At 46.3% G+C, this 72,089-nt stretch overlaps 1 protein-coding gene across 1 annotated transcript; it reads left to right on the plus strand.

The window, feature by feature from the left end:
* The first annotated feature begins 13,397 nt into the window (after nucleotides 1–13,397).
* On the plus strand, nucleotides 13,398–54,717 carry LOC122942134 (rho GTPase-activating protein 19-like). The gene is made up of 12 exons (XM_044299629.1): nucleotides 13,398–13,445; nucleotides 20,026–20,291; nucleotides 22,652–22,732; nucleotides 25,194–25,403; nucleotides 35,428–35,654; nucleotides 36,266–36,352; nucleotides 41,254–41,319; nucleotides 45,383–45,589; nucleotides 47,487–47,570; nucleotides 50,137–50,235; nucleotides 52,566–52,643; nucleotides 54,661–54,717. Exons 1-12 carry the CDS (start codon nucleotides 13,399–13,401, stop codon nucleotides 54,715–54,717), a joined length of 1,509 nt encoding a protein of 502 aa, XP_044155564.1. The 5' UTR covers nucleotide 13,398.
* Nucleotides 54,718–72,089: the final 17,372 nt, after the last annotated feature.

Below are 72,089 nucleotides of genomic sequence, written 5' to 3' on the forward strand. Positions count from 1 at the left end.
TTGCTCCCCGACGTTAGAAAGCTAGAGCGCCGTAAACTCGCAATGCGCGAGCTAGCGCATGCGCAGTGTCGTCATAGTGTTCCTTCCCTGTGCTGGCATCAGCCTCAGGGAACGAACGGCGCATGCGCTAGCTTGCGCATCGTGAGATTACGGCGCTCTAGCTTTCTGACGTCGGGGAGCAGGGAGGAGATTCTGAGGATGCGGGGCGGTGCTGGGCTCCTTCACGCTGGACTCATCTCAGGTTAATTTGCATATGTATCAAATCGTTTTTTTTTACACAATAAAAGCACACAGAGCTATGGGGACTGGGTATTGCGGATGTGCTAGCGGCCATCTAGCAACCCATGTCCTCAGCTCTATACACAAAATCCCGGTGACAGGTTCCCTTTAAAAACTGTGCCACAAAGTTCCTTTTTCAAATACGTTTTTATTTTCTGATTTTAGAATATTTTCTGATCAAGATTATGGGGGCGGCCATCTTGTCTGAGCTGTTCTTAAAGGGGTTGTTCAGGTTCAGAGCTGAACCCAGACATACCCAAGATTTTACCCAGGCAGCCTCCCTGATAAGAGCATCGGAGCATGCTCTCCCTTGCCCTGCACTGGATCACGCAGGGCAAGGGCTCTTTTGTTTACAATAACACACTGCCGGGCAGTGTGTTCGGTGACGTCAACGGCTCTAGGGCAGCGCTAAAGCCCGCCCATCAGTGCCGGTTACATCACCGGGCTCACTGCTTGGCGGAAGCCTCCGCCTGGCAGCCCTAAGGAGAGCCCGGTTTGTCACCGGAACTCTAGAAAATGTCTTCGCCCTGCGCAATTCAGCGCAGGGCAAAGGAGAGCATCGGAACATGAACTGCTCCGATGCACAAGTCAGGGGGGCTGCCGGGGTGAAAATGTGGATATATCCAGGTTCAGCTCTGAACTCGGACAACCCCTTTAACAGCATTTAGAGATGCGTCATAGACACAATGGATGGGAGAATCTTACAGACTTCTAAGGCAGAGTGTTGTGTGCTTGCACTATGAACCCTTGCAGAGATCACTGCGCAGGGAGGGGGAAAAGATAAGTTGGGATTAGCGAATCGATTCTGAAACTCAACCACTTTCGATTTGGGTCAAATTTATATTGACCTGAATAGATAAGGACGACCAAATTCACCCATCTCTAGCCATCAGTTATTGTGAATGGGGGATCCTGTGTTATCTGTAATTACTGAAACTATTTGTACTACCGAGACGTGACCTTCACAGAACAGGAAGTGTCAGCCTATTAAGAGGCTGAGTGAAAACTGTACATTTACGGCATGAAGATGGCAGTGGCTCCTTCTCTCCCCCATTAGGCCCCCACTGCATGATCAAGGTCCCAGTGGTTGCCTTGGCATAGGAGGTCTGATAGAGTGAAATAGAAGTGTAAGGTCGACAGTACAATACACTGCAATAGATGACTATTGCAGTGTATTGTACCAGGGATTGATTATTGTATGTTTAAGTTTCCAAGTGGGACTATATATAAAAAAATAAGCAAATTTCATGTTACAAAACCCAGATGCCGCTCCTTCCCTTCCGAGCACTGCCGTATCCCCAAACCGCAGTTTATGACTACATCTAGGGTATTTCTGTACTCAGGAGAAATTGTGTAACAAATTATGTGATGCTTTTTCTCCTTTTATCGCTTGCAAACATGAAAAAGTTTGAGTTAAAGCAACTTACTATTGGGAAAAAAATAACAATTTTCATGGATCAGTGTTATTAATAAAGTCTATGACTAACACCTGTGGGATCAAAACCATCATTACACCCCTAGCTGAATTCCTTTGGGGTTGTAGTTTCAAAAATATGGTTATTTCTTTGGGTGTCCACTGTACTAGTGCTGCAAGTTCGACATGGCACCCAAACCCATTCCAGTAAAATCTGGGTTCCAAAAGCCAAATGGTGCTCCTTCCCTTCTGTGCTCTGCTGTGTGCCCAAACAGCTGGTTACAACCACATATGGAATATTGCCGTACTTGGGAGAAATAGCGTAACAATTTGTAGGGGGCTTTTTCTCCTATTAAAATATTATTGTTAACAAGCAATTTTTGATTTTCATGCTCAATTGTCATAAACTTTATAAAACACCTGTGGGGTCTAAATGCTCTAGCTCATCTAGTTTCAAAAATGAGGCCTTTTGGGGGTGTTTCTTATGTATTAGCACCTCAAGGCCTCTGAAAACCTGAAATGGTGCCCTAAAAAAGAAGACCCCAAAATCCACAAGGTGCTCCTTCAATTCTGGGGCAGTATTTTAGTCAGTCTAAGAACTGCAGAATCAGGATAATAATCTTGGAGTATTGGTTCCATTTTTTAACCTGCCGTTTTCCAAAACAATTGATTAAAATCTGACAAAAAAATGAGAATTTTTAAATTTTACATTTCACCTCCATTTTGCATTCATTCATGTGAAACGCCAAAAGAGTTAAACACTTCCAAAATGCCATTTTGAATACTTTGAGGGGCAGTTTTAGTTTTTAAAATTGGGTGATTTATGAAGGGGGAGGGGGGTTCTAATAGGGGTGGGCGATATGGCCTAAAATCTATATTGCAATATAATTTTAAGCATGTGCGATATGCGATATATATCGCAATATATTGTTTTCTATATTGGGGGGGTGTTTAAACTTTTTTTTTTTTTTTACTTTTTATTTAATAACTATTAGCCTCCTTAAGGGCTAGAACTCTTGTCATATTCACCCTAATAGAGCTCTATTAGGGTGAATAGGACTTTACACTCTCCCTGCTGCTCTGTGCTTTGTGCACACAACAGCAGGGAGCTGAGTCCACTCCCCTAAATAGTGCCATCCACAGATCCCCCTCCCCTAAACAGTGCCATCCACAGATCCCCCGCCCCTAAACAGTGCCATCCACAGATCTCCCCCCTAAACAGTGCCATCCACAGATCCCCCCTCCCCTAAACAGTGCCATCCACAGATCTCCCCCCTAAACAGTAACACCCACAGATCCCCCTCCCCTAAACAGTAACACCCACAGATCCCCCTCCCCTAAACAGTGACATCCACAGATCCCCCTCCCCTAAACAGTGACATCCACAGATCCCCCTCCCCTAAACAGTGACACCCACAGATCCCCCTCCCCTAAACAGTGACATCCACAGATCCCCCTCCCCTAAACAGTGACACCCACAGATCCCCCTCCCCTAAACAGTGCCATCCACAGATCTCCCCCCTAAACAGTGACACCCACAGATCCCCCTCCCCTAAACAGTGACATCCACAGATCCCCCTCCCCTAAACAGTGACACCCACAGATCCCCCTCCCCGCCGCTCACAGGAGCACATTTATAAACTAATCAGTAACTTTAACCATTAATGATCTCTTTACTGGATACCTTACTCTGTCTTAGCTCCGGTAACAGCAGGCAGTGCGGGCGGGCGGCGCTCACTCACTGACGTCATGCGTCTGCTCCTCCCACTAGGCGGCGCAGGCGCGTGACGTCAGTGAGTGAGCGCCGCCCGCCCGCACTGCCTGCTGTTACCGGAGATAAGACAGAGTAAGGTATCCAGTAAAGAGATCAGCAATGGTTAAAGTTACTGATTAGTTTATAAATGTACTCCTGTGAGCGGCGTGGCCCTGTATATTCTAACCCCCAGGCAAGCGTCCCTGTCACCATGGGAACGCCTTGGGGTTAGAATATACCATCGGATTTGAGTTTTCACGATCTCACTGATTTACTGTCAGTCCCTCCCCTCCTCCTCCTCATTGGTGGTCAGCGGCAGCCGCGCACAGTGGGGAGGGAGGGACTCCCTCCTTCTCCACTGTGCCGGCTCAGGAGAACATGGTGCGCGCAGAGAGCGCAATCATATCGCGGTTCGGCGATATAGGCGATATGCACAAAATCCATATCGTGGCACAAATTTATATCGCATATCGCCCACCGCTAGGTTCTAATATATAGGCCTCTCAAAGCCTCTTCAGAACTGAACTGGTCCCTAAAAAATAGGATTTAGAAAATTTTGGGGAAAATTTGTAGAATTGCTGCTAAACTTATAAGCCCTCTAATGATCCCTACAAAAAAATTAATAAATAAAAGTACTTTTCAAAAATAATGCATAAAGAAGAAACATGGAAAATGTTAAAAGAAACATTTTGTGTGACATGGATATCTGTTTTAGGCCTCATGCACACAAACGTTTTTTGGGTCCGCATCCAAGCTGCATTTTTTGTGGCTTGGATGCGGACCCATTCATTTCAATGGTGCCGCAAAAGATGCTGACAGCACTCCATGTGCTGTCCGCATCTGTACCTCAGTTCCGCGGCCCCACAAAAAAAAATAGAACATGTCCTATTCTTGTCTGTATCACAAACAAGGTTAGGACTGGTCTATTGAAGGCCAGACCACCCATTCCACAAATGCCATTATCCCGTGTTTTGTGGATCCGGTGTGCATGAGGCCTTAAAAGCATAAACTTATAAATCTTGAAAAAAAATTGCTAATTTTTCCAAATGTCTGTTAAATTTCGGATTCTTTTAGACAAAAACATAGCAACCCAAATTTACCACTAACATAAAGTACAATATGTCAGGAAAAAACATAATGCTTGAATATGTAGAAGCATTCCAAAGTTATTACCATATAAAATGACACGTCAGATTCGAAAAAATGGGGCTTCGTCCTTTCCTGCACACTACAGGAAAAAGCGCCGGCCTCTCTGGTGGCCTGGACTGTGAAAGCTCACATAGGCTAGTCCATTTTCCTATAGTGTGCATGTCACGGAAGCAGTATGGGTGGAAAACTCCACACCGAGCACAGGAGGGAAGGGGAAAGGAACGAGGCCTGGAAACTAGGGTAAAGGAGAAGGTCACCTCCTAGAACAACCCTAATCCAAGTCCTGACTAACTATCAGTATGAAATGACCTTGATGGTAGGAAAGTTCATACACAGGAACCTAGAGCCCTAACATACCCTGTGGGGCCCTGATATAGTGACAGGACTTGAGACAACATATTCCTCCACCAGAAGGATAAACAGGATTCTCCCTCAGGCCTGGATACAACAAACAGGGGAATACAACAAACAAAATACAAATAGGAAAGACGACACTTAACTTCACGTGGAGCAAAGGCAGCGCCAGGAGCTCAACCGAGAACCAACAACCAGCTAGGCCAGAGTCCAGAAACTGAAGCTATAAACTGCACCCCTAAAAGGGATACGCAGTAATAAATAGAGGAATTCAATTGACCAAACCAACAACACCTGCCAGAGGTGTGGTCATTACCAAAACAACACAGACACAAATGATTCCCAAGGAACCATTCAGATTAACCCACGTGTTGCCAGTCTCTCTGATCTCCTGGCCCGGGACAGTGCAAGCACGACCACCGATGATGGATTGCAGGAAGGTCGCAACCATGGAAACGAGCAGTGTACAGTCAGGTCCATAAATATTGGGACATTGACACAATTCTAATATTTTTGGCTCTATACACCACCACAATGGATTTGAAATGAAACAAACAAGATGTGCTTTACCTGCAGACTGTCAGCTTTAATTTGAGGGTATTTACATCAAAATCAGGTGAACGGTGCAGGAATTACAACAGTTTGCGTATGTGCCTCCCACTTGTTAAGGGACCAAAAGTAATTGGACAATTGGCTTCTCGGCTGTTCCATGGCCAGGTGTGTGTTATTCCCTCATTATCCCAATTACAATGAGCAGATAAAAGGTCCAGAGGTCATTTCCAGTCTGCTATTTGCATTTGGAATCTGTTGCTGTCAACTCTCAAGATGAGATCCAAAGAGCTGTCACTATCAGTGAAGCAAGCCATCATTAGGCTGAAAAAACACAACAAACCCATCAGAGAGATAGCAAAAACATTAGACGTGGCCAAAACAACTGTTTGGAACATTCTTAAAAAGAAGGAACGCACCGGTGAGCTCAACAACACCAAAAGACCCGGAAGACCACGGAAAACCACTGTGGTGGATGACCGAAGAATTCTTTCCCTGGTGAAGAAAACACCCTTCACAACAGTTGGCCAGATCAAGAACACTCTCCAGGAGGTAGGTGTATGTGTGTCAAAGTCAACAATCAAGAGAAGACTTCACCAGAGTGAATACAGAGGGTTCACCACAAGATGGAAACCATTGGCGAGCCTCAAAAACAGGAAGGCCAGATTAGAGTTTGCCAAACTACATCTAAAAAAGCCTTCACAGTTCTGGAACAACATCCTATGGACAGATGAGACCAAAATCAACTTGTACCAGAGTGATGGGAAGAGAAGAGTATGGAGAAGGAACTGCTCATGATCCTAAGCATACCACCTCATCAGTGAAGCATGGTGGTGGTAGTGTCATGGCGTGGGCATGTATGGCTGCCAATGGAACTGGTTCTCTTGTATTTATTGATGATGTGACTGCTGACAAAAGCAGCAGGATGAATTCTGAAGTGTTTCGGACAATATTATCTGCTCATATTCAGCCAAATGCTTCAGAACTCATTGGACGGCTCTTCACGGTGCAGATGGACAATGACCCAAAGCATACTGCAAAAGCAACCAAAGAGTTTTTTAAGGGAAAGAAGTGGAATGTTATGCAATGGCCAAGTCACTCACCGGACCTGAATCTGATTGAGCTGGATTTCACTTGCTGAAGACAAAACTGAAGGGAAAATGCCCCAAGAACAAGCAGGAACTGAAGACAGTTGCAGTAGAGACCTGGCAGAGCATCACCAGGGATGGAACCCAGCGTCTGGTGATGTCTATGCGTTCCAGACTTCAGGCTGTAATTGACTGCAAAGGATTTGCAACCAAGTATTAAAAAGTGAAAGTTTGATTTAAGATTATTATTCTGTCCCATTACTTTTGGTCCCTTAACAAGTGGGAGGCACATACGCAAACTGCTGTAATTCCTGCACCGTTCACCTGATTTGGATGTAAATACCCTGAAATTACAGCTGACAGTCTGCAGGTAAAGCTGACAGTCTGCAGGTAAAGCACATCTTGTTCGTTTCATTTCAAATCCATTGTTGTGGTGTAGAGAGCCAAAAATGTTAGAATTGTGTCGACGTCCCAATATTTATGGACCTGACTGTATAATGTGATAGAAAAATGAATCCAGCCAGCAAAGGAAGCAATATGGAAAATCACAATACATTAGTAAGTGCCTTGTATTAACTTTCTCTACATGATAAATGCCACTTGCCGAAGTGAGACGACCCCTTTAATGGGGCCAGTGGCCATTCCGTCCGCATCAGGCAGTGCCATATCCGGTGAATTATGGCTGGCTGTTCTCTGCCAGAACAACGTGACAGAATTCCCACCGGAGGTGTAAAAGTAGCTTAACCCCAGCAGCTCGATCCTTTCTTCCCCTTGACATCTGCCATTGGGGGAGAGTCAGGAGGCCCCCATTGACATTTGATGATTGGGTGATCTTGCCAGGTTTATCCTCTAGAATAAAAAAATAAAAACATAATTATTGGCATCAGAACATGATGTTCTGTGAGCAGGCTGCACTCGTCAACAACCTAATTACACCATCATGGACGGCAGAGAAGCAATTTAAGGGACAAATGATTTCTGGTGACACCGTGGATGATGGAGGAGGAGGAGGCGTCTTCTGGTCATCACGTTCCATTTCGTGGTTTTTAATCCTTTTGACAAACTAAAGTGAATCTGAAGAATGAAATTACTTCTCAGAAAAAGGAGACAAAATCACCGTCTACAACCTCAGGATACAGAAAGACTGACATCTAGAAGTTCATGTGTTGGAAGCAGGAAACATGGGAGAGCGCAAGGATCTGAGTGACCTTGGCAAGGACCCAAATTGTAATGTCTAGCCGACCAGGTAAGAGCATCTCCAAAATTGCAAATGTGGTGAGGTGTTCCTTGTATGTAGGGGTTAAGACCTACCATAAGTGGTCCAAGGAAGGTGAGCCAACAACAGGGTCATGGACACCCAAGACTCACTGATACACATGAGGTGTGAAGGGGATCGTGTCTGGTCCGATCCCTCAGAAAAGCTACTGTAGGGCAAACTGCTGACAATATTCCTGCTGGTTATGACAGAAGGTGTCAGAACACACAGAGCTTTATGGCTTGATGTGGATGGGGCTGTGTATCCGGAGACCGGTCACACTGCGCATGACGACCTGGTCCACCACTGAAGGTGCCTATGATGGATATGTGAGCATCAGACCTGGACTATGGAGCAATGGAGGAAGGCAGCCTGGTCTGATGAATCATGTTACGTGGACGGCCAGGTGCGTGTGTTCCACTTACCTGAGGAACAGATGGCACCAGGACGCACTATGGGAGGACGGCAAGCTGGTAGATGCAGTGTGATGCTCTGGGCAATGTTCTGCTGGAAACCTTGGGTCCTGGTATCATGTGGATGTGACACATACCACCTACCTAACCACTGTACAGACAAGTACCCCCTTCATGGCAGTGCTGCCCCCTAATGGCAGTGGTCTCTTTCAGTAGGATAATGCACCAGTGACATTGCGAAAACTGTCCAGAAATGTGACAAACAGATCGAGGTGAGGACTTGTCTCTAAATTCCCCGGATCTCAATCCGATCGTCATCTGTGGAAAGTGCTGGAAAAACAAGTCCGATCCATGGAGGTCGCACAGGGCGACTTATAGGACTGCGAGGTTCTTCTCCATCAGTCCCACAGAAGTGAATGCAGTGCTGGACCAACATGCAGACTACGGCTCCATTCAGAGAGTGGGCTCGGGTACCCTCGTGCTTAGGATCGACGGGGTCTCTATCCTGTGGAGAGGTGATATTCTTTTTTATACCTCTCAACCATCCTGGATTTTGGTGGCGCTCTTACGGTCCCCGGACAGTTGTGGTATGTCCCAGTTTCAACTACAGTTATATGCAACGGTGAAGTAGGGAGCCGTCATCATCGGCCCCTGTGCTCTCAGCAGGCGCGATAATGTCACTGCATAGTGCCTGCTGCAGGGGAGAGGATGCGCTCCTGTCATCTTGGGGGGGGGGGGGGTATTACTTATTGTATTGACACTACAGGAGCAGCACTACTGTAAGGGGGTAGCACTACAGTAAGGGGACACCACTGCTACAAGGGGGGAACTAAGGGGGCAGCATGACTATAAGGGGGCACTGAGGGGGCAGCACTACAGTAAGGGGACACTACTACTACAAGGGGGGCACTAAGGGGGCAGCACTACTGTAAGGGGGACACTGAGGGGGCAGCACTACAGTAAGGGGACACCACTACTGCAAGGGGGGAACTAAGAGGGCAGCATGACTGTAAGGGGGGCACCACTACTGCAAAGGGGGCACTACTACTGTAAGGGGGCAGGACTACTGTAAAGGGGGCAGCACTACTGTAAAGGGGGCACCACTACTGTAAAGGGGGCACTGAGGGGGCACCAATACTGTAAGGGGGCAGCACTACTGTAAGGGTGCACTGAGGGGGCAGCAGTACTGTAAAGGGGCACTGAGAGGGCAGCACTACTGTAAGGGGCAACACTACTGTAAAGGGGCACTGAGGTGGCAGCAGTACTGTAAGTGGGGCACTGAGAGGGCAGCACTACTGTAAAGGGGACACTGAGGGTTTCAGCACTATTGTAAAGGGGTCACTGAAGAGGCAGCACTACTGCAAAGAGGCACTGGGGGGGGGTATTACTAATTTTATTGACACTACAGGAGTAGCACTACAGTAGGGGACAACACTACTGCAATAGAGGCACTAAGGGGGCAGCACTACTGTAAGGGGTCACTGAGGGGGCAGCACTACTGCAAGGGAGGCACTAAGGGGGCAGCACTATTGCAAGGGAGGCACTAAGGGGGCAGCACTACTGTAAGGGGTCACTGAGGGGGCAGCACTACTGCAAGGGAGGCACTAAGGGGGCAGCACTATTGCAAGGGAGGCACTAAGGGGGCAGCACTACTGTAAAGGGGTCACTGAGGGGGCAGCACTACTGTAAAAGGGGGAAATGAGGAGGGTTATTACTTATTTTATTGACACTACAGGAGTAGCACTACAGTAAGGCGACAACAATACTGCAAGGGAGGTGTAACGGAACGCCTGGCACCCCGACCGAGTACCTCCGTCGATAGATTCTCCTAGTGCTTCCAAAGGACTCCAAGCACTCCACTTGACACCGTCAGCACTGCAGACCCCACGAACCGCCGAAGCTTGGTGGAGGTCTCGCCGTCTCCTGCCCACCCTGGACCTACGACCAGGCTCCAGTGGGTGAACCTCTCCTAAATGCAGAGACAGGAACCAGGAACAAGCTCTTACAAGAGCTTATACTCAGGGGAGTATTGTGATATAGCAATCCCCAAGAGTGTAGTTATCGCATTCCCCAAACATGAGCCAAGACTTCATGAAGGTATAAAAGCAACAGCTGTTTATTTTAACACACAAGCATTTTATACACATCTTCCAACAAGGTTAACACCCACAGCCAATACCCACGTACAATACACTCAGACACTCCCACACAAAATCCTGCCCTCTGCCCGTGATAGAATTACCTCACACTGGGTTGATGCAATCATCACAGGCAGGCGAATACACAATATCCTCTGTCCTGGAGACAACCGAGAAGTAATTCAATTATCTCTCAGGACAAAGGACATCGCCAATACACACAGAGAGACAATGGAACAGACCTCCCTACTCAACGTATACAATGTCCCACCCTTTACAATACACATAGACATTTAACATCCCAAAATGGCACAAATTAGACCAGGGGTTCAAGTTAGTACAAGTCCTTTGTGAACAAAGGAGGCCTGGCTGATGAGAGGGCCCATAATCCTGGGGCAAGAGGCGGGCAAACAGGCCCCTCCAAAACACCGTGGCGAAGTTGGTTTTGTCACAGGAGGCACAAAGGGGGCAGCACTACTGTAAGGGGACAACACTACTGCAAGGGAGGCACTAAGCGGGCAGCACTACTGTAAAGGGGGCAATGAGGAGGGTTATTACTTATTTTATTGACACTACAGGAGTAGCACTACAGTAAGGGGACAACACTACTGCAAGAGAGGCACTAAAGGGGCAGCATGACTGGAAGGGGGCACTGAGAAGGCAGCACTACTGTAAGGGGGCACTAAGGGGCAGCACTACTGTAAAGGGGGAACTGAAGGTGCAACACTATTGTAAGGGGGAACTAAGAGGGCAGCACTACTGTAAGAGGGGCACTAATGGGACAGTACTACTGCAAAGGGCGCACTGAGGGGGCAGCACTACTATAAAGGGGGCACTGAGGGGGGAACACTACCATAGGGGAGGAACTGAGGGGGCAGCACTACCGTAAAGGAGGCACTGAGGGGGCAGCACTACTGTAAGGGGGGCACTAAGGGGGCAACACTACTGCAAGGGAGGCACTAAGGGGGCAGCACTATTGTAAGGGGGCACTGAGAAGGCAGAACTACTGTAAAGGGGTCACCACTACTGTACAGGGGTACTAAGGGGCAGCACTACTGTAAAGGGGCACTGAGGTGGCAGCACTACCATAAAAGGGGCACTGAGGGGGGAACACTACCATCAGGGAGGCACTGAGGGGGCAGCACTACCGTAAAGGAGGCACTGAGGGGGCAGCACTACTGTTAGGGGGGGGCACTGAGGGGGCAGCACTACTGTAAGGGGACAACACTACTGCAAGGGAGGCACTAAGGGGGCAGCACTATTGTAAGGGGGCACTGAGAGGGCAGCACTACTGTAAGGGGGCACTAAGGGGCAACACTACTGTAAAGGGGACACTGAGGATGCAGCACTACTGTTAGGGGGCACTGAGAAGGCAGAACTACTGTAAAGGGGTCACCACTACTGTACAGGGGTACTAAGGGGCAGCACTACTGTAAAGGGGCACTGAGGTGGCAGCACTAACATAAAAGGGGCACTGAGGGGGAAACACTACTATCAGGGAGGCACTGAGGGGGCAGCACTACCGTAAAGGAGGCACTGAGGGGGCAGCACTACTGTTAGGGGGGGGGGCACTGAGGGGGCAGCACTACTGTAAGGGGACAACACTACTGCAAGGGAGGCACTAAGGGGGCAGCACTATTGTAAGGGGGCACTGAGAGGGCAGCACTACTGTAAGGGGGCACTAAGGGGCAACACTACTGTAAAGGGGACACTGAGGATGCAGCACTACTGTAAGGGGGGCACTGAGGGGGCAACACTACTGCAAGGGAGGCACTAAGGGGGCAGCACTATTGTAAGGGGGCACTGAGAGGGCAGCACTACTATAAGGGGGCACTGAGAGGGCAGCACTACTATAAAGGGGGACACTGAGGATGCAGCACTACTGTTAGGGGGCACTGAGAAGGCAGAACTACTGTAAAGGGGTCACCGCTACTGTAAAGGTAGTACTGAGGGGGCAGCACTACTGTAAAGGGGGCAGTGAGGGGACAGCACTACTGTAAAGGGGGCAGCACTACTGTAAAGGGGGCAGCACTACTGTAAAGGGGACACTGAGGAGGCAGCACTACTGTAAAGGGGGCAATGAGAGGGCAGCACTACTGTACAGGGGTACTAAGGGGCAGCACTACTGTAAAGGGGATACTGAGGATGCAGCACTACTGTAAAGGGGGTAATGAGAGGGCAGCACTACTGTAAAGGGGGTAATGAGAGGGCAGCACTACTGTAAAGAGGGTAACGAGAGGGCAGCACTACTGTAAAGGGGGTAACGAGAGGGCAGCACTACTGTAAAGGGGATACTGAGGATGCAGCACTACTGTAAAGGGGGTAATGAGAGGGCAGCACTACTGTAAAGGGGGTAATGAGAGGGCAGCACTACTGTAAAGGTGGTAATGAGAGGGCAGCACTACTGTAAAGGGGGCAATGAGAGGGTAGCAATACTGTGAAGGGGGCACTAAGGAGTAGCACTACTGTAAAAGGGGCACTGAGGGGGTTATTACTTATTTGTTTGACACTACAGGAGTAGCATTACAGTAAGGGGACAGCACTACTGCAAGGGAGGCACTAAGGGGGGCAGCAGTATTGTAAGGGAGCACTGAGGGGGTAGCACTACTGTGTGGAGGCACCATGTATGTGAGGTTTAGGCGGTGCTGCATACATGTAAATATCTACATGCATGTAATGTACAGCTGCCACGTGCACAGGACGATGCACTCCACGGCGAGGAGCAGCCGCAGGCCACATGTCTGGAGCTTCCTCTCACAGACCCCGCGGCCTCCGCTCATTCCCGCACAGCGAGTCCAGACTCCAGCTGTTTCTAGTCTCGTCAGTTACCGCGAGAACACGAGCCCCAGTCTCCTGTACTTAAACTGCCTGGCTCCAGCTCGTCCCCGCCCACCAGCGGCAAGGATATTCAAATTGACCAATCAGCGCGGTAGGGCTGGACATGCTGAACCAATGGGGGACCTGAAGGGGTGTAACCGGCGCGGCGGCGGATGATTTGAAAACAAGATGGCAGCAACGGAGGATGCGGGCGGCAGAGAGCAGGGGGTGACGCGGTGAGACCGGGGTTCTCGTGTGCGAGTCTTCGGGATCTGTGTAGGGCTTTTCGGCGCCTTTCTGACACCTCCCAGTGTCTGGGCCCTGGAGAACTACAAGTGTCAGCGTGCACGGAGGGGAGGCTGGCACTTGTAGTTCTACACCCGGAACGTATGGAGTGATACTCAGACGGGGGACACCTTGTGTCTATTATTATCCTGTCATGTTTTGGCTCCTCCCCCGGTGTTATTATCATGGTGGCTGCGGTGTCCTGCACCCTGAGGTCACGTGACTCCCCCGTATACAGCGCCCCCCATTGTGTAGTGGACGGAGCTGGTAACTGCAGCATTCATGCCAATGGGAGCAGCGCTGCAGTTACCAGCTCCGTCCACCACACAATGGGGGGGCGCTGTGTAGTTCTGGTGCAGGAGCTACTTCCGAACCGTGATGGTTGGGGGTGCGGCGTGTCGGACCTCTGACGATCAGATATTGATGGTGTACCTGGAGAGCCCCTTTAAGAGGCTGACCTTGCCCTGTAGTCTCCCAAAATAGTCAGCTTTATCATTAGAGGGGTGTTCCCATCACAAACATTGGGGGCATATCACTAGGATAGGTCTCCTTTGTCTGGGATCCGCACCTACACCGAGAACGGAGCGGGGAATAGTGGTGGAGGGCGCCATAGAAATGAATAGGAGCGGTGGCCACGCAAGCACAGTCGCCCCCATTCACTTGTATGAGGAGAGCGCTTGGCGGTGGCCGGACCCAGGGTCCTCCAGCCACTGCTCCATCCTCGGCCCAGGTGCGGTTCCCAGAGGTGATCAGACAATGGGGACATGTCCTAGTGATACACCGCCATTGTCTGTGATGGGAAAACCCCCTTTAAAGGGGTGTTCACCTCTGGGGCAATGATGGCCTTTCAATAGGACATGCCATCAATGTCAGATGGGCGCGGGTCCCCCCTCGTTCTGGAGAACTGCACCCCACCGAAGCGAGCACAGATATCGCGCATGCGCAGCCTGCTCCCCATTCAATAGCCGAGCTGATGCACTGTTTTCGGCCCTCCCATAGGAATGAATGGTGAGCGGCCACGCGTGCGCTGTCTGCTCCGCTTCACTTTGCCAGCTCTGTTCTAGAGATAGGTGCGGGAATCACACCCATCAGGCATTAGGGACATATTGCCAATTATGAGATGGGCTGACCCCTTTAACCCCGTAATGACCAGCTAACTATTTTTAGTTTTTGCCTCTCCATGTGGCAGTAACTTAAACCCCTTGCAGATGAGCGTTCCTCCCGCAGCAAGTCCGCAACGCAGCACCCGGCCTGACCTCCCAGCGCTGCCGGGGGTCACATTAGCCTTATATTGATTTATGATGCTGTGGTGTAACCCTTAGCATTATGCCAGTGTTATCCAATACATTCCAGAACTGTAAGGGTTACATAGCATCATAAATCAATACAATGCTATGTGACCCCCCCCCCCGTTAGTGCTGGGAGGTCAGGCCGGGTGCTGCCATACGGACTCGCTGCGGGAGGAACGCTCGTCTGCGAGGGGCCTTACGGTTTCACTGACACGGCTGGATGAGGCCTAGTTGTACGCCCGACTAACTCCACTTTTTTGTGCTCTTCGATAGTCCATATAAATTCTATACTGGATTTTCCACTTTATAAAGTTGGGGGGATGCACTTTCATTATGGGTCCAAGAGGCGCAGGGAGCAATGAGTGAGGCGCTGTACTCGCGGCTCTCTGGATTTCTTCCAGGTGTCATGATGCATTGTCCTGACTGCGTACAATGTCAGGATGTAGTGCGTGTACAAGGCATGCAGTCAGGTCCCTGCTCCTAGTATGAGGGCGGGCCTGGGCTCATTCCTGCAAGAGTGAATAGAAAACGGATCCTTCATGGCTATAGAAGACATGACGGATGCATGCGGTTGTATTATTGTAACGGAAGCATTTTTGCAGATCCATGACGGATCCGCAAAAAACGCTAATGTTAAAGTAGCCTAATACAGGATGTAACTGAGGATCAGTACAGGATAAGTAATGTATGTACTCAGTGATTGCACCAGCAGAATAGTGAGTGCAGCTCTGGAGTGTAATACATTACATTACTGATCCTGAGTTACATCCTGTATTACACTCCAGAGCTGCACTCACTATTCTGCTGATGCAGTCACTGTGTACATACATTACTTATCCTGTACTGATCCTGAGTTACATCCTGTATTATACTCCAGAGCTGTACTCACTATTCTGCTGGTGGAGTTACTGTGTACATACATTACATTACTGATCCTGAGTTACATCCTGTATGTACACAGTGACTGCATCAGCAGAATAGTGAGTGCAGCTCTGGAGTGTAATACAGGATGTAACTGTGGATTAGTACAGGATAAGTAATATACAGTACAGACCAAAAGTTTGGACACACCTTCTCATTCAAAGAGTTTTCTTTATTTTCATGACTATGAACATTGTAGATTCACACTGAAGGCATCAAAACTATGAATTAACACATGTGGAATTATATACATAACAAAAAAGTGTGAAACAACTGAAAATATGTCATATTCTAGGTTCTTCAAAGTAGCCACCTTTTGCTTTGATTACTGCTTTGCACACTCTTGCCATTCTCTTGATGAGCTTCAAGAGGTAGTCACCTGAAATGGACTTCACTTCACAGGTGTGCCCTGTCAGGTTTAATAAGTGGGATTTCTTGCCTTATAAATGGGGTTGGGACCATCAGTTGCGTTGTGGAGAAGTCAGGTGGATACACAGCTGATAGTCCTACTGAATAGACTGTTAGAATTTGTATTATGGCAAGAAAAAAGCAGCTAAGTAAAGAAAAACGAGTGGCCATCATTACTTTAAGAAATGAAGGTCAGTCAGTCCGAAAAATTGGGAAAACTGTGAAAGTAAGGGCTATTTGACCATGAAGGAGAGTGATGGGGTGCTGCGCCAGATGACCTGGCCTCCACAGTCACCGGACCTGAACCCAATCGAGATGGTTTGGGATGAGCTGGACCGCAGAGTGACGGCAAAAGGGCCAACAAGTGCTAAGCATCTCTGGGAACTCCTTCAAGACTGTTGGAAGACCATTTCAGGTGACTACCTCTTGAAGCCCATCAAGAAATGCTAAGGCCTCTTTCACTTGACGGAGGTAAACGCCGGATCCGGGAAAACGCAAGTGTACTGAAAGCATTTGAAGACGGATCCGTCTTCAAAATGCTTTCAGTGTTACTATGGCAGCCAGGACGCTATTAAAGTCCTGGCTGCCATAGTAGGAGCGGGGAGCGGTATACTTACAGTCCGTGGGGCTCCCGGGGCGCTCCAGAATGACGTCAGAGCGCCCCATGCGCATGGATGACGTGCCATGCGATCACATGATCCATGCACTTGGGGCGCCCTGACATCACTCTGGAGCGCCCCGGGAGCCGCACGGACGGTAAGTATGCTGCTCCCCCGCTCCCCACTACACTTTACCATGGCTGCCAGGACTTTAGCGTCCCGGCAGCCATGGTAACCATTGAGAAAAAGCTAAACGTCGCATCCGGCAATGCGCCGAAACGACGTTTAGCTTAATGCCGGATCAATGCCTTTCAATGGGCATTAATTCCGGATCCGGCCTTGCGGCAAGTGTTCAGGATTTTTGGCCGGAGCACAAAGTGCAGCATGCTGCGGTATTTTCTCCGGACAAAAAACGTTCCGTCCCGGAACTGAAGACATCCTGATGCATCCTGAACGGATTTCACTCCATTCAGAATGCATTAAGATAATCCTGATCAGGATTCTTCCGGCATAGAGCCCCGACGACAGAACTCTATGCCGGAACAAAAGAACGCAAGTGTGAAAGAGCCCTAAGAGTGTGCAAAGCAGTAATCAAAGCAAAAGGTGGCTACTTTGAAGAACCTATATGACATATTTTCAGTTGTTTCACCCTTTTTTTGTTATGTATAGAATTCCACATGTGTTAATTCATAGTTTTGATGCCTCCATAGTCATGAAAATAAAGAAAACTCTTATAATGAGAAGGTGTGTCCAAACTTTTGGTCTGTACTGTATGTACACAGTGACTGCACCAGCAGAATAGTGAGTGCAGCTCTGGAGTATAATACAGGATGTAACTCTGGATCAGTACAGGATAAATAATGTATGTACACGGACTGCACCAGCAGAATAGTGAGTGCAGCTCTGGAGTATAATACAGGATGTAACTCGGGATCAGTACAGGATAAGTAATGTATGTACACATTGACTGCACCAGCAGAATAGTGAGTGCAGCTCTGGAGTATAATACAGGATGTAACTCGGGATCAGTACAGGATAAGTAATGTATGTACACGGACTGCACCAGCAGAATAGTGAGTGCAGCTCTGGAGTATAATACAGGATGTAACTCGGGATCAGTACAGGATAAGTAATGTATGTACACAGTGACTGCACCAGCAGAATAGTGAGTGCAGCTCTGGAGTATAATACAGGATGTAACTCGGGATCAGTACAGGATAAGTAATGTATGTACACGGACTGCACCAGCAGAATAGCGAGTACAGCTCTGGAGTATAATACAGGATGTAACTCGGGATCAGTACAGGATAAGTAATGTATGTACACGGACTGCACCAGCAGAATAGTGAGTGCTGAGATCCAGTAATGTCTGTGGCCGGCGGTACAATGTGGCTTTGTGCAGAGCAGTATGTCAGGAATGTGCCGGGGCTGTATGACTTCCCCATGTCCATGGCACACAGCGCCATTGACATCGTTCTCCAGCCTCATTAATGCCGCTCCAGAAGCTTTCCGCGCTCTTGTAAGCATTATCTATGTTATCCATGTGTGTGTTCTGCGTATACTGGTGTCCGCGGGCCGCTGTATGGACGGTATATAACGCTATGGGGAGGCTGCTGTGTGTGATCTGTGGATCTAATCCTGGTAAAGCCCCTTAGAAATGGCAGAATAGTTGTAAAAGGTCAAGTTATTTGTGCGGACATGTCTTGTAACAGAGTAAATCCCGCCGTGGGGCTCAGGAGCGCGTTCTCTCATCCTCTTCAGTAGAACGTAGCTGTAACAAGGCGGCGATGGCCGAGCGGTTTAGTATCGAACTCCGGAGTACGTCCATGTGTAAAGATGTAAAGTTAATTATATTAAGGGTACATTAAGAGGACCGTATGTGTTTTGCGGTTCGCAAAACACGGATACCGGCTGTATGCGTTCTGCATTTTGTGGAACGCACATGACCAGCCGTATGATAGAAATGTCTATTCTTGTCCGCAATTGTGGACAAGAACAGGACGTGCTCTTCTTTCTTTTTCTTTTTTTTTTGGGGTCGCGGAACGGAAGTACAAAGGTGGAGTTGGTGGACAGCATCTTTTGCGGACCCATAAATACAATTGTGTGAATTGAGGAGCATGTCCAATATGGAAAAACGCGCTCCATGTGGGAGTGTGATTTCCCGTTATGGACACTGCTCCTTTCTCAGGGGAGACACACAGCATTATAATTCACTACAATGCTGTTCAATCCTGTGAAACGATCATTGTCCATAACGGGAGGTCACAGTCCCGCTCGTCTGAAAGCGGCCTGCAGACTGTTGCATGGGCTGCACGGCGGAAGCATTACTGCCGCATAGCGTGTTCTACCTGCAGGTTTTGTTGCAGATTCCCCCCACATTTTACGCTGTGCATCTCAATCCGCACCGCAGGTTTTTTGACTCCCTAGTATCACCTGGGATGCTAAGGGGGCTCTCGTCCCCGCGACACCAGATGATTTCATCAGCGCATGTGGGGGGACCAGGAGCGGCACAGGGAGCCAGGTAAGTATATTCATTGTGAGGGGCCCTGATCTGTATAAAGCAAAAAGTGCCGGCAGTTATTAGTTCTAGTGGCCAGTGTGAAACCTGCAGAATTTTATCATTTTTGTTTAAATATAGGAATTGACGTGGAAAATTCTAAATTGCATAAATTATTGAAAAATATGTTGAACGTGAAACGTGATTTTAATCAATAGGTAATTTTTAGATGACACATATCCTTAAATCCAATAATCTAATATAATAATGTATGTGGAATATGGAACAAAGCCAGACTGGATCATTAAAGGGGTTGTCTAAATAGCATTTATTATGTAGAGCAATTATTATACACTGCTCGTTTCCATGGTTACAACCACCCTGCAATCAATCAGCGGTGGCCGTGCTTGCACACTATAGGAAAAAGCATCGGCCTCTCTGGTGGCCGGGACAGTGAGACCGCACATAGGCTGTTGCTTTTTCCTATAGTGCGCAAGCACGACCACCACTGATGGATTGCAGGGTGGTCGTAACCATGGAAAGTAGCAGTGTATAATGTGATAGAAAAATGAATCCAGCCAGCAAAGGAGGCAGTATGGACAATTACGATACATTAGTAAGTGCCTTGTATTAAATTCCTCTACATAATAAATGCTATTTGCTGAAGTGAGAGACAGCCCCTTTAAGGTAACCCGCTGAGCCCTAAGCTTTCCAGGAGCTTTTACCAGTAATCGGGCTCTTGTGACTGTAGATTGCTTGCCCTTCATGTCCTCTACCATATACATTTCCATATGAATGTCTTTCCTTTCCCTCCCAGTGACTCGCTGTGCAGTATAGTTATCTGTAATGACGCCTCCCTACGGAGCCAGCCCGTCATTTACAACCCAGACTTCTTTGTGGAAAAGCTTCGGCACGAGAATCCGGAAGTGTTTACCGAGCTGGTGGTCAGCAACATCACGAGGCTGCTGGACCTGCCCGGCACAGATCTTGCCGAGCTCATGGGAGAAGTGGAACCGAAACTTCCCGGACCTAACGCTACAGCCGCTAACTTCTTCAAGTCGCTCAACTTTCTTAAGCGTAAAGGTAAGTACAAATAAGCAGCCACAAGAAAAAGTGCATCCTCCCTTTAGTTCTACCGGGGCCTGAAAGAATGGTGTGCAATAGACATAATGTTTTCCACAGAGTACTGCTCGTTTCCAGGCGTTACGAACACCCTGCAGTCCAGCAGCGTTGGTCGTACTTTTACAATATAGAAGAACGCGCCGGCCTCTCTGATAGCTGGGACTGAGGGCGTGAGCACGACCACCGCTGATGGATTGCAGAGTGGTCGTAACCATGGAAACAACAAGCCGTGTATAATGTGATGGAAAAATGAATCCAGCCATCAAAGGGAAAAATATAGACAATCACAATACATCAGTAAGTGCCTTGTATTAACTTTATCTACATGATAAATTTGCTGAAGTGAGGCCAGGCTATAAATACCTTTGGGGCATTTTTTTTAAATAATTGCATCTACTCATTTTGCACTAAAAATCATTTTTGCAATTGGTCTTAAAATCTTCAGTAGTTTTTGTGATGCAGGAGTTACATTTCAGTATTTACTGACTTCTGTTTACTCTTGAATCCCATCAGCTGACATGTAGAGCTCTTATATCTGCTCTTTTAACCTCATAAACACTCACTATATAACTAAATTATTATCAAAATGTTAATATGGCTTAAATGAGTGTTTGTTTGAGGTCAGGAGATTAGAGCTAAACTCTACATGAGCCATCAGCTGACTGGACTCAAGAGTAAACAGAAAATGACAGCAAGTTCCGAAATTTAACTCCTGTATCGCAAGAACAATGGAAATTTTTGCCTTGACAGCAACAAAGGATATGTGTGTAGAGAGCTCATCGCTAAGGCTGGGTTCACACCTGAGCGTTCCGAAAGGAGCGCTCTCTATGCGCGATTGTACCGGCGTTTACAATCACGCATACAGAGACAAGCGAACGCCCATTGTCGCGCGTTCCCGAATGTCTATGTACGGGAACGCGCGACAAAACGCCCCAAAGAAGCTCATGTACTTTTTTGAGCGTAGGGCGTTTTACAGCGCGATCGTACGCGCTGTAAAACGCCCAGGTGTGAACCATTCCCATAGGGAATCATTGGTTTCTCCTTGTTGAGCGTTTTACAGCGCGTAGGAACGCGCTGTAAAACGCTCAGGTGTGAACCCAGTGTAAAGAGGTTTCTTTGTGAGCTACACGCTGCCGACTTTGAAAGTAGGCAGTGGTCAGAATAATAGGACTTGACCGTGTACCTGTGTATATACAGTATATATTTTTTAGAATGAGTTGTGATAAAACCCTTAAGGGCTGATGCGCTTTATTTCCACCCGCAGAACAAAATAACCTGATACAAAATGTCACTTTCTACAGAAAAGCTCTTGTAGAACTGTAAAGCTGCACATAACTCTGCTCGCAGGTAGAGATGAGCGAATCGAGAGACTCCCACGAAGTAGAATTTGATACAATTTCAGGATAAATTTGATTCGCCTAGAAGCCGAATTTCCTCCGTGCTTTGTGTCAGCGAATCAATTTAACCTAAAATAGTGTAAAAAATAAAATTAAAATTCTAACTTACCTCCTCCATTTGCTTGCGACGGGCCGCCAGCCTCCATCTTGCTTGAAGATCTCGGCCGAAATCCCGCGCGGCGCGAGATTACGTCACCATGCCGGCGGGCGTGATGACGTAATCTCACTCCGCACAGGATTTCACACGAGATCTTCAAGCAAGAAGGCGGCTGCCGGCCTGTCGTGAGCAAATGGAGGCGGTAAGTTTGATTTTAAATTAATTTTACACTCGGATGCCGCAATCATGTATGAACGTGGCATCTGAGGGGTACAATGACGGGGGCGGCGCAATAGCAGCTTCCTGTCATTGCACCAGCTACTTACAAAAAAAAAGCGCTTCGTGATTAAGTAATTTGTCACTGACCGAATTTCACAAAAGAATTTGCTTAATCAGCCGAATCGAACTTTTAAGAAATTCGCTCCTCTCTACTCGCAGGTCTTCAGTGTTAGGGGTGTTTCACACGAGCGAGTCCATTGCGTGAATCGCGCTCCGTGTGTGTGATCCTCCGCTCTGGACTTGCAGGAGCGCACGGCATTATCATGACTTATAATGCCGTGTGTCTCTGCATGGCCTTTTTTTTCCACAGAATCATAGTGACATAAAGCTGTCAGTATGATTCTGTAGCAATAAGGTCAAGCCAAGACACATGGCATTATAAATCATGATAGTCGAGCGGAGGATCACACACACGGAGCGCGATTCCCGCAATGGACTCGCTCGTGTGAAACAGCCCTTAGAGTATATGTACTGAGCAGCACATCAAAGGCAACCAACGCTGGAGAAAGGCAGCCCCAGCAGTTAATGTATTTCTTTCTGTTCTCTAGAGAAAGGCATCGTCTTTGGAGCACCACTGACAGAAGAAGGCATTGCACAGATATACCAGCTCATCGAGTATCTGCACAAAAGTAAGTACCTTGACCTCTCTGAATCAGCGGGGATCCTTTCTCTTTTCTTTATCTACCACTGAGGATGTTATGTGGACATGGATAATGGTGAAATACTTTGCAAGCACTTATTGTAATAATGCAGAACTGAAAGGACCAGAAATATGTGCCGTGTGCAGCCCCAGTACATGACGGGAATGCAAGTGAAGAGAATGCAGCTCTGTACCTGTCCCCTAGCTGCTTGTGACATATTCTGATTGACTCCCTAAACATATTTGGCTGCACAGACAATCTCCCTGGTGTCCATTTTGCACACACACACACCTTCCTTCCTTAATTCGATGGACAGTACGGCAGAGCCAGTGTGCTTTATGGCAGCTACAAAGAATGGAAATCAATTGACAGACTAATGTCCTAGATTACTGCTGTCTCCTGGAAGTAATGAGATAACGTCCCCTCCCCCAGGGACTAGAAAGTGACGGGTTCTCTATCCCGATGACATCACGTCTACCTCTGAGGCGTGGCAAGACTTGTAGGGCCCCGTCCTGCAGACACATCATCATTACGTCTGGCCACAGGGTATCCTCCTCGCCCCATCATTGGTGGCAGTGGGCAGTGCGCCCCCCCCCCCCAGTATTAATCATTGGTGGCAGGGGCCCCTTTCCCCCCCACATCATTGGTGGCAGCAGCAGTTCTGATCGGAGTCCCAGCAGTGTAATGCTGGGGCTCCGATCGGTTACCATGGCAGCCAGGACGCTACTGAAGTCCTGGCTGCCAAGGTATGTCAGTGAGCAGCATTATACTCACGTGCGCCGTGGCCGCCAGGCGCTCCTACTGTCTGTGCGGCGCATTGCTAATGCTTATAGCTTTAGCAATGCGCCGCACAGACCTATGAGAAGGAGCGGCCACGGCGCACGTGAGTATAATGCTGCTCACTGACATACCAGGGTAACCGATTGGAGCCCCAGCATTACACTGCTGGGACTCCGATCGGAACTGCCGTTCTGTGGTCATATCGCAGTCCGGCAATATATAGGCGATATGCACAAAATCCATATCGTGGCACAAATTTATATCGCCTATACCGCCCACCCCTAAGTGTAAAGGTAACTCTTCTTCCTGTCATACAGAAGGTTCTAATCCTGAAGAAGACCTGTTAAATAATTTCTTTAGTTAATCTCTATGCGCTGGAAGAGCGCTCCTCCTCCTACCCATATCCAACGCAACGTTATTAATATTCACTGCAGTGAAGTAAATACTAATGAGGCTGCCGACCCTGCTTGGATCTGTGATATTCCAGCTGGCAGGGGAAGGAGAAGCAGTCTTGCTACAGTCGCTGTGAGTCTTGCGCTGTAAACACAGGGTGCAGGTCACAGCAATTGAGTCAAAATTCATTTAGAGATTCATCATCTAACTTGTACCATATAATGCAGTAAGGCTCAATGCTGGTGTAAGGGCTCTTTCACACTTGCGTTCTTTTCTTCCGGCATAGAGTTCCGTCGTCGGGGCTCTATGCCGGAAGAATCCTGATCAGGATTATCCCCATGCATTCTGAATGGAGTGAAATCCGTTCAGGATGCATCAGGATGTCTTCAGTTCCGGAACGGAACGTTTTTTGGCCAGAGAAAATACTGCAGCATGCTGCGCTTTTTGCTCCGGCCAAAAAAACTGAAGACTTGCCGCAAGGCCGGATCCGGATTGAATGCCCATTGAAAGGCATTGATCCGGATCCGGCCTTAAGCTAAACGTCGTTTCGGCGCATTGCCGTATACGACGTTTAGCTTTTTTAGAGTGGTTACCATGGCTGCCGGGACGCTAAAGTCCTGGCAGCCATGGTAAAGTGTAGTGGGGAGCGGGGGAGCGGTATACTTACAGTCCGTGCGGCTCCCTGGGCGCTCCAGAGTGACGTCAGGGCGCCCTAAGCGCATGGATCACGTGATCGCATGGCACGTCATCCTTGCGCATGGGGCGCTCTGACGTCATTCTGGAGCGCCCCGGGGGCCGCACGGACGGTAAGTATACTGCTCCCCCGCCCCCCACTACTACTATGGCAACCAGGACTTTAATAGCGTCCTGGGTGCCATAGTAACACTGAAAGCATTTTGAAGACGGATCCGTCTTCAAATGCTTTCAGTACACTTGCGTTTTTCCGGATCCGGTGTGTAATTCCGGCAAGTGGAGTACACGCCGGATCCGGACAACGCAAGTGTGAAAGAGGCCTTATTTACCTTTTTTGTGTAACTGGAAAACCCCTTTACCATATCAAATAAGTAACAAGTCTTAGGGTAAATTTCCATGTTCCTGGTAGCAGCAAAAATAATGCCGTTTTGCCATGATCTAAAAATAAAGACAGCAACGGGGACAAAACCAGAACAGTCTCCCATAAATCTGGCGATCTACTAACATACACCTGTCGCGGGGTCGAGACTGCATTGCGATCTGATCTCAGCGTTTCCTTCACCGCACGTCTGTCTCCTCACAGATCTCCGCACTGAAGGCTTGTTTCGAATCCCCGGGAACAGCAATCGTCTGCAGATCCTTAAAGACTCTCTCAATAGTGGAACGGACATTGATGTGGATTCCGGGGAGTTTCACCCCAATGATGTGGCCACGTTACTTAAAATGTTTCTGGGTGAATTGCCCGAACCCTTGCTGACACACCGCCATTACCAGGCTCATTTAAAGATTGCAGGTAAGTTGCGTGGTCTGTGCAAGGCGAGTCCGTTAAGGGGGTTTTCCTGGCCCCCTATATTGATGACCTAGCCTCAGGATAGGTCATTAATGGGGTTGTCTAAGTTATATATATTTATTCTAATGTGCCTTATATCATCCTAAACAATCATTTTGTAAATTTCTTTATATTTCCTTGTGGTCCTGTTTCACCCGCAGCGCTGCGGGTCACTTGACTGACGCCTCGTGTACAGGCTTATCCGTGCCTAAGGGAGTGGCCCAGCTCTGTACACGAAACGTCAGAGCCTGTGTGCCCGCCCCTCTCTCAGCAGCTTGCTGCCGGCCGGCTCCTATGAGGAATTGCGCATACGCGATCACTCACCAGTACGGCTGCAGCCCTGTGAAAACTGCTTTCCCGTCACAAGTGATCCGGCCCATAAGCCCCCCAGAAGCACATAGTTAATTCTATGTGAATAATATATATATATATATGTGTGTGTGTGTGTGTGCAGTGTCCCAGGGGGTCAGTAGTGTATGCTGGGCTTTGTAGTGCAGATTGACCACTAACCTGGGATCCACTGTCGTCTTCAATTGGGGCAAATACTGGAACAGGCAGGTATTTAACAGTTCGTGACGCCAGTGTCAATTAAACGGTGACACGCCGTGTATGGTATTGTAGAAGAATGAAGCAAGCATAGGATAGCCAACAAAAACTGGAACTTTTACTGAATATCAGTGGATACAGCTGGTTCTTGGGAGTACAGAATGGCCGGTCTTAGCAAGGCATTATACAGAGTGTTGATTACAGGAGATGCAGTACAGGCGGATTGCACACTATTCCTGACTGGTCCTGCTACATGTGACTTTCTCTCCAAGGTCTAATGCCCTATAGCTGGCGTACCCTTGAAGCTGTCTTTATATAGTACCTCCTCTGTTGTCTTGAGTACCTCTTGCTTTATCTGATCGGCCTCTGTGGTATTCTGTGTCTTCAGGCTGTTTAGCTATACCCTTCTGACTTCTATGCATAAGGACTCAGGAGGGGAACCCTCTCTGTACTGAGTCTGGAAACTTCTACCCTTCTGAGCTAGGCCCTAGCCTATTTATACTGAACTGGGGGCTCCCTCTGCTGGCTGTTATAAGGATTGCCGGTAACCGGCCTGACTGGCTTAAAGGGAACTACACACTCAAATCTAGCAGTGTCGGGTAGCCTACCCGTATGCTGCACACCCCCAGACTTTAACGTGAGTAAGGCCTCGTACTCACACACATGCCTGAACCAACATAAGCTGCTGCATAATTTAAACATTGCATTATAAATATAATAAACAACTATTTCACACAAAAATATAACATTTGCAATAAATGACGCAAGAAAAAGGGGCGTCTTCTTTCTTCTTAGACACGGCCGCTGACCTGGCACAGCGGACTTAAGGTGAACCAGGTTAGTCTATTTTTTTCTTGACTGAAGTATAATAAGGAACTACACAGGGTTTCCCCGTGGGTATAGAACAGGCAAGGGCTCACGTGGAGGAGTCCATTCTTGCGTACAAACGTCAAGCAGGCTATTTCTATTAACAACTGTTCGGGGGGAGACACCACCAGCATAGTCAAAGTCTCCTAAATGGACTGGCGGACGTCCCCTGGTTATCCGGGTGGACCTTCTCAACACAGGGGTCTCCTCTTCCCTTAGCAACGAGGTAGAAGAGAGAGGAGCAACAGGAGGATCTCCATCCGTGAGACCTTGGTCAGGAACAACAGGATCCACTAGAGGGGGAGCTGGATCCGGGGCATCTTGAACCGGCTCTTCTGGAAGTGTAGGTACCGGAGCGGGCACCAACAAGTTCAACCATGGTGTCAGAAGCCAATGCATGGGATCAGCGTCATACCTTAGATCACGGACAGCCTGCATAGGATCCTCGGGCCGTATTGATGACTCTGACACAGGGGGTTCAGAGATAGAACTCTCGGCACTGGGTTCTGGTGTCAGGCAGAGCTTTAACCGGTTTCGGTGTACAATTTGGGATCCCCTGCCTTCCCGGGTGATCTCAAGTGTGAGTTCCAACATTTGGGATTGCAGTGACAACATAGGGACTTTGTTCCCATTTACTGTCCAGTTTACTGGTGCGGCGGTTATTTTTTAACCATACCACAGCCCCTATTGTCAAGGGTTCTGCATGGGCTGCTTGGTCATAGTCTCTCTGCTGCCGGTCTCTAGCATAGTCCATACGTTCCTGAACAATAGCTTGGGCCGTATTCAATCGCCTTTGGTGTTCAGCAACCCAGTCGGTATTAGGTAATGGGTTGATGCAATCAGGTAAGAGTACGTCCAAGGAGTGGTCAGCAGGCAATAACCCTTGGCGCCCAAACATCAAATAGAAGGGGGTATACCCGGTGGAACAGTGTATGGTATGATTGTATGTGAACATGAGCTGTGGCAACAGATTAGGCCAATCTCCCCTGGTTTCAGGAGGCACGGTCCTCAGCATCTCTATCAAGGTCTGATTCATTTTTTCACACAATCCATTACCTTGCGGATGGTAGGCCGTCGTCCGGATCTTCTTACAGTTGTGCAGGCGGCACAGTTCATGGAACAGATGGGACTCAAAAGCAGGACCTTGATCGGTGAGGATCTTTTCTGGACAACCGTAGGGCAGGAGGAAGTGTTTCCAGAACAGTTCGGCTGTAGTCTTGGCCGTCTGGTCTCTCACAGGCACCGCTACAACAAACTTAGTGAAATGGTCAATAATAGTCATAGCGTACACATACCCTGAGCGACTAGGTTCCAGCTTCACATGGTCGATGGCGACAAGTTCAAGAGGACGAGTACTTACAATGGGTCTCAGTGGTGCCCTCTGATCATGGTGTTCACCTCGTTTCAAGGTACAGGCTACACACTCTCGACACCACTTCTCCATGTCTTCTCGCATGCCCACCCAGTAAAACCGCTGGCGGATATTTGCCTCAGTCTTTTGGACCCCAAAGTGACCGGATTGATTGTGGTACATCTCCAACACCATACCTGCATCTCGTCGGGGTATGAGAATCTGATGCACCCTCTCGTTGGACACTGGGTCTAGGCTTCTCCGCAGCAACAGGCCCTTTTGTATGAAGAGCTGATGGCGCTGTCTCCACAGTTTGATGAGCTCAGGATCTGTACTCTTACGCCGAATCCTCTCAGGGGTTCTGCCACTGGTGATGAAGTCCAACAATTCACCCAGCACTCTACTTTCAGACTGTAGTTTCACCCACCTTTCTTCTTTGAGTTCAGGCCTACTGGAGGGTGAAGGAACTGCAGCTCTGTTACTGGTAGCCCGAGCCTGATCCTGTTGAGCAAATTTATGGTAGAAGGCCGGCATTTCTACATCTTCCCAAGCATCTCGCACATCATCAGGAGCTGTCTCTGTGGGAAGCCTGGATAAAGCATCAGCATTGTCATTAGTACGTCCAGCACGATATTTTACAGAGAAATCATAGTTGGCGAGGCGAGAGGCCCATCTTTGCTCCAAAGCCCCCAATTTAGCTGTATTTAGATGTGCCAGAGGGTTATTATCAGTGAATGCAATGAAGGGGGTAGCGGCTAGATAATCTTTGAATTTCTCCGTCACTGCCCACACTAATGCCAGGAACTCTAGTTTGAAGGAACTATAATTCTGGTCATTTTTCTCAGCTCCTTTCAAGGAGCGGCTTGCATAAGCTATCACTCTTTCTTTTCCCTCTTGGATCTGGGCTAACACAGCCCCCAGGCCTCGCTTGCTAGCATCAGTATACAGATGGAAGGGCTTGCTGTAGTCTGGATAACCTAACACGGGAGGCTCAGTCAGTTTCTTTTTTAACAACTGGAACGCTATCTCTCTTTCTTCATTCCACTCAATGGGCACTGGAGTTCTAGGACTTTTCTTGGGCTGCCCCCTCAAGAGTTCCTGGATAGGATCGGCTATTTGAGCAAAATGGGGGATAAAACGTCTATAGTAGCCGGCAAAACCAAGGAAACCCCTCACCTCTTTGACGGTAGTGGGGACCGGCCAGTTACGGACAGCCGCTAACTTATCAGGGTCAGGTTGTATGCCCTCTCCGCTTACCACATGCCCCAGGTATTTTACCGCAGGTTTGAGCAAGTGGCACTTGGATGGCTTTACCTTCAGGCCATATTTGATAAGGATTTCAAATACCTCTGCTAAGTGTTTCAGATGGTCTTCATATGTTTTTGAGTACACAATGACGTCATCTAGATACAGCAGCACTGTTTCAAAGTTTTTGTGACCCAAGCACCGTTCCATTAGTCTCTGGAAAGTTCCTGGGGCATTACATAACCCGAACGGCATACAATTGAATTCGAACAGGCCCATGGGAGTGGTGAAAGCCGTCTTTTCCCTATCTGCCGGGGCCATGGGTACTTGCCAGTAGCCACTGGTCAAGTCCAACGTGGAGAAATAGGCAGCGGAGCCCAGAGCAGTTAGTGACTCCTCAATGCGGGGCAGTGGGTACGCGTCTTTGTGGGTTATTTGATTAATTTTTCTATAGTCCACGCAGAAACGGATACCACCATCCTTCTTCTTTACAAGGACCAGGGGTGCCGCCCACGGGCTACGACTGTCCCGGATTACATTAGAGTCTTTCATCTCTTGGATCATTTCCTTTACAGTCTGATAGGAAGTAGGCGGTAAGGGTCTGTATCTCTCCTTGATAGGAGGATGAGAGCCAGTAGGTATGGTGTGTTGTATGGCACTAACCTCTCCATAATCAGTAGCATGTTTACTGAAGGCCTGGTGGTGCTCTTTGACAAGCTGTAGTATCCCCTCTTGTTGACGTTGGGGGGTAGTCTCGTCCCCGACATGGAGCTCTTCCCACCAGGGCACTTGTGACTGGGGCACCGGCGGACATCCGCTGACTACAGCTGGCGGCTTTTCTGTCACTGGAAGACGGATGATGTCTTGGAAGAACACCTGAGAAAGCTGGGCAACAGGGTCATGCTTAGTAAGCGCAACAGGATGATCACTCAGGTTAATCAGACGGACAGGTACTTTACCTTGGGAGACGTTCACCAGGCACTTGGCAGCTCTCACGTAAGGGTAGTTCTCCATCTGGATTGGTTCCACCAGGGCTGGATAATCTTGGCCTTGGACTCCCAGGACAGCACGACACCATAAGAGAGTTTGGGAATTAGGAGGCAAAGTCACAGGCTTATTATCACGAATCCTGGCAGTACAAATTTCTCCTTTCCCGTTAGCAAACCTCTGCTGGGCACTTAACACAGTGATAGTCTTTTGAATCACCCTCTTGGATGCAGAGGAAGCAGTGGGCAGAGTCTGGTGTAATACGGCAAGTATTTCTGCATAACAGTTTAAGACATTGGTGCCTAGAATGACAGGATGTCCTCCTCTGTCGCCGGCCTGTACTACTATCACCCCCTGTTGAGGCAAGGTTACTTCTCCCACCTGCAGGGTGGGTTCCCAGTATCCATGGATCTTTACTGGTTTGCCATTGCTGGCGACAATCTCTACCCAGGATTCAGGCGGCTGGGTCAATTGGTTGGTGTCCCAGAATCTTTCAAAGGCGGGCAGCTGAATAGTAGTGACCTGAGACCCAGTATCTAATAGGGCTTCAAAGGGGACCCCGTTAATCTCCACATTGATTTTAGGATGGGATCCTACATACCGTGGCATCCAATTTGGATCTTTTGGACCTAGTGTTCTACCTCCCGAGGGGTGGTCCTCAGCCTCAGGGGTTGCCCGTTTAACTGCCAGCAAGTGGATTCTGTGTGTCCCATCTTTTTGCAGTATGTACACACGGGCCGCTTGCGACCCCTAGTGCGCCTCCCAGGATCCCTGGGGTGAGTCTCTTGGTATGGAGGTGGGAACGGCTTAGAGGGTGACAGGAACTCCTCTTCTGACATCATAGGTTTTTCCCATTCCTCCATTTTTCTGCACACTCTCTCTAGGCTTTTAGTGAGGTGATTTACTTGCTCTGTCAGCATGGCGATAGTATCGGTAGCTGTAGCCTGAACAGCTTGACCGGCCTCAGCTCGGTTAATGATAAACGGTTTTGACCTGCAGGCTGATAACTCAGGTGGGGTGTTCAACTCTGTAGATACTGCTGACCCCAGAATTTTTATAGCCAGTTCTTTAAAGTCCAGAAAGGTACTGTTAGGGTGTTGGGCGGACAGCATCTTTAATTGGGTCCTTATTTGCTCACTAGACACTCCGGTAATAAATTGTTCCCTCAGGGTCTGATCCTGGTTATCAGCTTCCTTGGGATCTATCTGAATTACAGCCCCCAAAGCCTCCTGAAGTGATAGGGCATAGTCACGGAGGGACTCACCGGGCCTCTGTTTCTTGCCAAAGAAGTGCATCTTTATCTCTGAGGCAGTCCTCGTTTCAAAAGTGGCCCTGAGGCGGGTGAATATCTGCTCTAGAGTACTCCGTTCCGCAGCAGGCCAGGATAATACCTCTCTGCGGGCAGCCCCCTCCAGTTGCGCTAGCAAGATTTCCATTTGCTGATCGGCATTTATGGGGTATAGTTTGAATAAGGCCAGCAACTTTTCCTTAAAGTCCCTTAGGGTATGGGCCTCTCCGTTATAGCGGGGAAACCATGGGGCCCCAAAATAGTAAGGCATGGTAAAGGGCATCATGCTGGGGGCTATAGGATGATTAGGAGCCGCAAGCTCTCCCGGGTCCGGCTGCTCGGCAACTCCCGGATCTGACATGTTAACTTATTACGAGGTGGCTGCTGGTGACTAAAGGGGCCGGAACAATCCCCTTCCCTCCGGATACAAGTTCTTACCGGTATCGCCGGGTTCGCGCAGGCCAAATCTCGTGAGACTCCGGACGTCCTGTGTACGCGGTGACGTTGCTGACGCAGGAAAAGCAGGGCCGCGGCGGTGCGATGATGAAGAGGGCGGGATTCTCTGTGTCTTTGAAGGGATCCGCCCACGGAGGTCCTCAGCAGCGCGGGAAACTTTACTCCAGGCGGCCGGTGGCCATCTTGATCACGATTCCCTGACAGCAAGCAGGGTGTTGCAAAGTCCAATAAATCACAGTCCACAAGTACGATTTTCTCTCTGGGGGTAGCGCAACACAGTACAGCGTCTCTGATTCCTCCCAGGCACAATTTCAATCCACCGGCTTGGAAATAAAGGGTACAGTCTTTGTAATACGGTGGTGGAATAGTTAAAGCACACAGTTCACACTTCTCTGCACTGTAGAAGTATGCGGATCCTGTTCGTGACGCCAAAAAGAGCGATGCAGTGTCCCAGGGGGTCAGTAGTGTATGCTGGGCTTTGTAGTGCAGATTGACCACTAACCTGGGATCCACTGTCGTCTTCAATTGGGGCAAATACTGGAACAGGCAGGTATTTAACAGTTCGTGACGCCAGTGTCAATTAAACGGTGACACGCCGTGTATGGTATTGTAGAAGAATGAAGCAAGCATAGGATAGCCAACAAAAACTGGAACTTTTACTGAATATCAGTGGATACAGCTGGTTCTTGGGAGTACAGAATGGCCGGTCTTAGCAAGGCATTATACAGAGTGTTGATTACAGGAGATGCAGTACAGGCGGTTTGCACACTATTCCTGACTGGTCCTGCTACATGTGACTTTCTCTCCAAGGTCTAATGCCCTATAGCTGGCGTACCCTTGAAGCTGTCTTTATATAGTACCTCCTCTGTTGTCTTGAGTACCTCTTGCTTTATCTGATCGGCCTCTGTGGTATTCTGTGTCTTCAGGCTGTTTAGCTATGCCCTTCTGACTTCTATGCATAAGGACTCAGGAGGGGAACCCTCTCTGTACTGAGTCTGGAAACTTCTACCCTTCTGAGCTAGGCCCTAGCCTATTTATACTGAACTGGGGGCTCCCTCTGCTGGCTGTTATAAGGATTGCCGGTAACCGGCCTGACTGGCTTAAAGGGAACTACACACTCAAATCTAGCAGTGTCGGGTAGCCTACCCGTATGCTGCACGTGTGTGTAATCTACTGTATATCTGCAGTGCAGGGGGAGGATGGCTAGATTGCTCACACCCACAAATATTCATGAGGGAAAGCTCAGTGATTGTTGTTATACGCTCCCACAGTATGTAAAAAACAAGTCACTATGCAAAGGTGTTTTTGTTTAGTTTTTTTTGTGATATATATATATATTTTATATCTCTCATACTTAAAGGAGGTGTCTGGGTTCAGAGCTGAACCCGGACATCCCTCCATTTTCACCTCGGCAGCCCCCCTGACTTTAGCATCGGAGCAGTTCGTGCTCCGATGTTCTCCTTTGGGCATTTTTTTTAGATCCTGTGATGTACCGGGGCTCTCTATGGCGCTGCCAGGAAGCCCAGTGACGTCACTGGCACTGATGGGTGGGATTTAGCGCTGCCCTAGCCAGTGAAACGGCTAGGGCAGCGCTAAAGCCTGTGCATCAGAGCCAGTGAAGTTTCCGCCCAGCAGTGTGTTATTGAGAACAAGAGCTCGTGCCCTGCGCGATCTAGCACAGGGCAAGGGAGCGCATCGAAGCATGAGATGCTCCGATGCTAACATCAGGGGTGCTACCTGGGTGAAAATAAGGGGTATATCCGGGTTCAGCCTGGACAACCCCTTTAACTCGTGTGTGTGTATATGTAAGTCTGGATGAGTTTTGTAATGTGTGTCCCCCCCCCTTCCTCCCCATAACTCAGATAACCCCTTTAATATCTGATCGGTGAGAGTCCGACAACCAGCACCACCACCGATCAGATGTTTCCTACAGCCTCCGATGCTGGAACTAGCTCATGAATGGAGCAGGAAGCACAGCGCCGTTCAAAATGTAGTGGCCGTGCTGGGTACTGCAGCCGCACGCTCATTAAAGTAAATGGGAGCACTGCCACTACACTTTAAATTGAGCTGTGCTTCTGGATAAAGTCCTATTTCCAGCAATGGAGACTGCAGGGAATAGCTGATCTGTGGAAGTGCAGGGTGTCAGAACTGATATTAATGACCTAAGCTGAGGATAATATGGGAAAACAGGTTTTGTTTTTAGTTTTTAATTCTTGACTTGATTCTGTGATCATTCTGTCTTTTGTACTGTTCACAGCAATACTTCTTTATTGCTGAGAACTTTATTTTTTCATTTTATTTTTTCTTCCCCTGGCATTCTATTATACACAACCATAGGAGTGGTAACATGGCAGGTATGGGCTTCTTCTGAAAAAGATGGCTGGCTAGCCCCCCTCTAACTGCTCAGATGCTGTAGTCGCTATTGACTATGGCATTTGAGGGGTTAAACGCCAGGGTCTGACTTCTTGTCTATTTCTGCCACTTCAGGAGGATGTCATCTAATTATCACAGCCCGCACCCACTGTGTATGGATACGCTCACTAGCTGTTCATTTCCTGGCAACTAAGGACGTACATTTTATAGGATTTTTACTATGACAGGACTTGTACCTATTAAAAAATAAAATAAAAAACCTGCGACCTCTCAGACATTACTACAGCTGTGGTGCCATGGCCCAAGCTAGCCAGTGCAAGAACACCGCTTGTTAGCTGATCTCTGGCTCATAGATGGAGGGTCTCAAGCAGCCCCCATTTTGTCATTTATATGGTCTTTTTGTTGCAGACCCTAAGCCCGGTGCTCCCCGGAGCGATGTAACTCGCATCCATTATCGTAAATGCTGTGCATTATCTGCGCTCTTGTTGCTGCTGAATGGATTACGTTTGCAGCAGATTCCTATTAAGTAGACCTTTTTAGGTGGGCTTGGTGGGTGCTCTTGCACCCAGTAAGATGTCAGACCCTGTGTGATGCATTAATACAGAAGGGTCCACTCTTCTGGAAGATTCTCTTTAGACCACCCAACGAGATGGTTCTGGTTGCGTCTCTATGGTCATAGCTTTGCTGATCCCTTATGATCCGGCGTAGGTGACAGCCGCTATCCTATCTGAAATAGGCACAGCGGCCTCTGCTGAGTCCAACGCGTGACATTGTGTGCGCTGGATATGAAGAAGATGAAGACCGTCTCATTGCGCCATGTATTTTATTTTTAACTGGCGTATTTTTTTTATATATTTTTTTTTTCCTCTTCACAGATCTAATGCTTCTTGATGACAAGGGTAACCGGACGGGGGCACCTGATAAGGAGCGACAAATGGAGGCTCTGCAACTTCTGTTTTTACTTCTCCCGTCCTCCAACAGGAATCTTCTCAAACTGCTACTGGATCTCCTGTACCAAACGGCCAAAAAACAGGACCGCAACAAGATGTCCGCCCACAACCTGGCGCTGATGTTTGCCCCACACATCGTATGGCCCAAGAATGTAAGCAGCCAGAATCCTGACTCGTAGGAGGAATATTTCGCCAGGCAATTTGTCGCTCATAGAGATGCCAGCCTTGGTGGGGAGCGAAGCAGCTGCTGCTTCTACAGAGATTCCCTGCGGATGGAGGCGATAAAAACAGCAGATTCTGAAACTGTGGCTGATTTCAGACACATGTAAATGCTTCTCAGAGGTCTAAAGTATGGGGGGGGGGGGGGGGGCAGTGATTTTTCTAGACTTTGTAAGTTGCACTAGTGCAGAACACTAGGTCAGTTGTAGGCAACCTCCAGTTGTTGTGAAACTACAACTCCCAGCATGCATACTTACCGTACTCTGCTCTTCTCTGAACTCCCATAGAAATGAATGGAGCATGCTGGGACTTGTAGTTTCACAGCACCTGGATCAGAAGGTGGCTGCCCCCTGACTAGGAGCAAGGTGCAAACTCATTATCATGGCGTTTGAAAATGAAGGATCGAAGATTGCAGACTCATCAGATCAATATTTAGCTAAAAATGTCCATTTGGGAATAGCCTAAGTTGACTTTTGATGTAAATTGTATCAAGTTCTAAATATCGGATTGTTTCAGGATATTACTTTATTACTTGCATTTTTAGGTCACTGCAAATGATTTGCAAGAACATATAATAAAGCTGACCAACGGAGTCACCTTCATGATTAAACACTCTCAAAAACTTTTTAAGGTAAGTGCGCACGTTATAAATGATACTAAGTTACCGTACTGTGGGTTTCACAGTACTCTGTCCCCTCACTCTAATGCATGTAACTATATGGTCATGTCTATTTTTGCAATTAATTATTTTCTGTTATTCCTGTAATGAATCTAAGGCTACTTTCACACTAGCGTTCGTCGGTCCGCTCGTGAGTTCCATTTGAAGGGGCTCACGAGCAGACCCGAACGCAGCCGTCCAGCCCTAATGCAGTCTGAATGGAGCGGATCCGCTCAGACTGCATCAGTCTGGCGGCGTTCAGCCTCCGCTCCGCTCGCCTCCGCACGGACAGGCGGACAGCTGAACGCTGCTTGCAGCGTTCGGGTGTCCGCCTGGCCGTGCGGAGGCGTGCGGATCCGTCCAGACTTACAATGTAAGTCAATGGGGACGGATCCGTATGAAGATGCCACAATATGGCTCAATCTTCAAGCGGATCCGTCCCCCATTGACTTTACATTGAAAGTCTGGACGGATCCGTACGAGGCTATTTTCACACTTAGCTTTTATATGCCAATATAATGCAGACGGATCCGTACTGAACGGAGCCTCCGTCTGCATTATTATGATCGGATCCGTTCAGAACGGATCCGACCGAACGCTAGTGTGAAAGTAGCCTAAAATGGGCAATGAAGACCCTTTTATAATAGTCAATTCGAATTGTCATTTTTCAGCGGCATTGCCATGTCTCCGTGGTAACAGACTACAAACAAAAGCCCTTTATAGTCTGATCAGGCAGTTGTATAGATAGATATTAATTTGTCCTTTTCTTGTCTGTTAGCACGAAGACAGGTCAGCAAAAGGCCGTAGACTCAAAGTAATAGATTTATTTTAATTTTTATTTATTTATTTATTAAAAGAACATTTTAATAATCAGTGTTTCTCTAAGAAAGCATTCCACCCTCTTAAAGGGGTTATCCAAACATGAAAAACACTAACACTGCCTGGGCCCCTCATACAGAGAACACTTACTTGGTCCCCAACGCCTGCGTCCTTGCAGATCCCTCCACGGCCATCACTGCATCTTCCACAAGGGGTGCAGGTCAGCGGCATGGCCCCCCCATCAGTCAGTTTAGTAAATGACTGACGGGGGGCCTATAGAAGTCTGCTCTAGGGAGAAAGGGTTGTTTTTTCTCTGATGAAATAATAGTTTATTACAAGTAGTATTCACCTGTACTATTAAAGCTAAATTTTGTTGAAAGTAAATTTTTATGGGGCAGAATTTAATTTATTTTTTAGTTGAAAATGCACTCACTATTGCAACGTGTGTTTTATTAATAAAAAATAAAAAATATCTCCTACTGTTGAGTCTTATGGCCCTTACCATGGGGACTTGGGTCTGGTTTATTTATTTTTTGTCTGTAGTCTGTCACCATGGAAACATAAAATAGATTACAAAGTTTCTTATATTCACCTGTCTTATTGATTTATGCAAATACGTTTTTTTGAAAGTACAGTGGCCACTGAAATACAGTATTACCAGTAAATTTAAACATTGATCCACTCCTGTTCCCAGGGCCCCGCTGGCAGCTACTTCTAGCCCACAGGAAATGACCGCTCTGAGTCTTACTATGGAATTTTTTTTGCCCCAATAGGATATATGACAGCATTCAGGATCCTGGGGAAAGCTATCTGAAAACCCTCGTGCAGGGATCATCAACTTCTGGCTCTCCAGGTGTTCTGAAACTACAACTCCATTCACTTTTATGCATGCCTGGAGTTGTAGTTTCACAGCAGCTAGAGTGCCGAAAGTTGCTGATCCCTGCCCTAGTGGGAGCTATAATTCCATACCCAGCATCCTACAACTTTACCAGATCCAGCTGATTGTGTTCTCTCTTGCTGTGGCCCATTTAACGGTACTGGTTCTGGAATACTGTGAATTCCCACCGGACTGCCTTCAAGCAGTCCCCCATTATTATATGTTAGATAAATGGATGTTAACAGCTCTCGGCCCAGTGACCAGAGCTAAGTATGAGAAGGTCATCCCCCTAATTGCGTTCAGGCGGGAGCCCTGTGCATCCCTGGGCCAGCACTTGTCTAACTGTCTTGATGAATGTGGGGTGAGATGCCAGATCTACAAATCCATGTAGTTGTGGTAACCCAATGGCTCCGCTCCTCCCGTCTGTGTACCGTGGTGCAGAATATCAAGTAAGATGCACTAGTGAACGTCGCCCCCACCCCGTGTGGAGCAAGCGGGCGTGAAAACCTGGATTCAGATCAATTATTTATACTGTTCACATCCCTTGTGATTGGTTTTTAGAAATAATCTTTTTTAATTACAGTGAATGTCTACCATTTTGATCACTGTTATTTTGGGTTCCAGTGTTTAAATTGTTGGTAGAAAGTGTGTAACTCTGCCCCATCACATGACAATGGGGCTGATTATCATCACATGGATCCAAGGCATCCTCCAATATCTTCTCCCCCCCCCCCCCCCCTTTATAGAGAGCTTCACATGGGAGCCACCACTAGGGGGAGCTTGGAACATTACTGAATACAGATTGGTTAAAGTGGCCACCACCAATCCCCAGGATGAAGAGGCCCAAGTGCCATATAAAAGCTGCTTCTCCTTATTCTGAGCACAGCATGGGGTTTCTGGGATGTAAATACTGATGTCCTATCCTGGGGATAGGTTACCAATATATACCGTAATTGGTGCGGGTCAGACTTCCCCCACCAGTCAGCTGTTTGAAGGGCCCACGACGCTTGGACAAGTGCTGCAGCCTATTCCTCAGCCTGTGACATCACATCCATCCGTCTTTGCGCAGCCCATTCACATGTATCGCTAGTTTCACACTTGCAGCGGGTCTCTGGCAGGGAACAGCATTCCGTGAGGTTTGTAAGACTTCTGGCCCCGTTCGCTATAATGGCGACTGGCGGAGAGATCCGGCAATTATGCAGAGAATTGGCCAGAAGAAAACCGCTGCCTAAGTGAATATCATTGAGATGCAATACCAAGTACAGCCATGATACAATGTATGGCGCTGTGCTTGGTATGCTATGGAACGGACACATCACTTGCCCAAGCAATGTGGCCCCTTCAGAGAGCTGATCAGCTGGAGTTTTGGGAGTTGAACCATCACTGATCTGATTAGCAAACCTAGGGCTCATGCACTCGACCATGTATTTTTTCCGCATCCGATCTGCATTTTTTGCTGATGTGATGCGGACCCATTGAAATGAATGGGTCCGCATCCTATGTGCTGTCTGCGTCCGTATGTCCTTTCTGTAGCCCTGCAAAAAAGAATAGAACATCTTCTATTTTCGTTTTGCAATAGGTAAAATAGGCATTGTTGCAGTGGATCCAAACAAAAAAACTGGATGCAACATGGATGTCACAGGGACGTCCTCTGTATTTTTTGCAGATCCTCGTTTTGCGGAACGGAAAATGCATACTGTCTTATGCATGAGCCCCTATCCTCAGGAGTGATCAGCAAAACTTAAAGGCATTTTCCAGTTGGCGCAAGTTATCCCACATGATGGGTGATGGCTAAGATCGCCGCGGGTCCTTCTGTTGGGACCGCCACTGAGAACAGGGACCCCCCAAAGTTAATGGTGCGGTGGGTCAGGCATGTGTGCTACCGCTCCATTAATTTCTGGAGTGCTGTAATCATTGAGATGAATGGAGCGGCAGTAGCAATTAATTTAAATCTGCCCTTTCTATGTTTAGGAGTCCAGTGGGCGGTCCTATCAGTGATTGTCAGCTATTTCTGTATGCACAGTCATGGAGGGAGACTCGCTCATTAGAGGGACCTCCCTCTGGACTCCTAAGCACAGAGAGGGCATTGAGTTTAATGTATAACCTACAAGTTATACTGCATCTATTGCCTTAAAACCATATATTCATCTGCTCAGCTCCTCCTGCCCTATAACCTGCTGCCTTCAGATTAGGGATTGTCCGATATTGATATTTTATTTTTTTTATTTTTTTTAGAGCCGATACCGATAATCTGTTAACTTTCAGGCCGATAGCCGATAATTTATACCGATTTATTTTATATCTCATAAAAAATATATAGATATAATTAGTTGGCAGTCACTGAAGTGGTGGAAATTTGCATTTGGCACTAGTATATTATAAATTAATAAAGCCCTTAGTTGGTAGTCAATTTATAATTTACATTTATAATATACTAGTGCCAATTTCCACCCCATCCCCCCTCCTCACTGACTTTATTAACCCCGATCACACCTCAGATCAGCCCTTTATTAACCCCGATCACACCTCAGATCAGCCCTTTATTAACCCCGATCAGACCTCAGATCAGCCCTTTATTAACCCCGATCACACCTCAGATCAGCCCTTTATTAACCCCGATCACACCTCAGATGAATAAAATAAAAAAACTCCTCACCTCTCCTGCGCCGCGGCTCCTCTTCATCGCACTACGTTCCTGACTCTGTATGGGGTCAGGACAGTGCAGCGCACGGGCCCCATCAAAGACCAGCGTGAGTCAGAATTGGAAGTGCTTGCTGCGCTTCTTCCCGGCACCTGATGCATACTAGTGCGCGCTTCCATAATGGAAGCGCTCACTAGTATTCGCTTTTCACGCATTATCGGTATATCTGCAAGGTTAGATGCCGATACCGATAATGCACAAAATTCTTAATATCGGCCGATTAATATTGGTACTTCCCATAATCGGTCGATCCCTACTTCAGATTACATTGCATTTTATCGTGACCTTCCCTTTTTAAAAGAATCGTGAGCCCAGCAGATAGAACTGCTAATTACACGTCCACTATACAGCCGTGCAGCAACTGCCATCCCACTGTCTTCACTTGCATATGGATTCACGACTGTGAGCGAACTGCATATATGTACTAATAAAATGGATTGCCGAAGGTTTCTAAACGCAGTTCTGCTTTGGTTTTAGGCTCCTGCTTATATACGGGAATATGCCCGGCTGTACTTCAGCGGCAGCAAAACCCCCGCCTCCAAGGTAAGAATGTGAGCCGTATAGTGGGTTGTAGTGCCCGGTACTGCACCAGCACATGACTGTAAAGGCGAAGTAATGTATCCACACTCAACTACTGGTACTCATAATGATGACCTATCCTTGGGTCATCAGTATCTGATTGATTGGGGGGGGGAATCTGACTCCCGGGACCCCTGGTGATCAGCTGTTTGAAGGGGCTGCACCACTTCTACTATACGAAGCACAGCGCCATACATTATATAGTGGCTATAGTTGGTATTGCAGATCAGTCCCATCAACTTAAATGAGGCTGAGCTGCACAAAGGCTGAGGAAGAGGCCACGGCGGTCACATATGATCGGCTGAGGTGATGGAATTGGACCCAAACCGATCAGATACTTATGCTTTGAAGGAAGTTCAAACCGCACCACAAGCCGGTGCCAGTCATGCCGTATCCTGCCCATTATCCTTGCTCCATGAACTAAAGTGAACTACATCTATTGATTTTATTTATATTTTTTTTAAATGTCAATGACCTGAATCGCCACTGTAATAACTTTGTATGCATCTGATGGTCAGCAATACCTGCACAGACTGTAACCTCTTTCATGTGCGTTACTTACAGTTTTGGACTGGGTTTCCCTAGGGCCACCAGTGAACACACGACATATCTTCAGCAAGTTCTGATCAGTTTTCTGTGAATCGTTCCATAAGTGGCACTGGCTCCAAATGGTTGTCTTCTGCTGAACCTCTGAGACCATTAGGCCCCTTGCAGACGAGCGTGTCCGGATGTGTCCCGGTGCATTGCGGCAAACCCGCGCGAGTAGTCAGTTTTGACTGCGATTGCATTCCGTTCAGTTTTTTTTTCGCGGGTGCAATGTGTTTTGCACGTGCGTGATAAAAAACAGACTGTGGTACCCAAGTTTGTGTAGATTGCTATTATTTTCCCTTATAACCATGTTATAAGGGAAAATAATACATTCTGAATGCAGGATGCATAGTACAATAGGGCTGGACGGGTTAAAAAAATAAATATATATATTTTAACTCTCCTTAATCCACTTGTTTGCGCAGCCCGGCTTCTCTTCTGTCTTCATCTGTGAGGAAAAGGACCTTTTGATGACGTCACCACAGCTCCTTTACCCAGGTCCTGAAGACAGAAGAGATGCCGGCTGCGCGAACAAGTGGATTAAGGTGAGTTAAATTTTGTTATTTTTATTTTTATTTATTTTTTTAAACCCCTCCAGCGCTATTGTACTATGCATTCTATATTCAGAATGCTATTATTTTCCCTTATAACCATGTTATAAGGGAAAATAATAATGATCGGGTCTCCATCCCGATCGTCTCCTAGCAACCATGCATGAAAATCGCACCGCATCCGCACTTGCTTGCGGATGCTTGCGATTTTCACGCAACCCCATTCATTTCTACGGGGCCTGCGTTACGTGAAAAACGCAGAAAGAGGAGCATGCTGCGATTTTCACGCAACGCATAAGTGATGCGTGAAAAATCACCGCTCATGTGAACAGCCCCATAGAAATGAATGGGTCCGGATTCAGTACGGGTGCAATGCGTTCACCTCACGCATTGCACCCGCGCGGAAATCTCGCCCGTGTGAAAGGTGGCCTTACTGAGCCAGGTTCTTGGACCACCAGGGGATCGTATGGTACTGCGGTGGAAAACTGTGCAGATCAGTGCCGCTTCCAGAGTATTTTTACCTTAGACTATATATAGCTGTATGTGCAGAGTATTATTAATAATAATTTTTCCCACTCTATTAGCTTTGGCGTGTATGACATTCATAAGCATCAATTAAGCAAATCTAGATGCTGGATCCAAACCATATGGCACCACTCCAATCATTTTTGTATCTTGCCAATTTCTGGGAAATAAATCTATTTAATCCAGGCTTATCAAGTGTAGGTGAAATAATGCACCATGACAAGCTCACCCTGTGGAAGTCATAATCCATAGATTTCGTTTGTTCTCGTCTCAAACTGTTATTGCTGAACCATAGAAGTGTGTAATAAAAAATTATAATATATATATATATATATATATATATATATATATATATATAATCTCAGCAGCACACCATTAAGATAATTCACCCAGTGTCATGTAGCGATGTTTTAACCGCTTGTTGCGGTCTTTCTCAAGCTTGAAACGTCGCTACATGACACTGGGTGAATAAGGCTACTTTCACACTAGCGTTCGATCGGATCCGTTCTGAACGGATCCGATCATATTAATGCAGACGGTGGCTCCGTTCAGTACGGATCCGTCTGCATTATATTGGCAAAAAAAAGCTAAGTGTGAAATTAGCCTGAACGGATCCGTCCAGACTTTTACATTGAAAGTCAATGGGGGACGGATCCGTTTGAAGATTGAGCCACATTGTGGCATCTTCAAACGGATCCGTCCCCATTGACTTACATTGCAAGTCTGGACGGATCCGCACGGCCAGGCGGACACCCGAACACTGCAAGCAGCGTTCAGGTGTCCGCCTGCTGAGCGGAGGCTGAACGCCGCCAGACTGATGCAGTCTGAGCGGATCCGCATCCATTCAGACTGCATCAGGGCTGGACGGAAGCGTTCGGGTCCGCTCGTGAGCCCCTTCAAACGGAGCTCACGAGCGGACCGACGAACGCTAGTGTGAAACTAGCCTAAACCACACGTGTTTTTTTTTATCTTAATGGTGTGCTGCTGGCTTCTTCCTTCTTATTGAATGGGACCTTGGTGCTGGTTCATATTGGCCTGATTTTGCACCCAACCGACAAGTGTGCTGTGTCTCCATCTCCATCCTCCTGAGACAGAGCTAGATGAGATGTTCGGCCCCGTCAATTAAATGGGGGCCCTCTTGATCAGTGGGGCCGACCCCTTGTTCCTCAAAGTCTGTTCTGACGAAGGAATGGATTCTCTCCCTTCCCTAGTGTGTATATTTAAATTATGCGGCCCCCTGGATAAAGCCAGGCATTGCCTTCATATCCTAGCGGTGTCTATCTTGAGATAGCCCATAATGTGAGTGTTCAAATGTGCACATTCACTTTATATTAAAGGGGTTATGCACCTTTTGGGGGGGGGGGTCTTTGAGCAGGCCTGCTCAGGGAAGCCTTCTTACTTGCTTCCCCGTTCCTGCGCTCTTCATCCTCCGCTGGGCTCCCACGATTTAAACTGATGCAGTCTATTGCTGCACAATTACCGCTCCACCTTGCGTCATTAAAAATGTTCGTTATTCAAGGTGAGCAGGTCATCGCTGGCAGGAAGTTTACATATTTTGGGCTAAAAAAAACATTTTGTAATAAGTTTAATAAAAACCTATCAGCGATCTTTTAAGCTGATTTATAACGTTGAGCATTGATTTGACCATAAATCAGATTAGAAAATCATTCAGGAGAGAGGGGCTCTAGAACAAGCCGCCTGATGGATTTCACTGTGAGCGGTGTTCTGCAGCTTGCTATGTACTGTGAAACATGGAAACTTAAAACAAAGCAAAGCAAAGGTTTTAATAAAAGCCTATTACAAAAAATTTGTTTAGCCCACAAAGCACCTAATCATCTAATAAAGTGGCTCCACAGGTGTTCATAGCCTTTAAAGGGATTGTTCACCTTTTGAACAATACCACAGCGTGGCCAGACCCGTGTTGCCAACTACAGATCCATCGCTGACTGTCCAGATCCCGGATCTCCCCACATCAACATACGATTTGACTGTCACTTGCATATCACGTGATCCATTGACATGATTCATTGGTAACGTGTCACCACTGTGGCCAGTCATTGGCCTCAGTGGTCACATGAGCCAATGTCAAACTGGATGCTGACGCGGTGAGACCCGAGAGCTGCAGAGCCGGAGCCCAGTGGCAGGGGTTGGTTAAGTATGGTTTCCCCCGTGGGTATTGTCACGCTGTGGGTTCTGTACAGGAGGTCATAAAGGTGAACAGCTCTTTTAAGCAGTTGAACTCCGCCACAGAGCTTGGTGCAATACTGCGCCGCTTGTGACAGTCGGCTCTTGGCGTGTCTTGGCATCTTATAAATGGCAGCATTAACCCTTCACCCTCTCCCTCTTCTGTCCTATTCTCGCAGGATGATCTGGAGCTATTGTCTTCTGAAACCCGCAACGAGTTTCCGTTTGTAAAGAGCCAGAAAAGAAGCCGGTTCGGATCATCACCCTCATCCTCCACATCTCAGCAGGAACTGACGCAGCGGCGCACAGAGGAAGCCTTAAGAGAATTGTTTCAACACGTCCACAATATGCCAGATTCTGCGAAGAAGAAAAAGCTCATCCGGCAGGTAGTGGACACGTATAAATGACCAAAAGCTTCCTTTCCATGAGATCAATGATCACAACTAAGACGCACAGCTTATCTCATTCATACAGCGCCCTCTGCTGCATATACAAGATAATGCAGCATCAAGAATTACTAAGGTAATGACAGAATATGCAAAGACGTATCTCCCAAGAAAGAGAACCATCTCCACAGCGCCACCGGTTCTCTTCCTTGGGAGATACCGCTTTGCATATTCCTTTCCCATGGAGCATTGACAATAAGCCTCCATACCATGGAGCACTTCCAGCAAGTCTCTATACAGGACTGGTCTCTAGGGAGATTCAGCACCTTGCCCTAGACCAGGCATGCTCAACCTGCGGCCCTCCAGCGGTTGTGAAACTACAACTCCCACAATGCCCTGCTGTAGGCTGATAGCTGTAGTCTGTTTGGGCATGCTGGGAGTTGTAGTTTTGCAACAGCTGGAGGGCTGCAGGTTGAGCAAGCCTGGCCTAGATAATGGAGCAAGAGAGACCCAGCAGAAGAGTATATGACCCAAGGAAAGAAGTTGTTCTACTGTGTTGTTCTACATGTGTAATGGTGCTAAACCGGCCTCCTTAGGGGAATTCAAACTACTAACCGCAGAGAATGCTATAAAATAGAAACTAATATTACCCTGCTGGCTACACACCTGCCCTCGGCACCCAGTCACTGGCTTTAGTGGTCTTGCCTGTATGTTGGGCACAAGGCAGCCAAGGCTAGTGACTGGCTGCAGTGGTCACATGTGTAGATGGAACATGACCAGCGGAGGTCACTGGATCAGCGGCGGGTGAGTATTACCATTTTACTATTATAATGCTTTGTAGTGAAGTGAACACCCATTGGTTAAAAAGGTTTCAAAAACACGCTTATTTCGCACTGAAAAGACGCGTGTATTTTTTTTTTTTCTTTTAAGCGTGCATTTAAAAATCTGTTGTCTGGCCATATATCAATCTACTCCTCCTGCCCTATAACAGGGTGTGTGCAGATCAGAAACTATGTGCAAGGTCATAGGAAACCCAAGGTCTGAAAAAAAGCACCTGTCAGAAGCGCACGGAGCTCCCTTTCTTGCTGCATCTGGTCCCTATTAGAAGTCCTGTCAACACGTGACATCACCATTGCTGGCCAACCCTTGTGACCTGTGCAGGCTGAGTGGTTATGTGCTATTACTGACATATCACTGCTGAAGCCGCGGTGACCTGCATTTCATACGACGTCGCTTGTCCCGTTCAGCAGAGATGGGAACGCGACTCTCGACCTGGAGCAGCTGGTCACGTTTCCTTGTTACTGCAGTTCCATGCAAATCGTTGTGTAAAGAAAAAAAAAATGATTGGGCTGATTGGCAAGTCAGGATAGGCAATGTTTTAGGCGAGGGCTGCACGACCACATGTGTCGCGTGACAGGGCACAATTACATTGCAACACGTGTCACGTGACATTGATGTCGCACCAATGTCATGCAACACATTTTATAATGATGGTCTATGGTGTCGCACTGTGACTTGACAGTCGCAGAAAAATCCATCTTGGATACTGTCATGTCGCAGTGTGACACCATAGACTATCATTATAAAATTTGTTGCATGACATTGGTGCGACAAATGTCGTCGTGTAGCCATAGCCTTAGGCTTGGGCTACACTGCGACTTTTTTTTGTAGAGCAGCGGAATTTAACTATTGAATGACTGCTGCAGTCCACAAAGATTGCAGTCAACTAAATGCATTCATTTGGACTGCAGCTGTGGTTCAATAGTTAAAATCAATAAGTCGCGCTGCAAAAAGTCCCAGTGTAGCCCCTTTTAAATAGACTACAGATTTTGGTGATTCTATTAGTATACTCTTTAACCCGTGCCATATTTGTAACTTGAATCCATTTATTTTTTAGTTCAATAAACATAATCCAGGAACACCCGACCTGAGCAGCACGAAGAACCATGTCCGCTCGCGCTCCTTCAGCGGGATGATTAAGGTAATTTATTACACAGGAGTTTATCTGCCTGCATTATAAAGAAAGGACTGGACATGGGTTTAAAGAGCATCTGTCAGCAGAATCAGCCCTATTAAACCAGGCATATTGCCTGGTAGGGTTGACTCTGCTGATCCCAATGATTACTTTATTTATTCTTCTCTGCTGCACCATTCAGGAGAAGTCTGTGGGCCACACTTACTATAGTGTTTTTGACAGTCTTTATGTTATTTTTATTTTTTCTAGTCTCATTTACTATTGAAAATTGTAGCTGTTTTTGGAGGCATTGGCGCCTCATTCGCCTGTTTTTATTTATTTTATTTTTTGGACTAATTCAGAAGTTTTTTTTATAACTAACTTTTGCACCTATTTTACCACTCTATTTGTAGATGCACCTTATTTTGTGCCTGATTAAGTCTAAAAAAAAAAGTCTAATTTCTAATCCACCAGGGCTGGTGTATTCTTCCTCGTCTGTTTTGTGGCGAGTTGCGCCACATTTCGCCTAAAAAGTCACCCTTTCACAGAGATGTGCGCCTGCTTTCAGCTGACTTGCACCGCATTTTCGTGCGAATATTAATTAGACCAGTCTTGGTGAATATGAACCTGTCATACTGAAAAAGAACCACCAGAGGTCAGACTAATAGCAATATGCAGTGTGTCATTCATGAAGGGCTGTGAGACTTTTGATAAATAGTCTGCAAAAGAAAGACGGAAAAATAAAATACGCCTTTCTAATTGCCTTTAAAGGGGTTATCCAATATGAGAAATTCTCAAATACACTAGGGTGGCTTCCAGTTGCCGGATTTTTTTCCACGCGACGGGGAGACGCAGCGGTGGCTGTGCAGGGAGGGACTTGGGAGTCGGAGACGGGTAAGGAGGGGCCCAGGCATTGAGGGGTATTTGTACTATTTGATAACCCCTTTAAAACAGACAAGCTTGATAAACGTGCCCCTATCTCTTATAAGGACGCCTTCACATGCAGCAGATTGTGGCAGAAAATTTTGCAACTGAAAATCGGTTCCATTCATTTGAACGCGGCAGCAAGCGCATGGATTTCTGCAAGCCCCATTCAAGTGAATGGAACTGATTCTTTTAGTTGCAGAATGTTCTGCTGCATGTGAAGACACCCCAATAAGCAAATTAGCCCACCGGAGCACTGAGGGGCAGGCTCAAGCCCTCAGATACCAGTCTGTCAGCACCTCACTGCTGAAGGCATAACCCCCTCCACCTTGATTGACAGGCCCAGACATCTCGCTGCACCATTGGTCCGAGTATCGCTGTCGGATAGGGTCCTCTCCTGTATCTCCCGTATGAATGGAGCAGCGGTCGAGCATGTGCACTGCCGCTCTATTCACCTCTGAGAAGTGACTCTCCATCCATCCCATAGAGAGGAATGGCTAAAGAAAAACAGCATCACAAACTACCAAAAATACTGCTTGTGAAACCCCCTAGAGCGCATGACGGGAGAGTTTACAAATTACAATGACCTTTTATATATAACTTATGTTTTAGACTAATTCATCAATAATTACCTAATATAATGTCAATTTCACATATTTACCGTTCAGTAGTTAGAAAAGTAGTTTTCTTCCTCTGCTGCCCACGGTGTTTCCTCATAAACTCCCATGGCCTCGACCTGTAGTTCTGAGCCTCTGTTAGGTCGAGCATGCTCAGTGCGTTGTGCTGCTGATCACGGAGTACAGGGGGCGTGACCGGACTGTATATCAGGCAGCCAATCAAAAAACACTTGCAGCAGGAAAGCTAGGGATTGTGGGGATTGTAGTCTTGTGAGGGAAGATCAGGCGCCATGATACTCAGTATGTTCCAGGCTCACACAGGAGCTAGACAAATGGATTGCAAGGTAAATTAAAGCTCTGGTTATAGCTATGGGTTCTGGTTGGGTCACAGCTTGCAGTTTTACAATTAAGTTGCACAAAAAATTAAGTTACTTTTTTTCTTCTGAGGTGGCGCCATAGGAGCACTCGCTGTCTGGACAGATGAGAGTTAATATCGGACTTGACCATCAGTGAGATGCCCTGTGGTCCACTTAATTTCAGAAAAGGCCTTGTGTGCGTGGTCCACTCTATACAATCCCAGATAGTGCTGTACGGGATGTGCCGCCGCATCTGAGGGATGAACACATTTTTAACCAGAGCCGCATGAATTGTATTTCGAAGTGAATGTATGTAAATGTATTAATTGACCTTCTCAAATGCGTGGAAACACATGCCTTAGGGCTCATGCACGAGACCGCACCGTGTTTTGTGGTCTGCAAATTGCGGATCCACAAAACACTGTGTGTTCCAAAACTTGCGGAACGAAACGGGCGGCCCATGTTAGAAATGCCTATTCTTGTCCGTAAAACTGACAAGAATAGCGCATGTTCTATTTCTTTTGCGGAGCAACGGATGCGGACAGCACCCAGAGTGCTGTCAGCATCTATTGCTGCCCCATTGAAGTGAATGGGTCTGCATCCGAGACGCAAAAACTGCGGCACAGATGCGGACCCAGACAATGGTCGTGTGCACATTAGCCCTTATTCTGACTTCTGGTATTTTTATACATCCAGCGTAAAGTCTTGGGCGGACAGGTGGTGTCCGAGAAGAAGAGGACGGTGACCCCAATGTCCTCACAAGGATCAGAATACGTCAAGGAAAATGTGAAATATGTAAGTAGTAAAATTACATAGTGTTAAATCAATTTATTGTAAAGAAAATCAGTTTTATTTAAAAAAAATATATATATATTTATTATATATATTTTTTTTTTAATCGGTCACAATATTCTGTTATTCCTATTGGCTAACTGCTTTGCTTATAGGTTAAGGTAGATTGTGCTGTCCCAACAAAAGCTTCTGAAAGCATCCACACAGTCCATTCAAAGGGTATTCCATTACAAAATATTTGCCTATCCACTGAATACCCCAAAGGGGATCCATACATCAATGGCTGTTTTTCCTTTTACTGCTTCATCGTAGCATGATTTTTGCAGGATCGGGGTGGGGTTGGTGGAAAAACAATTGCAGTACTTTGGTCGGTGGTGTAGACGCCCATTGATGTTGCACAAGCCTCTGTTGCAGTACTAAGCTGGGCAGAAGCGCATCTCCTATACAGTACACTATACGTAGTGCTTTCTAGAAAGTGGTACTGCCAGCTCCCTTACACTGTGTCTCCTCCAAGGACTGGTGGTACTCTCAACCCATTTGTGTGTTTTTGTTTTTGCCCTCTGCCTTCCCACAGCCATGACTTTTCTATTAAAATATAAGGGTTTGTTCCACACACACACACAAAAAAAGTTGCACTTTTTAATTTCACCATTTAATGTTGTATACAATGTAGTGGGAAGCTGGAAATAAAATTGCAAATGGGGTGGAATGATGACACATGGCAAATATGAGTTAGGCCTCATGCACACGACAGTATTGCTTTTTCAGTGTTTTGCGGTCCGTTTTTTACGGATCCGTTGTTCCGTTTTTTGTTTCCGTTGTGTTTCCGTTTCCTTTCCGTTTTTCCGTTCCGTTTTTCCGTATGCCATATACAGTATACAGTAATTACATAGAAAAAATTGGGCTGGGCATAACATTTTCAATAGATGGTTCAGGAAAAAACGGAACGGAAACGGAAGACATACGGATGCATTTCCGTATGTGTTCCGTTTTTTTTGCGGACCCATTGACTTGAATGGAGCCAAGCACCGTGATTTGCGGACAAGTATAGGACATGTTCTATCTTTTCACGGCACGGAAATACTGAAATACTGAAACGGAATGCACACTGAGACACTTCAGTATTTTTTGCTGAACCATTGAAATGAATGGTTCAGTATATGTTCTGTATACTGAGCTAAAAAAACGTCCAGTATACTGAACGCAAAATACTGTCGTGTGCATGAGCCCTTACATCAAGTTAAGCTATTTATCATTTATGGAGTTAGTTGTTGATTTTGTAACTAGGATATGACGTGTGGTTATTGCTGAATTGATATCATGTGGTTTACCGCCCCTAGATGGGCGTCTGACGTCATTGAATGCGTGATTTGAACCGCTATATAAGAATGTAGACTTAATTTATGTATTCATGCTGACGAAGGCTGGACGGGCTGAAACGCGTCAATGTAATATGTATTATTTTGACATGACATAAAGAATTGAAGACTTACAAGCACTCGCTGGGATTTACTCCATTCCATAAGAACTACACTGTAATAGCCTGGATCTCTCTGAAGTGGTCCAGGCTATTAGCAAGATTGAACGGCTACCCCCATCTCCATGCAGGGGAGCTGTTTGAGCTTCAGGAGTGCAGCGCTCCCAGGGAAAGCTTCCTCAGATCCCATGGTCACAACTGACCATGGCATGTGAGGGGTTAAATGTCTGCTATCGGCATTGCCTCTCTGCCATCAGAGAGGCAGGCCCTTACAGTGTGCACGCACGACCACCACTGCTGGATTACAGGGTGGTAGGAACCACGAGCAGTGTATGGACAATCCTAATACATTAGTAAGTGCCTTGTATTAACTACGCAATAAATACCATTTTAACTTCAGTGATCTGCTAGCATAGGGATGCCCAACCTGTGGTCCACCAGTTGTTGCAAAACAACAACTCCCAGCATGCCCCAATAGCTGTAGGCTGTCCAGGCATGCTGGGAGTTGTCGTTTTGCAACGGCTGGAAGGCCACAGGTTGGGCATCCCTGTGCTAGACAGTTTAGTAGCGGAGGACTCCTGCAGCAGACAGAATCCAGATTTAAAGGGATTGTGTCAGCAATATTACACGCACAGACCTGATTACGTGTATTTTGGAGGTCTCCAGTATGTAACTCATCAGTGACAAAATCCCTTTAATCAGAGGTTTTTGTGTCCCATGGTATCGAACACGTTTTAATTTGTTTCCTCATTTTGATTGCTGGATAGCGTACAATGAAAGGATAGTAAGCGAAGAATTGTAGTGATTTTATGGATTTATTTTTTAACTGATGTTTCTACGTGTTTTGTAAATCCAGGTGTCCCAAGAATCTCCTGCAGTTTATTTTACAAAAGCCAAATTAAAGCTTACCGAGCACACTCATGGCAAGAAAGAGGTTTGTATAGAATAGCTATGGATGAGCGACAAGGGTGCGTTCACACAATGGATTTTCCATACTGAATCATATAGATATATAGACGTTCTTTATGCGCGGCCGATCTTCACCAAATTTGACACACAAGTACATCAGGTGTCCTGGAAGGTTTTAGACCTGGTCTCAGCTCTCTAGGACGTACCGTTCCTGAGATATTACCAAAAAATTACCTGCATTGCCCAATAGAAGCTAGCAAGCCTTTCCCTTAAATACGAACTGCCATACACACGGTCACATGTCCCTTATTAGCCAATAGAAGCTCGCGGGTCCTACTCCAGGTTGCCATAACAACTGATCACAGGTTTTAGTAGTTCGCAGGTCCTTAAATATTCAGTCGTATGACGGCGCAACTACACTGCTACATGCAGGGGCCACTATTAGACAGGCGCTGTGGAGGTCATCGTTAAAGGGGCGGGCACTGTGGAGGTCATCGTTAAAGGGGCTGAGTATTGTAGTTTACTTTTAGGGGGGATATAATATATATTTTAAACATGGATTTTGGTGTTTTTTCCACAGCCGAAAACCTTTTATTTTTGTTATTTATTCTTAGTGAGTATTCTGCGTCAATTACACATCCAACCCTTAAAGGGGTTGTCCGGGATCAAAATATTATTATTATTATTATTATTATTGTTGTTGTTGTTGTTTTTTAAAATAGTTTACTCGCGATTACTAGCCGAGTCAAGGTTCCCCCGATGTCTAAGTATTTTTTATTTTTTTTTATACACTTCTGCATGGCTCCTATGGTCCCCAACAGATTGTTGACATCGATGTTTGTGTGTGATGACTTCCTGCCACAGTAAACTGTGGGTCCCAGCGGCAAGCGGCATCTCATAGTTTCAACTGTCTATCAACTCTTCCTTGCACCCCCCCCTCATACATATTCCGCCTCCTGCCGCACATCGTCCATTCCTCCATGTATCCGCCCCCCCTGATTCTCCAGCCTGTATTTTACATGGGAGGAGTCTTCCATGCCCGGTGATGTCACCGCACCGGAGGGGCACAATGTCTACCAGCCTAGTTACCGCCCCTCCGTGCGCTCTGCATAATGACTGTGATTTTACAAAAATAGTCACTATAATTTGCTATATCAAAACGGGGCTTCAGAAATGTGTGGCACTGGTAGGACATGCGTGTGTGAAATATGTATGTCGCTCTAGTACACTTACACCAATGTCCCCAATACCGGACAACCCCTTTAAAGGGGTTATCTGATACCCTTCCCTGGGCCCCTTGTATGGATTATACTTACCTGCTCCCCGACACCTGCGTTGCTCCGGATCCCTGCACGGCCGCTGCTGCATCTCCATCGCTAGGATTAAAACATCCGGCTTTTTTTTTTTTTTTTTTTTTGCTACCCATATGTAGAACCATTCACTTCAATGGGGCCGCAAAAAAAAAAACTGAAATGACTCTGCATTCCATGTCCCCATGGCTATTTAGCAAAAAAATACATGACAGACAAGGATAGGACTGTTCTTTTCGGGGTCGGCCATTCCGTTTCTCAAAATGTGGAATGCACACGGCCCGTATCTGTGTTTTGCGGACCGCATAACAAAGGTCGTACACATGGGGTTTTCGAAGTGGTTTAACAATGATAACCTATACTCAGGATAGGTCATCGGTATCTGATCTGTGGGGTCCAGCTTCCAGGATCCCCAACAATCAGCTTTTTGAAGAGGCTACAGCGCTGAGGCCTCTTCCAGGCCACTGCCATCACATTCATCGGTCACGTGGCCTAGACGCAGCTTATGCCTTTTCGAGTGAATGGGCCTGGGCTGCGATACCAAACACAACCACTGTACGTGGACCCTCACCGATCAGGTACTGAGGTTAGGCCAGCAATTAGAACGCTTGGAGAAAAAAAACTTAGAATTGCATCCACTAATCTTAAAATAAAAATATATCTATTACATTTATACAATATAGTCCACAATTTACTATATGCCTCCCTTTTCTTTTCATTTTTTTTTCACAGGCACCCAGTAAGGTAAAACGGGCACATCTCTTGTCTACGCAAGAAACCTCCATTTAAAGATTCGGAGCGTATTGGACTCTATTGGAACTTTTTTCTTTTTGAAACGTTTTTTTAACTTTTTTCCTTTTTTTTTTTTTTTTTTTTTTTTTTTTTAAACGAACCTGTGGACAACTGTTACAAAGCTGTGACCTAACCGTTCCTGTGCAGACTCTTATATGGCGGTATATTAATGTTATGAACTGTTTTTATTACTATTTTAACACAGAGTCTTTAACCAGCAAGCAGTCCTTTGCATACTAAGACTTTTGATATATGCACGTTTTGTGGTTAATACAATGTTCCTGTTATTGGGGAGGGTTCTTATAGTTCTTCACTGTGGTTACAATTCTTCAGATTTATCAATGTATTGGCTAAAGGAAGCTGTTTAAGATGACAAAAACATGGCTGGGTTTTTTCCAGATGCGACGACTCTTCTCCATGGGCGATGTCTGGTATTGTAGCTCAGCCCCATTCAACTGAAGGTGTAATACCAGGCGCAACCCACATACAGGGGTGGCGCTGTCTGTGTTCTAATTCTCTGCCTCTAGTTACGCTTCTCAGGTTCTGTGTATTGATGACGACGCTGTTTTAGTGGGTATGCGTTGGGTGGTCTTCGGCCTCAGGCCTTCTAGAGGTTGTAAAACAGCTGGAGGTCCGTACATTGCAGGCCGGGGTGTTGCATAATGTGAAGGTCCACTTGCCTGATGGGGTTGAGTGGAGGGACAGGCAGGAAGAGCAAGGGTGCACAGAGTGGCTTGGTACTGCCTTCGGTGCACTTAACTGCTCATTTGCATATGATTAAAAGTACCTCTACAGGAGGACGCAACTCAAAGGTATTTCATTCAGCGGAGTTAGCCCTATGCGGCATTGTGCTTGTTGTAACAGTGAATTTCCTGCTGACAAGCCCTTTAAGTGGAGATCCACAAAGCCATTAAGGTCAAAAATGTTTTAAATATCTTTGTTCTAAAGGTTAGGTTTTTGATACAGAGCTCCAAGTCTATCATCATGCTGAACGGATAAAAGTTCTGGCTGCCTGCAGCCACCACTAGATGGAGCTTTACTGCACACACGGTTGAGTTCAGTGTATACACTGTATGTGATGAGCTCCCTCTAGTGGTGGCTGCAGGCAGCTGGAAGTGTTTTTAGCTTTTAGGTCTATCCAGGGGATTGGGAGTCCTAACTGCTAGAAAAATGTATTAAAGGAAATGAATCGCCACAGAATTCGGGACAAATTTTAGATTAAATAAGTGGATTTTAACTTAAAGCACCTGGTTCCTCTTGAAAATGTTTACTGAAAATCCAGAAAATCTTTAAAAAAACAAATCCAAAAGCATTTGTAATGTTAGCCCACTGTTAGTATGGGCGGCAACAAAATTGGAATATTATAGCGATATTATATTCGGTGTGTAGCAAATCCTGATTTGGGCTAGCAAAAGTCCGGGATTCAAGCTTGCATTCAGCTCTGAGCCCTGGCGGAATAGTGTTTTAACTATTTGTAGTTTTGTTTTTTATTTTATTTTTATTATTTATATATTTTTTTTATTTATTTTTCTTAGATGCTTAAAAGCTCACCCACTTCTCGCTGAGAATTCCTCATAGACCATGCCACTAAATAAAGGGTGGATTTACACAGAGAATACATTTCTATGGGGCTCATACTGACAGAAGCAGTTCTGTCCAGATCAGTTGTCTTTTTGGAGGTTCTTATTATTTTTTTTTATAAATATTAGAAAGTCAGTACTTGAAAACTGGATCCCAAATGGACATCCATTTGGATCTTGTTTTCATTCTTTTTAGATTAGTTGACCAAGGTGACACAATCGATTTAAATCCTGGCCGGTCAGATGTCTCAGGGGAGATGGGGCACCACCAGAGTAGCCTGGCAGAATTTTTCTCCCAACCCCCCCCCCCTCCCCGCAGCTGATTTGCATGCCCAGCCTAGGAATGGGCTCATATTTGGTCCATATGTCTGACCGTACACCTTCTATGATATGCCCGTGGTTTCTATGATACAAACATGTGCCCACAGTGTCTTCCAATAAAAATTGTACATGGGGTGAATTTATCATAAGGGGGATTATTTGTCTATTTTGCTTCGGTATGCATTGGTGTAATACGTGCAGAATTATTGAAATGTAGTTTGATGAATTTGCCGCACTTACGTCTAGAGATGCGGTTTTCACCCCACCCCTCTACTGGAGTAAAACTGTGGGGGGGGGAGGTTTGTCAATGGCTTTACAGCACAATATAGGCAGAAAAATTATGATTATGCACAATCGCTTAGAATTTTTTTTTATTTCTTGCCACTTAGAGGTGGAGAGGCGAGAAATAGGAAAGCCAGAAGATTTGTGCCTCCCACTAGATTCGGCACATCTTACACAATTGCATTATTTACTAAGACTGGAGACTCCACGACCAGCCCCTGGAGCATCATAAAATCACAATTTGTGTGCAAAAAAAAAAAAAAGTAATTGAGAAAGAATTGTGACTCTTTGGTGCCATTTTTCTGGCCAAGGGGATTGATAAATACCTTTCTATCTTGCAGCGCCTGTGTGCCACCATGGCGGACACTGTCCAATAAGGATAACCGTTTATATCTAGCGTTTCCAAAATATAATTTCTCATGCATTAGAATCGCACCGTTCACTCTAATCACTGAGAATCAGTTTTTTATTTTATTTTTGGGATATCTCCCTAGAGAAGGTTTAAATTCTTCAACTCAATCTGTTTCTATGGTTCATATAATATATATATATATATATATATATATTTTTTTTTTTTACTTTTACATCAGAATAGATGTATAATCTATTCTGATGTAAAAGTAAAAAAAAAAAATATATTATATGAACCATAGAAACAGATTGAGTTGAAGAATTTAAACCTTTACTTCCGAAAAATGTTTTGGCTACAATACACAGCCTCGCTCACAGGTCATGGACTCTCACATTCGTAGACTGTGTGTAATTTGTCCTGATTTCCGGGGACCTCCCGGACAATGTCTGCTCTTTTGCTGAATAGGCAGCTATTTGTGGTCAGCAGCGTGATTAAACACCGCGTGATAAATACCAGAGCGGCTTTGTCCACGCTATGTGGACAGTAAATATCAGCCATGTTTGCCTTCCTACACAAGGCAGGATCTTTTCTTCAAGGTTTGCTCTTCCCAGGGGATTTTCTTATCTCGCCCTATAATCCGCTGGACAATAAGACAAATGTACGAGAGGGGTAAGACTGCGCCTCGTTCTTGGCCGTGGAATCTTGTTGGGATTTGATACAAAAAAGGTGACGGATACTTTTTTTATTTAGATCGTTAACAGTGGCTGTATGAGCATGCTGGGAGTTGTAGTTTCTCAGCAGCTGGAAGGGCGTCTAGTTGATATTTTAGTAGACTGAAGTTTGGTGCTGGACACGTGCGATGGGAAATCTTAGTGGTTTATTAATTAGACCACTTAATGAAGATTGGACGGTGATGCATGAAAAAGTATGTTGTAGTGAAGTTTATTAGGTACCGTAATAAACCTAAAAGACGAGTAAGAGCGATGCGCCAATCTTGGGGCTGGAAAGTCACTGCATTTGTGTACAAATGTCAGGAGAGGACACGGGTCCTTTCATTTTAGTAAATTCTTGTATTTCCCCATAATAAAACCATGGAACTCATTTTCTTAGAATGGCATCATTCCTCTGTTGTTCCTCCTGAAAATGTATAATTACATTGACAACTGGGTGCATATGAAGGAGAAAAATTGCAGTTTTTATTGTATCCAGTAGAAACTCTAGTACAGGTACACATACGCTGCTTACGTGTTTCAGGCACCAGGTTTGCCCTTACTCAGAGTTGTATGCAGTGTATGTACCTGTACTAGAGTTTCTACTGGATACATTAAAGCTGCATTATTTTTATTTATTATTTTTTACTGAAATTGGATGGCGGCATTGTTCTCCTTTTTATATGCATCACAGACAGGGTCCGCAGTGGTTCCGTGCATCTAGAGCTGCCATTATTAGCTGGGTGCTGCTATTTCCCTTGTCGGTGTAAGTGTCCCTACAGTATGGCATCAGTGTGTGCAGAGGCATGTGCCATTAAGGCCTCTTGCACGTGGCTGTTGTTCTCCCGTAGCAGTATTGAGGGTCTCTCGTGCAGCGGTTCCGCAATACACGGGGCAGCGGTCATGTGCAGTCCGCATCACAGATGCGGACCCATTCACTTGACTGGGTCCGCAAATCCAGAGATTCTGTGCACTACGGAGTGCTACCGGGGGTTCCGATCCGTGCTTCCATTCCGCAAAAAAAATAGAACTTGTTCTATCTTTTTGCTGAACTGTTGGATCACGGACCCATTCAAGTAGAATGGGTCTGGATCTGTCCGGCCGCTGCACGGACATTACCCGTGCATTTGCGGTCCCCAATGCACGGAATGGAACCATGACGGCCGCGTGCAAGAGGCCTAAGAAAGAGAATGTGAACACCCAATTATTTATAGGAATAACTGAGGATCAATACAATGCAATTCTAAGAAAAGATATTAAGAAATTATTTCATGGGTAACAGGAGTATACGTGACTTGTAAGAAGGTGAGCGGTCATCGCTTGGTGGCTCATACATAGGGGGGGACTTGCATGGGTCTGTGAGGTGGTGCTCATTAGTATAGGGGACCAATTTGTAAATGTCACTTTTTAGAGCTGCGTTATATCAACTTTTGTGCCTTTCAGGTGTTATGTGCCGTTCAGTTACTTATATAAGTGAGCGTTCTTGTACGATCCTGCGCCATGACCATATGTAGAGTTATAACAAAGAAAATATCACGTTATCCCTCCGGTAGTGTTCAGCACACCTCAGCCGGTCATGTTATGTCCCTACTACTGACCTGAGACTGTACAGATTTATTGACCAGGACCTTGCGCAGACTGCACCGCCGCCTTCCAAACCGTGCAGAGAATGGAAATGCATTGCAATGGTTGTGGTGAGAGCTCCACCATATTACTTCTATTTACAGCTGGTGGTATGCGTCATAGTATTCACATACCCTTTAAAATGGTTCCCCATTTTTACCCAGGCAGGCCCTCTAATATGAGCATCAAAGCATTTCATGCACTGATGCTCTCCTTTGCCCTGCGCTTTTTCTGGCGATTCGGTGACGTACCTGGCTCTCCATGGGTAAAGCTAGGTGGAGGCAGTGTTGCTGGTGACGCCACCGACACTAATGGGCTAGGGCAGCACTAACGCCTGCCCATCAGTGCCAGTGACGTCACCTAGCAGTGTGAAAATATAACCAAACGGCCCCTGCCATGAGCAATGCAGCGCAAGGCGAAGGATGCTCATATCAGAGGGCCTGCCTGGGTGACAATAGGGATGTGTCCAGGTTCAGCTCTGACAACCCCTTTTAAAGGGCTCTCCATCTTGAAGACCTTGTTAAGGAACTTACTAGGAAATGGCTATTACCTTATCTAGTGCTGTTAAGGTGCCTTCACACAAGGAAGATGTTGTTGCAGGCAATTTCTTCAACTGAAGATCGGTTCCATTCATCTGATTGGGGTTGATTTGGCAGCAAGCAAAGCCTTGTATAGGTGAACGGAACTGATCAGAAATGTCCTGCAAAGAAATCTGCAGCATGTGAAGGCGTCCTTGCTGATATCACTCCCATTAGTAGCAGGAATGTTCACCAGTAGCCTGCTGGGCAGAGAGCGGCATCCTGTATCCTTGATATGTTGATCATGGCACCCTGTGACTGCAGCACATGTGGGGTTTTGTTAGTGTTTTTTTTTTTTTTACAACTTTTAACTGATTACATTATCGCTGTATAGTTTACAAGAATGTGATGTCCCATAAGTCTATACTGGGTAGAACTTATGATGTCTTTCAGTTATGCAGTATGCATCACACGTGTATTGCTTTATAGGACACGTTCACGCTGCAAGTGAATGGGGTTAGATATCTACATTCAGGGCAGATTTTAGATTTTCTGGAAATTTTTAAATTTGCAGGGTCTCCGGTAGCAAGAACCTTTCAATTTTAAGGAACTGTGCCAACATATAAACCTATCCCCTATCCAGTGGATACATATCTGATGGGTGAGGGTCTAATATGAGGTTCATATAATGTATTCCAATGATGTCGGATTTTTCTGCAATAAGTTGCAGCATGTTGTGTTGCGACACCATTGAAATGCATTACGTTCATGTCGCTGCGTAGCTGAACCCTCATTCTCTACGGGCCTGCCAAGATCTCTGCATTAAAATTTGATGCAGAGATTGTTTGGACCCAAACGTCACTTTGTATTTTGGATTGCTTTTGTAGTAAAAAAAAAAACACGAAAAGTGCAATGGATTTGGGGTGCGTTGTTCTCTCTTGCAAAGTCTAGGGATATGCAGTCTATGATGAGACAACCCCATAAACAAAAACAAAAAAAAAAACTCTGGCAACTCTCCTGCTGGTGATGATATGGAAAAGTATATACCGCCATACAGTCCATGATCCAGCATGGAGTCTCTGGCAGCTGTAAGAGCCGATGAAGCGTCTGCATTAAACTGCGAACGCCATACACACATAATGTAGCCGCTCATCTCTGTAGTGTACGGTACACTACACACTTCCTACTGATGCACGATATGTTGTGCTCTAAAAATGTGACAAATTGAGATGAAAGAAAAAAAAAAATGTGAATTTTACCACTTAGTCTTATTCCGTAATTCTATGTCAATTGCAGGATGCGATGTGTCTTTTTAGGGAAGGGTTGCGTCTGTATACCAAATATTTAACTGTGACACGTTTCACAAAAGGATGACTTGCAGCAACCTATTAAATGTGCTAATCTGATTTTACCACATGCTGCACGCACCGTGTTCCTGTGAGGAAGCCCTCTCCGCTAACTGCTTCATTTTCCAGGGATCCTGCTAAACCACTTGTGTATAAACCTGTTAAATGTGATTGTTACGCAGCTTAACCATCTCCTTTTGTATAATGTAACTGTGCGTTTTCTTATTTATGTTTGTTCTGTTTTTGTATTTTCTTTTAATATAAAAGTTTACAAATAAATGTTGTTGTGGTTTTTTTTTTTTTTGTACCTGTAGTTTGTGTGTTTTATAATAAACCCGGCCTACCGTCCCCATGTGTAGTGACTATGCGCGCACAGTGGCTTTTTCCATCAGAAATCGAGTAATCTGCCTCGGATCTCTGCTGTGGATTTGCATTCGCAAATGGTTTCGGCTCTGAATGTGGATTTGACCACTATTCCACAGGTCTAAGCCACGTTTGGCTATTTCCACAGCAACGGTGAGCATAGGCTTGTTGCAGATTTGACCATCCATATTACCCGCTGCATTGTGTCTAACATGCCAGCTGTTTACATGGCTGGAGCCTTTGCAGCAAAACACAGTTTTGAAGGACAGCAATGGCTTCTTAAAGGGTTTATCTGGGAAATATTGATGGACTATCCACAGGATCGTCAGGGGTCAGAATCCATGCACACGACTGGCAGTCAGCTGTTTAGGGAAGCTGCGGTGCTCACTGGAGCTCTGGGCACCGTATAGCTGTTGTGCTTGGTATTGCGGCTCAGCACCATTGACTTGGGGCAACTAGACGACGTGACCGATGTACGGTGACATCTCATGGCCTGGGAGGATGCAACAGTGCTCGTGGAGCGCCATGCTTCATCTAACAGCTGATCGGCGGGGGTCCCGGGTGTTGCACCCCTGCCAATCTGATATTGATGACCTACGGTATGTTGTAAGAAGTAGTGGGTCTGGTGCTAATTGTTTCCACGGGGATCCGATAGAGTGAAGGCCTGATGTGCTAATACAATTGATTCCCATTTACCTTAAGGCCCCTTTCAGACTAGCGAGTTTTCCGCACGGGTACAATGCGTGATTCAAACGCATTGCACCCGCACTGAATCCGGACCCGTTCATTTCAATAGGTCTGTGCACATGAGCGTTGTTTTTCCATGCATCACTTGTGCGTCGCGTGAAAATCGCTGCATGTTCTGTATTGTGTGTTTTTCACGCAACGCTGGCCCCATAGAAGTGAATGGGGCTGCTTGAAAAACGCATTGCATCCGCAAGTAAGTGCGGGTGCGATGCGTTTTTTACTGATGGTTGCTAAGAGATGTTGTTTGTAAACATTGTTGTTTTTTTATCACACGCATCAATGCCCATTGCACCCGCAATAGAAAAAAAGAACCACTGAACGCAATCGCATCCAAAACTGACTGAACTTGCTTGTAAAATGGTGCGAGTTTTCCTGAACACATCTGGACCTAATCCGTATCGTTCTTCAGGAAGCGGCAATGGCAGACTTTCATACAAGGTCTTCAACGGAGATCGGCAACCTTCGCCGCTCCAGCTGTAGTGACACTACCAGTCGCAGCATGAATGCTTGCGTGGCTGTTCTCGGAACTCCCATAGAAGTGAATGGCGTCTGCTCAGAGTTGAGGTTCACAAGAGCCGGAGGTTCCTCACCGCTGTTCTACAACATTTGCCATTAGATTCAGGGGTACTTTTTCATGACTGCAGTCCAGAGTTTCATCACTAGGTGGCGCTGTGCCCGTATCTTCCTCTTTAATGCGATAGAATCCATATTCTACATTAGCGGTGTAGTATAGCAAAGCAGAAAGGTTTTGCATCTTCTGCACATATGTTGGGTATATTTGTGAAAGATTCTGGGAACTGAACTTAAAAAAAAAAATATTCTTCAAGCTTAACATATTCCATATCCGCAACCGTGAAACCACCACATCTCTTCTGAGCAGGCAGAGGGTCACGTGAGCCACGTGGACTGCAGAAACTAAAGCCAGGGAATGCAAATAGACTGCAAAGTATAAACCGCAACTCGCAATGTACCCCAGGGCTAGAATATTCCACTAGTGTTTTTTTGTTTTGTTTTTTCCCCCAATCGGTCGGGATAGGACCACTGTAACCTCCACCATTCCTTAGTATGAAGAAGTGGCAGTGGTGCTAGGATAGTGATGTCACCTTATCTGACACCTCCGCTCTGCTGGAGGCTGCATGATCAGCCATTTACTACAATGGGTTAACCATGCAGCTGCCAGGAGAAGCTGGGTCACCACTGTACCCCATGTGCATTTTCAGAAGATTGGATCAGTAGGGGCTTTGGTGCAGAGTAGTGTTGAGCGAACTTGTGTTTTAAGTTCGGCGTCTAGGGTTCGGGTTATTGAAGAATCGCGTTATGGATTCCGCTACCACGGACCAGAACGGAATTTAGAATCCATAACGCGATTCTTCGATAACCCGACGCCGAACTTAAAACAAAAGTTCACTCAACACTCTGATCAGTGGGGTCTCAGCGTCCGGACCCCCACTTCTGACATGTCAAAAGTTTTTGGGGGGAAGGGCAGTTCCTTGTTAAATTGATGGCCTATACTTACCCTCAGGACCCCCACCCATCTGTAGATTGAAAGAGCGCAATTTCTACAGGCATAGCCCAGTGCAAGTACTGGGATGGGACCGATGCTCCGCGTTAGGTGCAGCTTTGCTGATATAAATAATGAAGGCCCTGTCACTCAAAGAGAAGGAAGAGCAAGGGTCCGCCCTCGGTGCACTTAACTGCTTATTTGCATATGGATTAAAAGTACTTTTTCTGCAGAATGAAGCGACTGATCGGTAAGTGAAAGTATCATTACTAGTGTTGAGCGAATCGGGTTTAGGCCCCATGCACACGGCCGTTGTTCACAGCCGTGTGCGGGCCGTGGAACCGCGGCCTGGATCCCTCCTGAGAGCAGGAGCGCACGGCGTCACTGGTTGCTATGACGCCGTGCGCTCCCTGCTGCCGCCGCCGCAATACAGTAATACACTGGTATGATCTATACCAGTGTATTACTGTACTGTGCCGGCAGCAGGGAGCGCACGGCGTCATAGCAACCAGTGACGCCGTGCGCTCCTGCTCTCAGGAGGGATCCAGGCCGCGGTTCCACGGCCCGCACACGGCTGTGAAACACGGCCGTGTGCATGGGGCCTTAGACTGCTGTATTCGAACCAAATTAGTTTGAAAACTTCATTAGCGATATAGACTTCGTACTACCGTGAAAATATATGGGCTCCGCGGAGGCCTGTGCGATCTCGCTGCAAATATCGCGAGACTTGCTTAGTCTAATACGTGACACTCCGGCTATGAGCATAAATTTGTGTTAAAATCCAAAGCTGAACTCTTGCCATATATGCAACTAGATAGCAAAGACCTCCGCGGAACACATACATTTTACAGTAGAGCGGCTGCTATATTGTTAATGAAGTTTTCTAACTAATCTGCTTCGCTCAACACTAATCATTACTAGTGATGAGCGGGAGGTGCCATATTCGATTTTGCGATTATACGATTGAACATTCGTTGAAATCGAATATTCGTCATTATTCTATTTTTCGCGATTAATATTCGATTTAATTATTCGCATATTGTGTTGTTGTTTTTTTATATTTTTTTATAAGGCAACTTTCCTATTGGTTGGCTATAGGTGTATATAGCAATATAGCGAATATATTCACTATTTAAAATATTCGTCAACTATTTTTATTTCAATATGAAAAAATTATTCCTTCCTTCTTAATTTGCTTGTGGGACAATGACTCATTGGCCCACAAGCAAGCAGCAGTGAGGGATCATGTTTTCAGATGTTTAAAAATCACGAATATTCGATAAAGCGAATATATAGCACTATATTCACGAATTCTCGAAGTTGCGATAAAAATATTCGTTATTTGAATGTTCGCACTCAACACTAATCATTACATTCAGCTGAGCTAGCCCCACCAGTTTGCCAGTACATTTCCTGGTGACAGGATGCCTTTAAAGGGGTTGTCCGGGTTCAGAGCTGAACCCGGACATACCCTTATTTTCACCCCGGCAGCCCTCCTGAGCCTGGCATCGGAGCATCTCATGCTCCGATGCGCTCCAGTGCCCTGCGCTAGATCGCGCAGGGCACAGGCTCTTGTGTTTTCAATAACACACTGCCGGGCGGTAACTTCCGCCCAGCAGTGTGTTCGGTGACGTCACCGGCTCTGAGGGGCGGGCTTTAGCTCTGCCCTAGCAGTTTTACTGGCTAGGGCAGAGCCAAATCCCTCCCATCAGTGCTGGTGACGTCACCGGGGTTCCTGTCAGCCCCATAGAGAGCCCCGGTACGTCACCGGAACTCAGAAAAATGCCTTTGCCCTGCGCGATTTAGCGCAGGGCAAAGGAGAGCATCGGAGCATGAACTGCTCCGATGCTCATGTCAGGGGGGCTGCCTGGGTAAAAATGGAGGGATGTCCAGGTTCAGCTCTGAACCTGGACAACCCCTTTAAGGGCTTATGCACAGGAACATATTTTTTTTTTTTTTCCGTGTCCATAGTGTTTTTTTTTTGTTTTTGTTTGTTTTTTTAAGAGTTGCAGCCCATATGTGGGAACCATTCATTTTAATGGGGCCACACAAAAAAAAAACAGAAATGACTGTGTGCATTCAGTGTTTATTTTTGCAGACAAGGACAGGCATTGTTACAATGGATCCACCTGAAAAAAAAAGTATGTAACATGGACGTCACACGACTGTCATCCTGTTTTGTAGACCACAAAATACATACAGACGTGTGCATGAGCACTAAGATGCTTTAGGCTACTTTCACACTGGCGTTTTGGCTTTCCGTTTCTGAGATCCATTCAGGGATCTCACAAGCGGTCCAAAATGGATCAGTTTTGCCCTAATGCATAATGAACGGAAAAGGATCTGCTCAGAATGCATCAGTTTGGCTCCGTCCATTTCGCTCTGGAGACCTGCAGCGTTTTGGTGTCCGTCTGAGGAAGCTGGCACAACGGAAAACGGATCCGTTCCCCATTGACTTTCAATGGAGTTCATGACGGATCCGTCATGGCAATGTTACAGATAATACAAACAGATCCGTTCATGATCGATGCAGACGGTTGTATTATTGTAACAGATCCATTTTTGCAGATCTATGATGGATCCGCCCAAAACGCGAGTATGAAAGTAGCCTTATCTGTGTACAAATGCGTACTAACAGCCGCCTCCTGAATGGTAGATGTGTTTGCGACGGCCCTGGGCATATAGCGGCTGCTCACTCTAGTATACAATTTGTCAGCAGCTGCAAGAAATCCCGTGAACACAATTCTGCCCATAAGGAAAAAGGTGCGAACGAACGTACTTGCAAAATAGTTTTCCCAAATGAAATTTTTTTGTGACTGTGATTATACTCTACCATAATGTGCACTTGACTTTGTCGCCATGTAGCTTGCAGCGACATAACGTGTGCGTTCTGCATTGTTCTCACTCGCCTTCATAGAAAGGACTGTTCTCGCTCGCAATGCGGACAAGAATAGGACATGTTCTGTAGTTTGACGAATTAGCTTTGTCTGTCGGGTTTTTTGCCAAGTATTTATAAAAAGTCTTGCAGCACTAGATTAGACTAGGCATATTGCTTTTAGGGCTCATGCACACAAACTTATTTTTTTCCGTGTCCATTCCGTTTTTTTGTGGAGCGTATGCGGAACCATTCATTCAGCTCAATGGGTCTGAAAAAAATAAAATAAAAAGGAAATGACATGTGCATTCCATGTCTGTCTGTCTACATGGCCCTTCCGCCAAAAAACATGTCCTATTATTGTCCACTTTACGGACAAGGATAGGCCTGTTCTATTAAGGGACGGCCATTCTGTTCTGCAATATGCAGAATGCACACGACAGGTATCCATGTTTTGTGGATGCGCAATTTTTGCAGACTGCAAAACATTCAATGGGAGTGTGCATGAGCCCTTATTCTGATCTCTGGGGGTTCTTTATCAGTAGGAGAGGTTTATATTCACCAAGACTAGTCTAGTTAGTGTGCGCATGAAAATAAGCACACGTCTCCATGAAAGGATGACTTTTACAGCAAAACTTTTTTGCAACTCGCCACTCAAAACTGATGAACATAAGTACGCCAGCCCTGGAGTGTAGTAGAGTCTACTTTCACACTAGTGTTTTTGCTGGATCCGGCAGAGTCCAGCAAAAAACAAGACTGTCTGAACAGCATTTTTATGCCTAAAAAACAGGCGCAGACACTATAGTAAATGTGCTCCTGTATCTATAAAAAACTGTCATCTATTTGGCTGAACCTGCTGGACATGTCCATATATTCTTCTTCCAGACGCTCTCCAGAGGTCAGTGTGGTCCAGAAAGCTGAATCTGCATAGTGTGATCAGTCCCCAGGGGTTACCGACAACAGGCAAATATCCAGTAACCCCTGGTGACAAATGAACAATTTGCTTTGATTGATGCAGTGAATGTTTGGCCGGTTGCTATGTGCACTTTTTGACTGATTGCGCTTTTGCACTTTGTGATCTTCGGTGACTTCTATGGTTCCTGTTGCACTAAAGGCCAAATGTCCATTTGCAGGTCCTGATGTGACAGGCTGCCCTTCAGTATTTTCAATACATTCCTATGAGTGAGATATCCAATCAACTGAGGAGCTAATGATTCACAAATGTTTCCACTACTAGTAGCACCGCGACAGAACTCTGTACACATCAGTTCCCATGAAGCTCAGCAGATGCTTGAACGGAATATCTGCCCTGTATAAGACGGGCCATAGACTCGGGCCCTGCCAGCCAAGAACATGCTGATGCCAGGCCCTGTATCTCTACTGCCATCTGCTGGAGAACCGCTATTCTGCAAGGACTAAAACAAAAAATGGACCAAACTTTGAAGCTGGACCAAAAGTTAGAAAAAGTAATAGACAAACTTTACCTACCTGCATTTATCGATATGATGGGGCTGAAAACCTCACCAGCTACACAGCTGACGCCGGTCGCACAAGTAAACTTGAGCATTGGACGCTGCTTACACTTAAATGGGTCTGGAGATGTGGAACGGAAGCACTACAGAGTGCTTCCGTCCTGTACTTCCGTTCCACAAAAAGATAGAGCATGTCCTATCTTTTTGCGGAACGGGCGGATCGCGGACCCATTGGTCCGCGATCCGCTGCGGCTGCCCCACGGTGGGTGTTCGTGCATTGTGGCCCGCAATTTGCAGCATGGCCACGGAGTGCACACGTTTGTGTGCAAGAGGCCTTAGCAATCATGAAGTCTTAAAACTTTCAGAAGGGGATCTAAATAAATGCACTCTCAACCTCAAAGGGGTCGTCTCTCACTTCATCTAATGGCATTTATCACTTAGAGAAAGTTAATACAAGGCACTTACTAATGTATTGTGATTCTCCATATTGCCTTCTTTGCTGGTTTTGTTCATTTACGACCACTTTGAAATCCAGCAGTGGTGGTCGTGCTTGCTCATAGGCACGCCTAGGAGCTCCCGTCCCAACCACCTAGAATCTGCACTGCAGGAATATAGGGTGGTCGTAACCCCTGGATACGAGCAGTTTATAATGTGATGGAAAAATGAATCCAGCCAGCAAAGGAGGCAATATGGACAATCACAATACATTAGTAAGTGCTTTGTATTAACTTTATCTACATGATAAATGGCACTTGCTGAAGTGAAACGGCCCCTTTAAACAGGGTTTTCCATTAATTAGATATTAGTGACCTATCCTCAGGACTCTGCTGAATCAGCTGTTTAAAGGGGCCACAGCACTCAGACCAGCACTGCGGTCTCTTCATAGTTCAACAAGCACAGCGCCATCCATTGTTTAGTGGCCGTGCTTGGTATTGCAGCTCCATCACAGGCCTAGGAAGAGGTTGCGGCGTTCACCCAAGCCACCAGCGATCACATATTGATAACCCATCCTATAAATTATTACATCCAGGAAATTGAATTTAACAAAGCACTTAATATAAATGATTGTGTCAAATAGGCAAATGTGGCTCCTTCACATTGTACATCTTGATGTGGAAAATGAAAAACCGTGGCAGAATTGCTGTAAAAGTTATTCAATACATCGTACGCAGCCCAAAATCAAACTCATCCCGCGACATTGCCGATACGCTAACAGAAAAATAAAACTATGCAAGACGACAAAAAAAATTGCTCGTCCTTAGTGGGTTGATTGAGGAGAATCTGCTGGTGCAGTAAGGACCTTGCCTTATTTTTCCCACCTCAGCCCTAACGAGGCAGAAGCAACACTTGAGAAAGCGGACGAAACGCCGCAGGGACTGATGGAGAAGTTTAATAAAGTCCTCAAACTTCCTCCCATGTGGATAGTTCTTCCTCTGCCGCAATCATTTTCTACTGAAAAGAAATTTGTCTCCTGATTATCCCCCGACACATCAAACAGATTTTTGAGCCCTCCTGCAAAACAGCCTGTTGTTATGCGCTCAGCGTCCGTGAAGTACCCATTGGATTTTTTTTTTCCCCCCTTGGTGCCTGCTGTTCCGCAAAGAAATTTTTACCAGCGTTGGAATTTCACATTAGGCGTCCCATGAATTTGGCCTGATTGAGCCGTCGGATTTCTCTTTTGCTTCAGCCCCGCATGCTGAGATGCACAATCTCCATGCGACTCCCAATTTAACACTCCAGAATGACTCAGTCGTGTATAAAAGTTTTTTTTTATAAATATATATTAAATCTCTTATTTTGCAATATCCTATAGGATCCCCCCTCCAAAATACATACACGCCACACTTGCAAAAGTAAATTGGTAAAGAAGACGCCGCATCATACTGTGATATTGATTTGTAACTTTTTATATTACACAAAAAACAAACAAATAAAAACAAAATAAGTCTTGGTCCTGACTCCTGACAGTAACAGACAACCCATAAATTGAGCTTCTGTGCTGATATTTTCAGGACAGTTCCTCTACTCTGACCATAGACCCGATCTTTGCTTTTTTTTAAGCAGAGGTATAAAAAAAGCACAAAAAGCTCAACTCACAGAAGCTTGTAACTTTACCTAATGACAATGCAATGCCAGAGGTGGTCGGCTCTACAAAAACATCCGAGCGGGCTGTGCTACCCTGTTTCTGTATCTGTCATACAAGTGGATGGAAATTATGGAAACAGCAGATCATAAATGGCTACACTGTTTCCATATCTCACAAATTACAGTAATGGCCGAGCTCTCGGTGCTACCTTGTAGCTACAGAAGCAGCATGGCCCGATCTGCTATTCTGTTTCTTTGGACCATCTCTGGCCACTGCATCCAGGAGGTATGAGGTTGGGGAACCCATGTTCTTGAGATGAAAATAGGCCTGGACTGGCCCATGAGGGAATAGGTGAATCCGTTGGTGGACCCCTGAGCAAGATGGGCACCCAGTCTCCCACCCCCAGCACAGTAGCTTTACAGTGGGCCCCCCAAAACGAATTTTACTGGTGGGCCCTAAGCACCCAAGTCCAACACTGGATGGAAATACCACCTTAGCTGACGCGTTTCAGGCTTGTATGGTCCTTGCTCATACTCTTCAATTATGCATATGTTTTTATATTTTTTCCATGTTTGTAAAAAGTTAAGTAAAAACAGGAAAATAGAAAACTAGGACTGCAGGATGTCATGGAATTTGAGGGATCACTACATTCGCAGCCTGACCCGACAGGCTTGTGGCCATCAGAAAATATCATCCCACCGTGTCATGATGGCTTCAAGGAGATGGTTGTCCATACAAGGGTAGTAAATGTTCACAAGAAAACTCGCAAGTCATTTGGCCTTCTATTAAACAAGACTGAGACTTTATGTTATGAGAAGGAAAATGAGATAGTCAGTTCCTCTGGGTCTAATTTTCTAGTTCAAACTTCTTTGTTAATAACCTTCTTCATATAGTGACAGACACGGATAGTGAGTCCTCACTGGAACCCTGCCCGCGTTCCATGTCTACTTGCAGTGCAAGCTCTAAGTAGCAAGTCCACAACTGGTCTGCTAAGGTGAGAGACAAACAACACCAAGGGACAAAAACAAGACACAGAGACCGAGTCGTACTGGAATGGGTCAGAACCAGGAGGACAACAACGTACCAAACTGAGAGACAGAGAGTAGTAAAATAACTGAGATCAGAACCAGATGAGAAACGAACCAACACGTTAGACAGAGAGTGGCCAAAAGGACAAGCTGAGGTCAAAACACTAGTAATCCAAAATACGTAACCAGGAACACAGCTAAGAAGTCAGAGACTATCACTGGTACTGGTATAAGGCCGGGAAGGGGTTTAAATAGAGCGCCGAGTCCCAGGATCAGAACCTGACTGGTCATGACTCTGCTCTCCATTAGTCAGAACACAGCACACAGGAATAGAGCAGCTGAGCAATCAGCTCACTACTAATCTCTCCCAGTACATGCCCTCAATGGGGAGAAAGACGCTAAGAAAATTGCTAAGGACGCTCTTGTGTCACCAGGGGACGTGGCTTAGCACCACAGTTGCCCCGAAGCTGGAGATCTCGCCGCTGGAGTCCAGTCAGGTAAGTTTGTGACATATAGCTTTATCGTGGCTGGAGCTCATGATACAGAGATACAAATATCCTTAATA

This window comes from Bufo gargarizans, chromosome 6, assembly GCF_014858855.1.
Source record: "Bufo gargarizans isolate SCDJY-AF-19 chromosome 6, ASM1485885v1, whole genome shotgun sequence".
Taxonomy (NCBI): Eukaryota; Metazoa; Chordata; class Amphibia; order Anura; family Bufonidae; genus Bufo; species Bufo gargarizans.

Excerpts from the sequence above, each read along its gene's own strand:
- LOC122942134 (XM_044299629.1), top strand. The coding sequence starts at position 13,399 with ATGGCAGCAACGGAGGATGCGGGCGGCAGAGAGCAGGGGGTGACGCG. Across the intron at positions 20,292-22,651 it reads CAACTTTCTTAAGCGTAAAG|AGAAAGGCATCGTCTTTGGA; the intron begins GTAAGTACAAAT and ends TCTGTTCTCTAG. Across the intron at positions 41,320-45,382 it reads GCAAAACCCCCGCCTCCAAG|GATGATCTGGAGCTATTGTC; the intron begins GTAAGAATGTGA and ends CTATTCTCGCAG.